At 48.1% G+C, this 60,948-nt stretch overlaps 2 protein-coding genes across 2 annotated transcripts in view; one reads left to right on the top strand and one right to left on the bottom strand.

Moving 5' to 3' along the window:
- Positions 1–715: 715 nt before the first annotated feature.
- Positions 716–30,777, bottom strand: Nmt1 (N-myristoyltransferase 1). The gene is made up of 12 exons (XM_051158793.1): positions 30,608–30,777; positions 18,171–18,279; positions 15,972–16,116; positions 11,454–11,572; positions 8,843–8,934; positions 7,496–7,612; positions 6,612–6,782; positions 5,760–5,868; positions 3,801–3,971; positions 3,163–3,330; positions 2,634–2,771; positions 716–1,649 (listed from the first exon to the last, which is right to left on the bottom strand). The coding sequence occupies exons 1-12, from the start codon at positions 30,736–30,738 to the stop codon at positions 1,629–1,631; spliced, it is 1,491 nt and encodes a 496-aa protein (XP_051014750.1). The 5' UTR covers positions 30,739–30,777; the 3' UTR covers positions 716–1,628.
- Positions 30,778–58,067: 27,290 nt separating this feature from the next.
- Dcakd (dephospho-CoA kinase domain containing) overlaps positions 58,068–60,948 on the top strand; it is a 6,725-nt gene continuing 3,844 nt past the window's right edge. Inside the window, exons 1-2 of the mRNA XM_051158807.1 lie at positions 58,068–58,227; positions 58,551–58,754. Of these exons, the coding sequence (XP_051014764.1) occupies positions 58,116–58,227; positions 58,551–58,754 (316 nt within the window). The 5' untranslated portion in view covers positions 58,068–58,115. The remainder of the gene's footprint in view (positions 58,228–58,550; positions 58,755–60,948) is intronic.

The following is a 60,948-nucleotide window of genomic DNA, read 5'->3' as shown; positions in this document are numbered from 1 at the left end:
GACAGCAAAGGAAAGGAAGGTCCCTAAGAGCCTCTGATGAGAATCCTCCAAGCAGAGCTTCTGCCCCTGGCAGTAGTCTACAAAGCAAGGAGCATCCCCAGCACACAATTTCCTTAAGCTGAGGCGATGCAGCGTTAGCTTTTGCAGACCACCACCAGAAGCCGGGGCCTGAGGCAAACCCCTGTTTGCCTGTAGGACAGTTTCAGTTCAGGGGACAAGGCTGAACCTGGCTCGTGGCTAAAGCTTCTTTCCCCTACAAGGTCCCCCCACCCCCAAGATGCCAAGAGGTGAAAGAGCACGGACATTCCCCCGCTGTGTAGGGCTCTCTCCTAGACACAAGTTACAAGGAAGCTGGATGTGGCTTGCAATCCTCCTAGGCCACTTGGCAGAACCCTACTCAAGAATGCCCACATGGGCAGCCATGTGATCAGGGGCTTGACTACTTCTGGAGAAACCGGCAGCATCAATAACCACCACTACCACCACAAAAATCCACACAACAGCACTGGTGACAGTCAGACTCAGACAATGGTAACGCTGCCAAGTCTAGATTGTCTCCAACTGTTTCTTGCTGCCACTGTGGACTGTGCATCCCAGCAAGGAGAGAAAGGAGCATATGAGGCGGCACAGGCAGAGGCTGGGCATCGCCAAGACAGGCCTGCTCAGCCTCCTTGGAGCACTCGCTTTTTGCATTAAGATGCCTTAAGCAAGAGCTTGCACTCACGGTCTCCACAAGGTCCCTTGCAAACTGCCAACCATCCTGGGCAGCGAAGGTAACGTCTCTCAGGGAACAAGTGCCTGTAGGGTTGGCCACAGCCGGCTCAAAAGCCTTTTCAAATTACTTGGTAGGCTAATCTCCTACGGGAGAAGGCGCAGGAGATGGGCGAGGGGCTTGATTAATGAAATCTATTTCCACGATTGTCACCACTTCCTAGTGTCAGAATGCAGTAGTCTGGCCTCAGCCCAGGGCCAGCCCGACCCTAGGAGCTGGTCCTGCCATCCTAGAGATCCGAGCCCTCTCCTGAGCTGGCAGTCCCTCCACCTTCCCTCCTGGCTCAAAGCCAGTTGGGCAGCCAATTCCAAATGGGAACTGGGTGAGGCTCCCAAGATCTCTTTCTCCTGCTCCCACTGAGCACAGCTTCCTGCTTCTGAAGAACAGCAGCTGTGCCAGTACACGTCTGCCTGCTCTGTCCTTGGGTTCTAATGTCGGAGAATGACTGGATTCAGCTTCTTTCTCATTAGAGACCAAACATCCTTGTACATTTGGAACATGAAAGATATTTAAAATATTTATATATATAATATATATACTTTTATTATTCACCCGTTAACTCCATAATACGCCAATCACGAGCTAGGTTTCAGGGTTACACCCCTTGATCATGGCTGCACGAGCAGGTTAATTCATTGAAAACAGGGAGACCAGAAACATGGCCAAAGGTGACATCACGCAGCCTATGCCATGGCAATATAATTGTCAAGTTCGCTGGCGGTTTGGTAAAGCCGGTTCAGTTCTGTTCTGTTTGCCAGAGATCTCACATTTATGAAAGTTGGACCAACAAGTGGTGGGATTCCATTTCCTGGTTTGGATTTTCAGTGGCTTTATCCAGAATCTCACTGGCAACTGGTTACTGTAACACCAACCCAACCTAGGAGAGCCAACGGGGAAAGGTCACGTTTAGAGTTGACATCTGCAGGGCTTTCCTGCCTTCCTAGTCCTGCAGGTCAGGCCCACTGAGCTCAGAGGGAGACGCCAATGCCTTTGCTGGGTTTCTATTGCTATCAGAGCCCTGAAGGAAAGCAGTGGTGGTACCCTGGACAACACTGGGCCAGAGGCTTCTGTCCAGCTCTAAATCCTGACTAGCCCATGCCTGACCGCCCCTGAGGAGGTGGGAGGTGAAGGGGCAAGAAAGGGCCACAACAAGACAAGAATGGCAGCCCAGGACAGGAAAGGCAGACCTGCAGACCCTAACCTCCTGGGTACCTCAAAAGTGTGTGCCTGATCCTGCAGGTCTGTGCTTTTAGCTACTGGGGAGGGAAAGGCAGGAGGATTGTAAGTGGCCTGCTTGGGCAAGAGAGAAAGCTCTAAGGCCCGGCTTGAGCAACTGAGTGAGATCCTGTATCCAGAAAAGAAAAACTATGATGGTACACCCTCAATCCCAGCATTTGGGAGGCAGATCTCTGTGATCCGGGAGCTCGAGGCCAATCTTGGTCTACACGGCAAGCTCTAGGCCAATCCTGGTCTACACAGCAAGTTCTAGGCCGAATAATGAGACACATTGAATAGTGTCTTGAATTATTTCTTTCAAACTCCAAGGTAGGCAGTTACCTAGCATATACGAGGCAGTAGATTCCAGCCCCAGAACCGGCAGCAATGAAAGCAACAGTGCAGAGTGCCCTACCCCAACAGCCATGGCCTCCCTGTCTGTCCTTGCCTGCTGGTCTGGCCCTTTCAGACATTTCAAGGCCTAAGCACCATTGCTGAGGGCCTGAACTGATCGATCCCTCTGTGCAGTCTCAGCCGAAGCCACCAGCTCCCTGCCGGCAGCTCAGCCTCGGGCTGTGACCCACGTACCTTCTTGGGCCCCCCAGCTTCCTGCCGGCAGCTCAGCCTCGGGCTGTGACCCACGTACCTTCTCAGCCCCCATGCTAGGGCACTTCCAATTGTACAGGTAATACTGCAGGTTGCCGTCCCCTATGCCGAACTTAAGCTTCTCCAGGAATGTTTTGTTCTCCATGAGATCCAGCGCGTTGAACACGTCGAACCCTTTCTGCAGGGCAGCAGGAGAAAGGACAACAGGTGAGGGCAGGAGGGCTGCTTCCCCTTCTGTCCCACAGGCAGCCAGAGGGCAAACTTCCTTCAGAGGTTCCAGCTATATCCTGGTTAATAAACTCCAGTTAGCGCTGAGCTCTCCAGATGTGCTTTGCAAGGCAGTCCTTGGGCCACCCGCAGCCTGGCCTCTCCGCAGTGTCCCCAAACTGGAGGCCGCTCCTTCTGGAGCTTCCTAACTCTAGGCGAAAACTGCTGGGCCCTTGCCTAAGAGCAGGGAACTAAGGAAACTTGAGTCTTCCAGCCTGTGGGCAGCAAACTCCTGAGCTGTGCTCACCACCACTACCAAGCGCACCCTCACATCTCCCAAGACCATCTGGCCGGCTCCTCACCATTTTGGCTAGAACAAGGGCGTCGCTCATAAGGTCTAGAAGCGGTGTCTGGGTGTGAACGTTGTAGAATGAGTAAGCAGCTTTTAGACTCTTGTGGGTGGGATGGTTCATGATGGTGGAAGGAAGTGTATAAAAGCTCAGAAAGTCAGTCACCTCACCGTTGGCATTCTGAAGGGAAGAGTAAACGAACAGGCAGTGTCACTCACGCAAAGGAACAGGCAGCCCACCGTACTCTCACCCCATCTTCAGCTGAATGGGAGGACACTGGGACAGGGCATGCAGCCAGAGGAAGCACACTGGCTAAGGATTCGAGGATGGCCAGGCTGGACTGTGGGCTGAGCTACCATGCTGGGCATGGCCAGGGATGTCTTCCCGTGGCTTGCATCCTCAGACTGCGGCTTTGGTGTCTGGACCACACTAGGTCAAGTTGAGACGAGAAGACAGGTCATCTGTCTAAGGGGTATGGTGCTCCCTACTCTGTAATGAGCCGAGGTGAGGGACCAAGGTACCCTTTCAACAAACGCAAACTATGATTTGTTGAGGACCAAATAGAGACTCTGGGAGGCCTAACATGGTAACCATGGTAACAGCAGCTCTCTGGGCACTTAGCTGTTTCTCTTGCAGTGGATGGCACTCACCTCTACCACAAAAGTGTCAATGATGTTCTCCTGGGGGTAGAACCAGTGCTCCACCTCCTCCTGGCTCATGACGGGAGTGAGGTGAAACTGCTTCAAGTACCTGCTGAGCAGCTGGTGCACTACTGGAATGTCCTTCTTTTCCATTGGTCGTAGCCCAGCTGTCTTGGGAGTCTGCAAGGGCAGAAGAGATGGTGTCAGAGCCTATCACCCTGGACCTGCCACACAGGCCCTCAAGAGAGAAACCTGAGTCATCCCTGGCATCACTCCTAGCCCTCTCAGCATCCCAACTCAGCCTGCCTCTGGGGATCTTGTCTCTGTGGCAGGGTGGAAGCTGGGGCAGAGGCTGTGGCACCCATTTCTTACCCATGGTATTCTAGTCTGTCCTACGATAATAGAGGCCTCCCTACCCTCCCTCCGGTCAGTGTCCACACAGCACATGACCAGCTACCCTAGGGCCAACTGGCCACTGTAGCTGCTGAAAGAATTCAGTGGAAGGAAACCACATGACTCTATGCAACAAGTATCAGAGCTGACAGAAATCCCCAGAGGCTCAGTACACACAAGGAGGGTGGGCCAAGTTGAAAACAGCTGAGTCACAGGTGTGTGCCTGTCTTCAGGATGGAGCTGCAGAGATGGCTCAGTGCGAAAGGTGCTTACTGGGTAAGTGTAAGGACATGAGTTCAAATCCCCACAACCCATGTAAAGGCTGGATGCAATAGTGTAATATCTGTAATCCTAGTACTAAGGAGAGAAGAGAGGCAGAGACAGTGGACTATGTAGAATAACTCGAGCCAGCTAGCCCAATGTATGCAGAGGAAAAACAGAAAAGAGACGCTACCTCAAAACAAGGCTGAAGGCAGAGAATGACACTGGAGATGTTTATTCAAAAAAATGCATGTGCATAAAACTTCAGTGTGGACCTCTGCCTTCCAACTCCCTTCCTATCTCTTTAGGGGACGTCGACATCTATCCTGGCAGCTCCCACAGTGACTTCTCAAACCCTGAAAACACACCCATACTGGGTTTCTCACCCAAATACAGGATTGGATCCCAGAGTACCTGGACCATAGCCCTCTACTTCCTGAAGTGCAGGGGAGAGGCGCAGGGATGACATCTCCTACAGCCCCCAGTTCTCCGTCTCTCTCAGACATGGTCTCATGTGGCCCAGGCTGGCCTCAAACTTGTTATGTAGCCAAGGCTGGCCTTCAACTCCTGACCTTGCTGGTCCTGAGTGCTGGGATCACAGGCAGGAGACTCAGCTTTCCAAACCTGTCTTGGCAACATGGAGCTACAGTGCAGGACTCTCTCAAGGCTGGACAATGATGCTGACCCAGCATTAGACCCATGCCAAGGTGAGTAATCCCATGTGGATCAACAGACTCAAGCCGGCAGCCCTCGGAGCAGCAAGCACTCAGCACAGAGTGACAGCCACCTGAAGTGTGGAGGCCAGTGAAGGGAAGTGAGGAGCTCACAGCTCAGGGTGAAGGCAAGCACAAGCGGAGACTGTCGCTTGTTTCTCTGGGAAGGAGGGCAGACTGAGATCTAGAATTGAAGACCTGGGGACTCGGGGCTATCCAGTCCCTCAGTGCCAATTCTGGCTGTTGGGGAGGGATTAGAAATCTGGCTTCTCTCACAAGCTCTGCCAGTGTTTCCCTACCTGACTTGGCAGAGGGAGTGGACACTTGAGAGCGTCCCACACCAGTCTCTAGAGTATATGAGACAGTGAGGAGATCCGTTTTCTATCTATGCTTCACTTGGCCTACAGTTACGCGGTGCTCTCTGAAGCTGTCAGCAGACACCAGGATGGGAACCCAGGCATAGAGCCAGGAGAACCAAGGAAACAAAACAAAAATACATACTTGTAGACAGTAAGATACAAGAACCTGGAAACTAGGGGCTGCTCAGTGGAAGCCTCCCCCACATCCCCGCTCCTGGCCACCACCCCGGGGCACCACTGGCCTCTGGCAGTCGGTAGAGCTTCATGGTACGTTGCATGGTCATATTCCTGCTCAGGTGGGAGAACTTCACTTCAATCAGCTTCCGAGGGTTTAGGGACCGATGCCAGTACCTGTAGGGACACAAATGTCCTGGCCTCAGAGGACTCTGGCCAGTCCCTTTCATTAAAAGGACAGGGGCAGGGGACCTCCAGTTGGCCCGCATGTGTCATGAGGAGGATCCTTTCTGGAGGAGCAGGCTCAGGCTCCTCCAGAGGGTCAGCACTGCCGTGGGCCGTCCGAGAATCTTCTTTCTACATTTCCATTTCAGAAGCCACTAGGCTGTGGCTCTGGTGTCTGGGGCGCACAGCCCTCTCTCCTGCAATGAGGTCAGTGGAAGGCTGACAGCAGCACACTTACCCTCCTCCTCCCTCCTCTTCTGTATTCACCTGGAGTTATTATCTTTGCAGCTCTCTAAACAGAGATTATTCAATTGTTTCAAACAACTTTCTCTGGTGGAGGTCATCCTCAGACCACACAGGGATCAGACAAGCTCCCTCTGATCCACAAAATATTCATAGTGAAGCTGAGCCAAATACTTAAAACTTAAAAACTTGACTTTCTATAAAAACCCAGGTTTGGCCTCACCCTTAAGCCAAACCCCATGTCTAGCTGGGGTAAGCCCGATTCGACAATGTCTGATCTCTTTCCAAGTCCCTGAACCATACCCTTTCCACATTCCCAAAGTGTTCTCCTGTCAGCCACCCACACCGCACAGAACTGGCACGGAGGAGCGCAATGCTATGTCTCGGTGACACGACCCTTCAGCTAGCGCCAGGCACCTGCATCCCCATGATCTGCAGGAAGAGAGTCTTACCTGCAGGTGCCAACAGGCTTTGGCAATACCACTCCGGCAGTGTAAACAGCTTGGAAAATGCCCTCCAGGTGGACCCGCCGGGTTATCTCTCGGATCAAAACTGGAGCCACCCTCTTGGAGCGCAGCTTCTTGTGGACGCACAGGAAGTTGATCTCCACCATCTTCTTCTCTCTAAAGAGGAAGGTTGGATGTTGACTGACGTGACTTTCTCCCATACAACATCACAGGAATCTCATCACTGGGCAGAGGTGTCCATTTTGCTGCCCCCTCCACTCAGTAGTCACCACTGGGGATCCCGCCACTACCAGCTTCTTCTTGGCAAGCTTGCCTCACACCTTCTGCTTGAAAACCTTAGTGGGAATCCTATGGATGCCTGTATCTTTTTTTTTTTTTTTTTTTTTTTTTTAAAGATTTACTTATTTATTGTTATGTATGAGTGTTCTATCTGCATGCACACCTACATGTCAGAAGAGGGCATCAGATCTCATTCTAGATGGTTGTGAGCCACCATGTGGTTGCTGGGAATTGAACTCAGGACCTCAGGAAGAGCAGTCAATGCTCTTAACCGCTGAGCCATCTCTCCAGCCCCAAGGATGCCTGTATCTTAAGGCGCCATTAGCACCTCCCTGTGGGCCCCCGATGAGTGCGCTGGGGAGTCCCACCTGCAGCAGGCAATGAAGCAATATCAAGAAGCCTCAGCCGGGTGGTGGTGCACACCTTACTCCCATGCATGCCAAAACATGTGGCTCCCACGAAGAGTTTCACTCCCAGCGTGTAGATGCCTCCGCTTCACCGGCCCCTCCGCCTCATTTTCACGGGGGATCATGTAGCTCTCTTCCCCCTCCCAAACCAGCGAGATGGTGGCAACAAGGGCAGATGCTTACGTGTCATAGATGTGGATGTTTGCTGGGATGGCACTAATGAACCCAACCAGCTTCCGACTTGAGACCACTCGAACGCCGCAGTGCCACTGTGGTAACCAGCCAGGTGGCCGGAGAGCCCTGCAACAGAGGCACCGACAGGAGCTGTGGTACTGCCTGCAGCAGCCTGGAGAGCTGGGCCGGGTTCGTTTTTGACTTGACACTAACCTTCTTTAGGACCAAAATTCCTTGATACCAACAGAATCAGGCCACAGGCACTTCCCACAAGAACCTTTTACCCTGTTGTGCTGGCGACCGTGGCCAGTCTTGCGCATGCATTCTAGGCACATCCTTTGGTGCTAAGTTACACTCCAGCCTTTATTTGTTTTTGTTCTGTTTTGTTTTTTGACAGAAAGTTCTGTGTGTACCCTAAGCTGGCCTCAAGCTTCTGACCGTCCTTCGTCTGCCGTTTAGTAAGGCCCTCTGCCAGGTTCTCACTGTGCAGCCTCAGCTGGCCTTGGTCCCACAGAGAGCTGCCGTCTCCACCTGCTGATGGCCAGGGTTACATGCCTGGGCCGCCATGTCTTTATGTCGTCTCAGAGCTTAAACTAGAGGACTTCCATGCAGAGGGCGTAGGAAGTAACTGTGGGGACCTGGGCTCTGCCCTCTGCCCCTCAGCAGCCCTCGTCTTCCTGCTTTTCCCCATGCACTGGGGAGACCCCGCTGCTCTTCAGCTTCACGCCGCTGTCTTCTTAGATGTCACATGTAGCCCAGGCTAGCAGACGGCTTACCCAGGATAGGCATGCTCACTAACTAGATAGTCTCACCTGCCCTTCTCCCCAATCTTTGCTTCTGGGTACCGACTCTGATTGTCTCCCTCAGCCAATCTATTTTTTTTTTAATTGTGGGTTTTAAAAAAAGGATTTATTTATTATTATGTATACAGTGTTCTGCCTGCATGTACACCTGCAGGCCAGAAGAGGGCATCAGATCACATTATAGATGGTTGTGAGCCACCATGTGGTTGCTGGGAATTGAACTCAGGACCTTTGGAAGAGCAGGTAGCGCTCTTAACCACTGAGCCATCTCTCCAGCCCTAGCCAATCTATTTTAAGGACGGTTTCCGTCCTAAGCACAGCTTAAAGCAAGTCTCTCGATGCACACACAGCAGCGTGCCACTCAAAGGCTGGCTCCTGGGTAGGTGCAAGCTTCGGGCCCGTGTGGTCCTGCTACCTGCTCTGTCCTTACGAGAAGAGGAGCTCTTGGAGGACGGAGGCCAGGCTGTGACGGACACTCCAGAACCATGAGAAAGGAATTCCTACTATTTACAAGTTAGATAAGGCTAGGGTAGAGACACCCCTTACAACTTACCACAAGAGGAACTCAGGGGAGTAATCAAATCGGAACATGTTATCATCATCTTCCACATAGTTCTCATTCAGCAGAGTGTACAGCTCCTTCAGCTGCAGAGAAAGGAGGAGCCCCTGAGGCGCCCTGCCAAGCGGGGCCAACTCCAGCTCCCCGCGGCTCACCACCAAAACCACCGCAAGTCTCACAAACCTGTTTTATCCCAGGCCTGGCAAGGATTCTTTAGAACAAGCACCCTTGGTTGTAATACAAAATGGAACCGCTAGGGGGCAGAGTCGCACACCAGCACACACCCGCGTCTTAGAGATCTAGCTGGATTACCCTGACCATCAGATGTTTTCTCTATGACCATGTTTTAGAGAAATAATTTTGTGTTTTGGGTGCTGGTCAAAGAATTATTTACTCCCAGAACACTACTGCTATATTTTTCCATATAATATATTCCTTTTTAAATTATGGTTTTAGGGCTTTTTTTGGGGGGGGGGGGGCGCGCATTTGTTTTGGTTTTTCAAGAGAGGGTTTCTCTGTGTAGCCTCAGGGGTCCTAGACTCACTTTGTAGACCAGGCTGGCCTCAAACTCACAGAGATCCACCTGCCTCTGCCTCCTGAGTGCTAAGATTACAGGTATGTGCCACCACGCTGGGCTTAGGATTTTTTTTTAATGTACATTGGTGTTTTGCCTGCATATATGTCTGTGTGAGGATGTCAGCTTCCCTGAAATTGGAGTTACCTATGGCAGTTGTGAGCTGCCATGTGGGTACTGGAAAATGAACCCAGGTTCTCTAGAAGGTCCAACTCCTAACCGCTGAACCATCTCTCCAGCCCCTCACTGCCATATTTAAAAAACAAGTAAACATGTTTGGCCTTTTCCATCTTGATCAAAAGATGTTTATCTTTTTTCTGCCTTCTCAGGTCTCCATCAGCCAGCCCAAGTACAAGTCTAATGACCTGAGTTCAATCCCTGGGACTGATGCAATGGTAGGAGGGGACTGACTTCACACATCCTGTGACCTCCACAAGGATGCTCTGGCACATGTTCTCTCCCTCTTTGTCTCCTTTCCTTCCACCCCCCGCCCCCAAGTAAAAGTTTAAAGCACAACTATGTTCCTAAGCAGGTATGGTAGAGCTGTCAATAGTCCTGGGGAGATGGGGCTGGAGAGGTGGCTCAGCAGTTAGGAGCATGGGCCGCTCTTCCAGAGGTCATGAGTTCAATTCCCAGCAACCACATGGTGGCTCACAACCATCCACAGTGAGATATGGTGTCCTCTTCTGGTCTGTAGGTGTATATGCAAGCAGAACACTGTATACATAATAAATAACTATTTAAAAAGAAAAAAAAGAAAAAGAAATGCCATCTTGTTAAAAAAAAAAAAGTCCTGGGGAGTTTAAGCTGAGAGGATCACTAAAGTCGCGGGGGGGGGGGGGGGGGGGGGGGGGGGGGGGTCTTAAAAATTAAGGGGGGGTGTGGAAGAAACTATTTACATTTTCATCAGTTCTTACGGAGACGGGGTCTCTCTGTGTAGCCCTGGCTGTTCTGGAGCTCTGTAGACTAGGCTGGCCTGAAATTCACAGAGATCCGCCTGCCTCTGCCTCCCCTGGGATCAAAGGTGTACAACGGCACGCCTGGCCCAAATTGCTTTTGTTTTATCACAATAACAAAAGACTCTCACGTACCCACATATACATTCACATTAAATAATAATAATAATAATAATAATAATAATAATAATAATAATAATAATAGCGGCTGTAATAATAAAAAAGAGGTGGCTAACTGGAGTTGCAGCTCAGTGTTCAGAGTTCATTTACAAGACCTGGACTATTATTTTTTAAAAAAAGAGAAAGGTGCTGGGTGTGGTGGTGCACGCCTGTAATCCTAGCACTCAGGGAGACAGAGGCAGGTGGATTGCTGTGAGGTTGGGGCCAGCCATGTTCCTGGACAGCTATGGTTACACAGAAAAAACCATGTCTCAAAAAAAAAAAAAAAAAAAAAAAAAAAAAGAAGCCTGGATGTAGCAGCACATGCCTTTAATCGCAGCACTCGGGAGGTAGAGGCAGGCAGATCGCTGTGAGTTCAAGGCCAGCCTGGTCTACAAATCAAGTCCAGGACAGCCAAGGCTACACAGAGAAACCCTGTCTTGAAAAACCAAAAAGAGAAAAGGGAAAAGAAAAAGAAAAAAGAAAGAAGAAATAAAAAGACACTGGGTGGCCATTGAGGAAAGGTGAAGAGGAAAGGAGAGACATCTCAGCAGCCCAGATCACAAGTCAAACAACACACAGACAAGAAGCCAGGCAGTGGCGCTGTTGGCCTTTAATCCCAGCACTCAGGAGGTGAGGCAGATGGTCTCTGTGAATTCAAGGCCAGCCTGGTCTACATAGTGAGATCCAGGACAGCAAAGGCTGCATAATAGAGAGACCTTGCCTCAAAAAAACAAAACAAAAGCAAAAACAATAACAAAGGAACAAATAACAAAAGAAAGAAGACTCCACAATAAGGAGCTTTGAGCCTTACAGGCATGACATGCTAACTGCAGTTATGTACCCAATGGCATCTGCTCGGCTCTCTGTGGCTATCTCCTGAGTCTTGTCCCACCTGCGAGCCAGGCCTACTCACCACACCACGGTCTCCCAGGTCCAAGGCATCCCAAGTGAAGCCCTGAGGTAGGGTGTAGGGCTCTTGGCGAATGTTGTCCTTGTCAGGCTCCACTGGACCATGGGTGTTGACCACCTCACCTAGAAGAAGAGCACAGCCAGTCTACCATCTGCCCGCAGCATGGGTGAGGGGAAGCTCACTGAGAGCATGCGCTGGAGGGCTGGCTGCCTTGCTTGTGCAAAGCCCTGGGCAGGGTGGTGCGTGCCTCTAACCCCGCACTCACGAGGCGCAGAAGGACCAGAACGTCAAGGCCATTTCCCACTCACAGTGGGCTTGACACCATTCAGAGCGACACAAGACCCCGTCTCAAGAAAAAAAAATTTACCAGAGCAAAATTCTCCCGTCCCTAGGAACCCTGCTGCTTAAGGACACTCTGTGTTTAGCATCTGCAGTGTCTCTCCAGTGACCTGTGGTCCCTAGTTGAGGACCAACGCACAGCAAAACATCAAAATAATCTGAGATCCAAGATGGCTCATTTGTGGAAATCCTTCTAATTCTCTCTTCAGCTCCAGAATGACAAATGTTCACCAGAGCTCATCTGGCTTCCTGCCTCCCGGTGGGTGCAGGGTGGCGGCTGCTCTAGCCCAGAACATGTCCTGAAGAGATGTGTAAGGCCGTACAAGTCTGCAACAACAATGTTCTGGGCTCACTCTGCAGTCAGATGATGGCTGCAGGAGCCAGGCTCCGTCTCAGCCTCCAGCCCTGTGGGCCAGCTAAGTGGCAGGTCACGGCCTCTGTGCTTTGAGCCCTTCAGATGCCTTCAGGCTGAATCACCCCTCTCTCTACATGATGCTGCCGGGAAGTCTCCCTCTGACACAAGCCTTCCTCTGTGCGAGAGCTTGGGCGCTGCGGTGAAGGGCGGGGCACACCGAGCCGACAGGGCTGGAGAGGAAAGCCAGGCAGTCAAGAAATGCACTCTCTCTTTTTTTTAAAAGAAGCTCTCTCTCTCTTAATAGGTTTTGTTCTTTTTTCTTTTTAAATAAAGATTTATTTATTATTCATACAGTATTCTGCACACATGCCAGAAGAGGGCACCAGATCTCATTATAGATGGTGTGAGCCACCATGTGGTTGCTGGGAATTCAGCTCAGGACCTTTGGAAGAACAGAAAGTGTTCTTAACCTCTGAGCCATCTCTCCAGCCCAAATAAATTTTGTTTTGGTTTGGTTTTTTTAAGAGGGTTTCTCTGTGTAACAGAGCCCTGGCTGCCTTGGACTCTCTTTGTAGACCAGGCTGGGCTCAAACTCACAGAGATCTGCCTGCCTCTGCCTCCCAAGTGCTGGGACTAAAGGCATGTACCACCATACCCGGCAAATGAGTTTATTCTGTTTTTTCAAGACAAGAGAATACTAAGTAGCCCAGGCTGGCCTTTTGCTCACAGCAACCCTCCTGCCTCAGCTTCCCTGTGCTGGATTACAGGTACAGACCAGATGCTCAAGCCCTCCAAGTACTTTTAAGCAACCTCCAGCTGCTTACTTCCTGTGTGGGAAATGCTGTGATCAGTAGACAGCCCCTCCCAGCCCCCAAAAGCCAAGAGCAACACAAGGTGGAAGGCAGGCAAGTTACGAGCCTCAGAGGAACAGGTAAAGCTGAGGGGAAAAATTCCTGCTCCCCTCAACAAGATAAGGAAGGAGAGCAGCTAGATAAGAGTGACAAGCTCTGAAGAGGGCTGAAGGCTCATTCAGGGTATGTGACAACTGTCACACCTTTGTAACTGGTGTGACCAAACCTTTGGAAACTGGAACTCACAACCTGAGCTTACGTAAGTCAATTGTGAGGTGTCCAATAGTAAATAGTTTTGAACACACATTCCAAAAACAAACTGAAAATTAAACATGTACCAAATCTGAGGGTCTCCAGGCAGTCATGTGACTTCACTGTCGCCTTGGCTCTGAGCGCACATGGGCACACTGCACTACACATGCCAACAGGCAATGAAACATCAATGAACTCTGCCTTAGATTGCATAGCTCAGATCGAGGTCACTCGTGGTGGGAGATGGCTCAGTGATTAAGACACTGTTGCTCTCCCAGAGACTCTAGTTCAGATCCTAGCGCTCATAACGACCTGTAGGGCCAGCCAAGGGGATGTGGTACATGGCATCCTCTTCTATCCTCCGAGGGCAAACATATATCTAACACACACATAGGCACTGGCACAAAAATTATGAACTTATTTATCTTTTATGTGTATGAGTGTTTTGCCTGCACAGATGTATACCCACCATGTGTGTGTCTGCATGTATGCATACCCACCAAATGTGTCTCGTGCTGATGGAGGCCAGTGGAAGGGATCAGATCCCCTGGAACTGCAGTTAGGGACGGTTGCCAGCCACCACATAGTGCTGGGAACTGAACCTGGGTCCTCTGCAGGAACAAGTGTTCTTAGCCACTAAGTCATTTCTCTAACCCCACATAAATTAGTTCTGGGCCCCGAGATCTGGTAGAAGTCCAGAAGTAGGCCCTGTCACATACACCAATCAATGTTGTGTAAACTCTGCTCCCCGATTATCTCTGGCTAGTACAGAGGCTGGGCCACCCACAGCTCGGTGAGAGAGGACAGTAGGCTGAACTTCTGTTCCCAGTCTTGAGGTCTCCGGTAGGGACCACGAGACAGGAGGAGGAAGAGGAGGGAGAGAAAGGGCATGGTAACTAAGAACTGACCCAATGGATCAGGAATAGCCCAGGCAGGACCACCATGGCACGTAACTCGGGGCATATGGCTGGGAAATAGCTAGGCTAGCTCAAATGGGTTAGACGGGATCCTATCGGCCCAGCACTGAGCCTAAAGCTTATTATTAATAAATAATAAGTAGTAAGTCTAGTAAGTCTGTGTCATTCGTTTGGGAGCTAGAGCAGGTGAATAAAATATACACAACATCCTTACAGGATGACACCTGTGTCCAGCAAAATTTGTTCTTTGTTGTTGTTTTGAGACAAGATCTCTCTGTCCAACAGCCCTGGCTCTCCTAGAACTCACTCTGTAGACCAGGTTGGCCTCAAACTCAGCGATGCCTCTGCCGCCCAAATGCTGGAATTAAAGGTGTGTGCTACCACAGCTGGCTAGTGTCTCTTTATAACTGGTAACCCAGCACGACACAGGAAACACTTGCTCCGTAGAGTTCCCAGACCAACGCTGTTGGACACAGCTGTCCTTTTACTTCCTGGCACCTGATTGGGCTCTGCCTTCCCAATCCACAGTGTCCGCAAAGTCTTACACTGCTTCTGCAGAAGAACAGCAACACGGAAGCCTGAGAGGTCGCTCGCTCAGCATTTAAGAGCGCAGTTGCCAGCACTGTACTGGGCAGCTCACAGCTGCCTGTTGTTCTGGGTCTATACTCACAAGCATATATCCACACACATACACATTCTTCAAAAAATAATAAATATTTTTTAAAAATATAAAAATACAACACAAATTTACTTCTTCAGCTGCATATATATGAAGCAAGAATTGGGTCCCTAATGGTCCAAGAAGCAAAACCCAGTCACTCATAAAACCTTTGTCTAGGCTGGAGAGATGGCTCAGAGGTTAAGAGCACTGGCTGCTCTTCCAAAGGTCCTGAGTTCAATTCCTAGCACCCACATGGTGGCTCACAACCATCTATAATGAGATCTGGTGCCCTCTTCTGGTGTGCATGTGTACATGCAGGCAGAGCACTGTATACATAATAAATAAATAAATAACTCTTAAAACAAAACAAAACAAAACAAAAAAGCCTTTGCCCACTAGAAGCTCTGAGGCTAGCCAGCCAGGTCAGCTGTGCTTCATGCCTACCAGACATCTCTAACTCCAGTATGTGCAGTCTTTTCTACAATACTTTTGGGGTTTCTGTCTGTCCAATCCCTTTACAAGTTTATCACAGGATTTTTCAGTTTAGTTTTGGTTTTTTTTGAGACAGAGTCTCACTATATGACATAACTCTAGCTAGACTGAAACACCCCTTGTAGACCAGGCTAGCCTCAATCAGAAATCCACCTGTTTCTGCCTCCAGGTGCAGGAAGTGGTCATCACTCCTGGCTTCATTATGGCTTTTAATGGTACCTGATGAAACATAGACAGCACTCTGGGAGTTGAGCCCTACTGTTGTTTGAATTTATTAAGCGTGTACTAACTGAGGAGAGTGGAGGAGTCTGGGGACTACTCCCATTCCTGAGTTCACATTTGTCTACATAAACAAAGCAGTCTTTCAGTGATTACAGTGGGAAGATGGGCCCATGGGCAGACATCCCCACTCATCATGGCTAAGGCATTGTTCTCCATAGAATTACTTAAGAACAACTAAAAAGAATCATGATTTGTTCTGTGTGTGCTGCCGCGAAGTGAAAAGGTCTCTGACCAACAGTCTTTTATATGCTCCTTTTAAAGATTATCTTCTAGAACAAATTATCAAAGAACTCTAGGACCTCCCTCACAAAACTCCCACAGAAGTGCGGCAAAGGCACACTCCTTGCTCTCACCTGGGAAAAGGATACATACCCAGTTTGGGGACTGGCTGCGTGTCCCAGAACTGGTAGCTTCGCTTGCTGGCCTCCTCCATGGTCTTGGCAGGGCCCTGGCCCACTGAGAACAGCTCAATGGCCTTCTGTATTTCCTGGATTCTCTCTGCTGGCAAAGAGTTCATCTGAGAAGACAGTTAGAGAAAGACAAAGCCCACTGTGTTAGCGAGACTTGTGATCCATTAGGAGTTCAAGAGTTGGCTGGGCCCTGAGCAGTAGAGAGTGCCTTTAACCCTAGCAGCACTAGGAGGCAGAGGCAGGCACATCTCTCTGAGCCAGCTTGGTTAGAGAGCTCCAGGCCAACCAGAGCAAAATAGTAAAACCCTGTCTCAAAAGAAAAAAAAAAAAAAAGAGCTGGCTTGGTAGAGGGGAGCACATCTGTAATCCTAGTTCTCAGGAGGTAGAGGCAGGAGGATTAGAAGTTTGAAGCCAACCTTGGCTCCAAGAAACCCTGTATCCAAAAAAACCCAACCAACCAAAAAACCAAAAACAAAAACAGAGCTGGGTGCAGCGGTGCACGCCTGTGAGCCCAGAACTCAGAGAAGCCGAGACAGGCGGATCTCTGCGCTCAAGGCCAACCTGGTCTACAAAATGAGGCCAGGACAGCTAAGACTACACAGAGAAACCCTGTCACAACACAACAAAACAAAACCACAAGAGCTCAGAGCTACAGGGAGAGCAAGAGGGCCTGTGTTTGATCTCCAGCACTGACATAAGAAAAGGTGGAGAAAAGAGTAGCTGAGAGTTTTTTTGTTTTGGTTTGGTTTGGTTTTTTCTTTTTTTTTTTTTTTTTTTTTTTTTTTTTTGGTAGCTGAGAATTTTAGCTAACAAGTCCTACCTATGGGATTTTGGTTTTGTTCTTTGGGTTTTTGTTTGCTTTTTTTTGTCTTTTTAAGATTTGGTTATTTATTATGTATATAGTGCTCTGCCTGCACATATGCCTGCACTCCAGAAGAGGGCATCAGATCACATTCTAGCTGGTTGTGAGCCACCATGTGGTTGCTGGGAATTGAACTCAGGACCTCTGGAAGAGCAGTCAGTGTTCTTAACCTCTGAAGCATCTCTCCAGCCTAATTTTTGGTTTTCTCTTTTGAGACAGGGTCTCGCTATATAGCCCTGGCTGACCTGGAAATCACTATGTAGACCAGGATGACCTCAAATCTTGCCTCTGCTAGGATTACCAGTGTGCACCACACCACACTTAGACTGGCCTATAGCTTTCCCATCTCAAACCCATGTTGTTTATGTGAAAAGTAATAGAGCAGAGTGCAAAATTTCAAGCAATATAGAATATAGAAAATACAAAGAAAAAAATCTGTAGCTGGGTATAGTGGTGTAACTTTGTAGTCCCAGGACCTGAGAGGCCTGGATAGGAAGATCAGAAGTTCAACATAAAACACTGTCTTTAAAAAAAAAAAAGAGGGTGGGGGTGGGCCTGGAGAGATGGCTCAGCAGTTAAGAGCACTGACTGCTCTTCCAGAGGTCCTGAGTTCAATTCCCAGCAACCACATAGTGGCTCACAACCATCTATAATGTGACCTGATGTCCTCTTCTGGACTGCAGGTGTACAAGTAGGCAGAGCACTGTATACATAATAAATAAACTCTAAAAAAAAAAAAAAAAAAAAAAAAAGAAGGGAGGCAGCTGGAGAGATGGCTCAGCAGTTAAGAGCACTGGCTGCTCTTCCAGAGGATCCAGGTTTGATGTTCTTCTGGCCTCCAGACACTGCCCACGTGTGGTGCAGACATACATACAAGCAAAAAAACCTACACACACAAAAATAATCAGGGCCGGGCTGTGGTGCCGCACGCCTTTAATCCCAGCACTGGGGAGGCAGAGGCAGGTGGATAGCTGTGAGTTTGAGGCCAGCCTGGTCTACAAAGAGTCCAGGATAGTCAATGCTACACAGAGAAACCCTGTTTTGAAAAAAACAAAAAACAAAAAAACAAAAAAAAGAAAAGAAAATAGTCTCCAGGGCTGGAGAGATGGTTCAGAGGTTAAGAGCACTGGCTGCTGTTCCGAAGGTCCTGAGTTCAATTCTCAGCAGCCACATGGTGGCTCACAAGCATCTATATTATAACCTGATGCCCTCTTCTGGCCTGCAGGAGTACATGCAGGCAAAACACTGTCTATGTAACAAATAGATCCATATTAAGAAAAAAAATAGTCTCCTAGTTACCTTCACAGGCTGATCCTGGGTTGACTCTGTGTCATTGCTTTTGTCTTTCTTCTTCTTTTGTTTCTTTTTCTTCTTTTTGGCTCCGGTGTCATTGGCTGGACTCAGGCCACTGTAAGACAAAGTAAAATGGGGGCTCAAAAAAGAAACAACAACAAAAACCAAATGCTTCCAACTACTCTGACAAAAGGCTTTTCTGTAGAGCAGACCTTTCTTAGTCAAGCCTGTTGGCTTGAGAAGCAGACTAGAGAATCCAGCTCCCAGAAGGGGCGTCTGGGGGACATTTGTGAGCACAACTCCTCTCTCCACTCCCATCCCTTAGCTCCTCAGAGAGGAGGCACTGTGCAAGGCATGCCCTAGTTATTTCAAAGGCCCTTTCTGTTCTTGCATTCACTCACTCACTCACTCACCCACTCATTCATGGTTTCATTGAGACAAGGTCTCAATCAGCAAAGGCTGACTCCAACGACGACTTGCCTTTTGATCCTCCTGGGTCCACCTTGCAAATGCTGAGATAACAGGCAGTGTTCCACCCACCTGGTTTATGGGGCTCAAACCCAGAGCTTCTCAAATACAAAGCAAGCATTCTACCAACTGAACCACATCCCCAGTCCTTTCTTCTCCCCCGCCCCCAAGATAGGATCTCTGGTTTGGTACTCAGTATATATTTTGGGCTGACCTTGAACTTATGGCAATCTTCCTGCCTCAGCCTCTTGGGAGCTGGAATGATAATTACAAGCCACCACAACCCTATTTTTTCGGAGAAGAGTGGTTAAGTACTTATTTCTTTAGACTGCCAGGCTGCACTAAAGACAATGATATCTCTCCACACTGTGTTGGTACCACCATTTCCTTAGGGCCCTAAGCTGAAAAGGACAGCCAGAAGACAGGAGCAGTGTTTCGGGATTGACCCTTTGCCCTCACTTCTCCAAGTGTATACTGTTTGCTGGGTTCTCCAACTAGACAGACAGTGTGACAGAGAGAGCGGGATGAAGGAGAGCACAGTTCTACATTACTGCAGCCCACGCCTGAGACGGCCATCGAGGAGAAGTGCCTGAGCTGGACACCAGGGACAGGACTGCCTGCTCACCGAGGGCAAACCCAAAACTAGGAAATCCAGCCACAACAGTCTCTTGCCACAGGTGTGAAAACAGTGCATGGAATCAGTAAGGGAACATCCTTACACAGCTTTCCCTCAACGAGACATGACAAAAACAGCTTCCTAGCTACATTAAAATGTCAAAATTAGATCAGGCAAGTGTCTGCTGAGGTGGAGACAACAGAAATAGACCTGTGGTGCAGGAGGCAGAGGCAAGACGTAGGTAGGCCTCTGTGAGTTAAAGACATGGTGCATGGTAGCTCCTGAGTTCCAGGCCAGTGTGGAAGACAACACAGAATGTTCTAGACTAGCCTGAGCTGCAATGGACACTGTTGAAAAAATTTTTTTAATTTAAAAAAGAAAAAAGTATTTAAGGACTTCAAAGTGCTTTGTGGTTATTTGAATATTAATAGCACCGTACAGAAACTGATAAGATGCTATCAATGGCAGTACATATACATACATGAAGAGAAAACAATCTGCTATCACACACTTCTATTTCTTGGGCTGCGGCTGTAGCTCAGGGTCAGAGTGCTTGCCTAGCATGCTCCAGGCTATCCCCAGCACTGGAGGAAAGGGAGCGTGGAGATGGATCTGACAGACATATACTGCCAGCACCTTCTATGTAGACTCTTCAGATTTACCTCCTGGGGATTCAGGAGCCTGTAGAAGGATTATGAAACCAGGGAGCCAGAGTAAGGCTAGCAGTTCTCGACCTTACACGAGCACATGGTCACCAGGTCTGAACATAAGTGCACCTAGTGACTGCTCTAATTCATGAGACCCAGAAGGCTTGCAGTCCCTCTGGCAGCTGCATTCTCCAGGCTGCCGGGCTTGTCTCTTATGGATGTTAGGCAGTTGTCTTGAATGGCACTGGGCTCCTTGGGTGTCTCCCTTTTTAGGGCTGTTGTCAATAAGAGCATGGCAACTTCATGCATTCTCACAGTCGTGGCTCAATATCTCAGTAGAATGAATTATAAAATTAAAACATAAAGCTAGGCATGTGGCACATGGCCTTTGTCTTAGCACTTGGGAGGTAGAGGCGACAGGATCTCTTTGAATTGAAGGCCAACCTAGCCTACAGAGAGAGACTTTGTCTCGAGACAAAACAAACCAACTCACCACCAAACCCAAAACAAGTACAGTCTGATCTTCCCACAGAAACGGGGCTGTGAGTATGACGGTGCACTCAGTGTCTTCTGAAGAGGCCTGCGACGGTAGACTGACCGACCACCGTCTTTCTTTCTTTTGACAGTTTCATTGTGTAGTGCTTGCTGGCTTGGAATTCACTCTGTAGACCAAGAGGGCCACAAACTTAATGGTCTTCCTGTCTCTGCCTCCCAGGAACTTGGTGGCTCAAGCCTGCTGAATAAGGCAGTGCAGTCCACTGCTGAGGAGGATGAGGCCACACTGCTTGAACTCAGGCATTTTGAGGCCAGGACCTTGGTTCAATATTCCAGGGCTGGGTCAGGATTCAGTACAGAAACCTCTAGAAGTACAAGCCAGAAACTGGCCAGGGTACACACTCATTACAGCAAACCAGACCTGACCTCAGTCCTCTCGGCCTAAGACACAGAGCAGGGAGTTGGGTGAAATCTGCCCTTGTGAGGCAAGGAGTGTCTACTATGGGAACTGAGATGGGTGTTCACACGCAAAGGCTGCTCATGGTCTGTTTTAAGGTTTATTTATTCTGTGTGTATAAGTGTTCTATCTGCGTGTGTATGTGCACCCTGTATGTGCCTGGTGCCTGTAGAAGGCAAAAGAGGATGTCAGATACCCGGGAACTGGAGTTATGGATGGTTTGAACCAATATTTAGGGGCTGGGAACTGAACCCGAGTCCTCTGCAGGGCAGCAAGTGCTGTTAACCCAGGACAGCCAGGGCTACACAGGGGAAGAAAAAGTATCAATAACTAACCTAGCAAGTAAAGGATGGATTGCAAGAATGACAGATCCAGGGCAGGGAAACGTCATCTTCAGAGATGGCCTAGCAAGGCAAAGTCCCTGGAGTGCAAGCCTGGCACTGAATCCACCCCAGAGTCAGGTGAAGGCGGGGAGTACCAGCTCTACAACGTTGTCCTCTGACCTACACACAGAGCTAGGGTCTTACACTGCAGCCCAGCGCATTTTACTCATGGGGATCCTCCTGCTTCAGCCACTGGAGTCCTAGGATTATAAGTATGAGCCACCATAGTCAACTAGAAATATCTTTAAAACAAAATGAAAACGGCGTCTCGCTGTGCAGCACTGGCTATCCCTGGAACTCCCTGCATAGACAAGCTGGCCTTGAACTCAAGAGATCTGCCTGCCTATGCCTCCTGAGTGCTAGATTTAAAGGCATGCACCACTACACCCCACAGAAATGTCATTTTATTTGCTTACTTATTTTTGGTTTTTCAAGACAGGATTTCTCTGTGTTAACACCCCTGGCTGTCCTGGACTCACTCTGTAGACCAGGAGGCCTTGAATTCACAGAGATCCCCCTGCCTCTGCCTCCCGAGTGCTGGGATTACAGGCGCAGGCCACGATACCGGGTCAGAAATGTCATTTTAAAAGAAGAGCCTACATTTTAAATTCAAACCAGAAATCTTATGGATGCTCTTGTACCAACCAACTCAGGGCAGAAGGAGGAGATGGTAACTGAGCCTCTACCTCGGAAATAGAACAGTGCCGGCTGTGTGTGGGTGGGAGGGAAGGGCAAGCTGACAGATGAGCAGAAAGTGCACACAACTTCCCGACAACACGGTCGGCCCACAGCGCAGGCCTCCTCTCCCTCTGACAGGACAATACATGCTTGGATGTGTGTGCCTGGCAACTAAAACCTGCTATCGTGAGGGAACAGACACTGAACCTCCAGCCTCCAGAGGGATTTCACAGCAATGTGCCTTAACTTGCTGCTTACAGAAAACCCCAGGAGGCAACCTGGTCACTAACTAGCCAATGAGGACCCAGGCACATGCCCCCTCTCCCTCACGCTACCGTCTCCTCCCCTTAGTGCAATGGTTCCCAACCTTCTTAATGCTGCAACCTTTTGTTACACTTCCTCATGTCGTGATGACCCCAACCATCAAATCATTTCATTGTTACTTCATAACTATTACTGTGCTGCTGTTGTGAGCTGTAATGTAAGTTTCTGATATACAGGGTATCTGATATGCGACCCACACGTGGCGAGCCACTGCCCTATAAGGAGGTGCCTAAGAAGCTTCTAAAACCATATTATTAAGTGTCTTCTCCCACCAGGCCCAAGGACAAAGCTTTAGTGTACAAGAACAGGTGTTAGAGGTACCAAGGAGAGGCAGTCATGGTGGCACACGCCTATAGTGCCAGCACTGGGGCCGCCACGGCAGGAAGACAGAGTTCCAGGTCGGTCTGTGCTGTCTGTGGAGGACAAGCCATGTTCTATTCTGACAGGCATCTCTGACTCCTCCAACTCTCACTGACATCTGTTTTAAAATTATAATCTCCTAAAAATTATATACATAGAAGTATTTACATAAAATGATGGGTTTCTTTCTTTGTCTCCCAATGATCTTAAAAATGTTTGAGCATGGGGCCACACCACACAGCTGTTTTCCACGGCCCCTCCTATTACACTATACACACAGCTAGGAGCTCAACAGTTTTATGCTTGCCTGATGCTTTCTAGGGACAATGGACTAAAATAAAAACTCAGAAAAGCTATACAGCCCAAAAGAGGTCAGTGAAGCATCTCTCATGCTGTTCCCGAGGACAGCTGTGCCGCCATTCTGAGAAAGCAGGGAACTGCTGTGTGCCTCTGTGCCTAGCTGGCATTTTCAGTGACCAACCTCCTTCCTCCTGGCCACTGCCCTCCTTAGGCCATGCCCTGCTCCTGAGGTCAAAGCAGAGAGCACCTTGGCACTATTCAAATGGTGCTGTCTGCAACCCAGAGTACAGGTTTATGAGAACAAAGTTCAGAAGGTAAAATTTGTAACTTTTGGTCACTTACTTCTTTTGTTTGCGATGGGACTCACCATGGCTAACCTTGAATTCAAGATTCTTCTATACCAGGCAGCCTCTTGTGTTTGTTTGGTTTGCGGTTTTCGAGACAGGGTTTCTCTGTGTAGCCTTGGCTGCCCTGGACGCGTTTTGTAGACCAGGCTGCCCTTGAACTCAGATATCCACCCGCCTCTGCCTCCTGAGTGCTGGGATTAAAGGCGTGTGCCACCATGCCCAGCTTCAGCCAGCCTCTTGTGTACTAGAGCACTTAGCTTTCTTTTCTTTCTTTCTTTCTATATTTTTGACACAGGGTTTCACTATATAGCCCTGGCTGTCCTGGAACTTACTATGTAGACCAGGCTGGCCTGAAACTCACAGCGATCTGCCTGCCTCTGCCTCCCAAGTGCTGGGATTAAGGCCTATAAGACATACCCAGCTTTAATGTTTTAACTTCACGTGTATGTGTACATGTGTGTGCTGGTGGGTGACCTTGGAGACCAGAAGGCTTCGGGTTCCCTGGGGCTGGAGTAAGGAGCAGTTATGAGCCTTCCAATGTGCATGCTGGACCCAAACTCAGGTCTGCCGGGAGAGCAGGACCAGCTTTTGATGGCTGAGCCTCGACTCCAGGCCCCATTCTCTCTGTTTATGAAAGCTAGAAACTAATTCTTGGGACTATAATTTAAGTTTTCCAATGAAAGGCACCATGACAAATCCTGACCTCTGGTTCTAATCTCAGCATCAGGAGAGCCTTCTGCAAATGAAGTCACTCTTAGGGGTTGTCACCAGCAATCCTCCTAGTACCCACAAAAGACAGAGAAAGATGAACACAGGGACATTTAGAAGGCTACTCAGGAGGAAACCAGGTGCATAATCTCTGTACCGCTGTGGCTGCTGGATCACTGGCACCGCATCACAAACTCCACAGAGCCCCACCAATTAGTTAGACTGCAGGGCATAGATGCTCAGCAGGTAAAATGCCTGCTGCTAAGCCTGACAACTGAGTTTGAACGCAGGATCCACACGGTGGAATGGAGAGAATCTACTTCCTTTAAGATGTCCTTTGGGGGCGCTGGGGAGATGGCTCAGAGGTTAAGAGCCCCGTCTGCTCTTCCAAAGGTCCTGAGTTCAATTCCCAGTAACCACATGGTGGCTTTCAACCATCTGTAATGAGATCTGGTGCCTTCCTGTGGTGGGCAGAATACTGTATAAATAATAACAAACAAACAAACAAGCAAAGATGTCCTCTGATATCCACATGTGTAATGTGGTACACCTGTACATTTGCAAATATACAAAATTTTAAAAATGCAATAAATGTTGGGCGGTGGTGGCACATGCCTTTAATCCCAGCACTCAGGAGGCAGAGACAAGAGAATCTCTGTGAGTTCAAAGCCAGCCTGGTCTACAATGTGAGGTCCAGGACACCCAGGGCGACACAGAGAGACCCTGTGTGGGGTAGGTAGGGTAGAGCTTCTGAACTAGGAGCTGTGGCTTACTACTTAACTCACGTCCCCACAAGACGATCCAGGGCTGCTAATGAGAGGCTAAAGGGCCGGCCAGCTCCACTGCCAAATAACTCCCTTGCCTGAGAAAATCCACAGGCTGCTGAGGAGATGCAACGGGAGGACGCTTGCTGCTACAGGATGCGGGAGCTGGGACACTGCTCAGTAGTTGTGCCTATCATGTAAGGTCCTGGTGGATACAGATGGCAAGCCCCGAGAAAAACACATCCAGGCCATTAGAGGACCAGGAGGAGGCGCATGATAAAAGCAGAACTGGTCTTCCTGAGTGAAATGAGAGAGCACGGAACGGTTTAGCACACACACAGCAACAGCAGGCACTCAACCACGGTCATCCTCCAGCTGCTCCTCAACCAGCAGCGCTAAACAAGCTGTAAAGCAAGTACTGCTCCTGGCAAGGCATGTGTGTCAGTTGTTGATTTTAGGGGCTCAATATAGAGAACGCTGTACTTGCTGTGTTTTAAGGGAGCAATCACAAGGACACCTTCTCTGAGGAAGCAGAAAGGGGCTTAAAGAATAGATTTTGCTCGTTGTGAGTTCGAGGCCAGCCTGGTCTACAAAGCGAGTCTAGGACAGCCAAGGCTACACAGAGAAACCCTGTCTCAAAAAACCAGAAAAAAAAAAAAAAAAAAGAATAGATTTTGCTGAACTAGAAGTTGTGGCTCATGCCTGTACTTCTAGCCCTTGGGAGGCTGAGGCAGGAGGATCACCATGAATCTGAAGATGATAGCCTTGGACCCTGTGTCAACAAAACAAACAAAAAGAATGGAGGTGCAGGTGAGATAAAGTGGACTGAGGTGCTTGTAGCCAAGTCTGACCCTCTGAGTTTGATTCCCCAGGGCCCACATGATCCAGTGACTCTCATGAGTTGTCTTCTGAGCTCCACAAGCTTGCGACGCACACATAAAACAGTCACACAATATACACACAAATAAGTATATGTAATAAATGAAGTTTTGTTTGGTTTTGGGTTTTCAAGACAGGGCTTCTCTGAAGCCTTGGCTATCCTGGACTCGCCTTGTAGACCAGGCTAGCCTTGAACTCAAAATGATCGCCTGCCTCTGCCTACCTGAGTGCTGGAATTAAAGGCGTGCACCACTGAGCAGGCATAAATGAAGGGTTTTTTTTTCTTAGTGACAATTTCAGGCCGGGCATGGTGGCACACACCTTTAATCCCAGCACTCAGGAGGCAGAGGAGGTGGGTCTCTGTGAGTTCTACAAAATGAGTCTAGGACAGCCAAGGCTACACAGAGAAAACAAAACAAAGCAAAAAGATTTCAGATTTTTTTAAAAATTAAAAAAAAAAAAAAAAAAAGCTACAGAAGTAATTCCGTAAAAGCCCTAATCTCTGAGCTCTAGAGAGAAAGGGTTAACTGGCAGCTTGGCAAAGCTGATGAATTTTGGAGTGAGCATATTAGTTCAACAATGTGGAAGATCAGCAAAACCAGTCTGCCTCGGCCAGCGGTCTCCCTGAAATAGGCTTCATTTGCTTTGAATTTCTTTTGCTCTCCAGTTTCTTCTCTTTGAAGCAGCCCTTGATTAGTTTCCTTTTTAACTGCCATTTAATTAGGAAACATAATTAGAATACTTATTTGATATCAGGGATGAGAGTTCTCTTCATTTCTGCTTTGGTCTAGTTTTGAAAAGCGAAAAACTGAAGAAAAAAAATGAAGAAAGTGCCTACATTTTTTTTTTTCTTCCCAAGTGCTAGATGCAGTTATAACCCAACAGACAGCATGAACACAGCCACTGAGACAAAAGGAAGGAAGGAGAAAGCAAGTGGGGAAAGCTTTGCAGACTTGACCTCTGTCCTACTTACATGTGACTGTCAGCCTGACACAGCTGGAGCCATCAGAGAGCAGAGACTGGCCTGTGGACACATCCTGAGTGCTGATACAAGAGGGCCCAAGGCCACTGTAGGCAACACTAGCTCTAGGTCCTGAGCCATAGAGGAAAGAAAACTAAGCAGGATGTGGTAGCTACACCTGTAATCCCAGAATGCAGGGAGGGAGGCAGAGGCAGGTGGATCTCTGTGAGTTCGAGGCCAGCCTGGTCTGCAAAGAGAGTCCAGGACAGCCAAGGCTACACAGAGAAACCCAGTCTTGGAAAACAAGAAAGAAAGAAAGACAGACAGACAGACAGACAGACTAGCTGGGTCGTGGTAATTCATGCCTTTAATCCCAGCACACGAGAGGCAAGAGACAGGTGGATCTCTGTGAATTCGAGGTCAGCCTGGTCTACCTAGCAAGTCCAGAACAGCCAGAGACATTACACAGAGAAACCCTGTCTCAACCAAAAACAAACAAAGAAGAAGGTTGGTGGTAACAGTGCTTGCCGTGCAAGCCTGCCAACCCACGTTCCAGCCTCAGAACTTCTGCAGAAAGGAAGGCTGCAGGTGGGGATGCACCTGTGATCTTTGTGCTCCTGTGATGAGACCCAAGGCAGAGAGAGATAGGAGAATCACCTGGAAGCTTGAGAGCCCGGTGCAGGTTAACCTACCAAACACAGCAAGGCAGAAACAACAAAAGACCCCTGCCTTAACCAGACAGGAGACAACAGAGCCCCCAAGCCCTTCTGAGTAATACACACACACACACACACACACACGCGCGCGCGCGACAATAATTTTGTTTTTGCTTTTCAAGACAGGGTTTCTCTGTGTAGCTTTGGCTGTCCTGGACTCACTTTGTAGACCAGGCAGGCCTCGAACTCAAGAGATCCGCCTGCCTCTGCCTCCTGAGTGCTGGGATTACAGGTGTGGGCCACGGTACCTGGCTCACTCACTAACACCTTCTAAGCACCAGGCATCTATGTCCTGGACATAACCCTTTCTCTAATGCACTTTAAAAGCCCTAAACACACCCAATAAATTACCAAACATTCTACTTATTGCTATAGTAAAGCTACAAAAATTCAGTTTGTAAAATTAATGGAAGGCAAATTGGGTAAAGCTAGGGGAAGGTAAGAAGAGAAATAAGGCCGGGTGTGGTGGTACATGCCTTTAATCCCAGCACTCGGGAGGTAGAGGCAGGCAGATCGCTGTGAGTTCGAGGCCAGCCTGGTGTACAAAGGAGTCAGGAAAGTTAAGATAACACAAAGAGACCCTGTCTTGAAAAACAAACAAAACAAAAAAAGAGAAATAAGAAGAGATAAGAGATTAGAATGTAGCTCTTATTTCATAAACAACTATAGATAAAGAAATTTTCCTGTTGGGCATGGCATAGCAGAGGCAGGCAGATGTCTGTTTTAAAAAAAAAAGCCGGTTGTGGTGGCGCACTCCTTTAATCCCAACACTCGGGAGACAGAAGCAGGCGAATCGCTGTGAGTTCGAGGCCAGCCTGGTCTACAAAGTGAGTCCAGGACTGCCAAGGCTACACAGAGAGACCCTGTCTCAAAAACAAACAAACAAAACAAAAACAAACAACAACAACAACAAAAAGGAACATACCCCAAATGGCAACTATTCAAAGACCAGGCTTTCAAAACAAGTTTTATTTTGTTTGTGAACAGTCTCACTATGTAGTCCTGGCATCTGCTACATGGACCTGGCTGGCCTTGAATTTACAGAAATCGACTTGTTTTTGCCTCCACAGCACTGGGATTAAAGGATTGCTCCAGCCCAAGGCAGCAGAGCAAACCTTTAATCTTAGCATCTGGGAGGCAAAGGCAGTTGGATTTTTGTGAGTTCAAGGCCAACCTGGTATACAGATTGAGCTCCAGGACAGCCAAGGCTACACAGAGACACTGGAGGCAGATAGGTGGGGGTGGGGGGGTGGGGGGGATGGGACTTGGGCCACCACACCCTGCTCAAAGCAGATTTGAATGGCTCCAAAATTCATACCTTTCCCAAGCACTATCTCTTTCCAAAGCACTTTGCTTTGTAAGTTAAAGGAAAACTAAATCATTTTCACAGACTGCTTGGTCAATCCATACACTCCACCCCCCCAAGCCCCCAACACTCATAAAGATTTGGGGAAAGGGGAGCTATCACTCTGTGGAACCACAACTAAAACAAAGAACTTCCTGGCAAACAGGATTTTCTCGGTTTTCATGGTTGGGACTGAACATCAGGGCCTGCAACCTGGTCAGCACTGCTGGATGGCTGAGCAATACCCCGAGTCACGGCAAAGTTTTGCAAACTGCGGTTTTTCAGAGCACAAAACCTATTTTTTTAAAAAAACCAAACAATTGACACAGTGTCACAGAGAAAAAGAGAGCGATTACAGAATGAACAAAGGAAAGGCCACACTTCCACTTCTGAAGTGACTTTCGCAGGCAGCACTCTCAGCTGATAGGGAGTTTTTTCTCAAGGGGCCGGTCCGCTCCCTCTTCCGGCTCCTACTTCCTCTTCCTCAGCTCTCCCATCCGTGGGAATAGCTGCTGCCTTAAATAAGGCTGTTACCTTCGATCTGCTGTGAGTTCTAGCAACAGATCAGTCATAAAAATCAAATTTGGCAAGCTTCCTTTTCAGCCACATTCCTGTGATTTTTTTTTTCCACGCTGCTTAAAGAATAAGAAACTAGATCTTCCTTAAACCTAAAACTCACCACAGGCAGATTACTAATCATTTAATCCTTTGCTCAACCACCTCTAAGAAGAATAAACAAGTGTGTGGCCAAAGGTTATGACCTTCTACCTTTATCTCAGCCTTAACGGAGGTAAGGAGGACGATAAGAGCTGCTGGCTAGAGCTAGTGACAAGCTGGCTATAACAAAACCTGGCTGTAAAAATCAGACTACCACACACTCGGATAATTACACACCCACAAGTCTCTTTACACACACACAAATACAAATGTATACACACATACATATAAATAGATAGCATGGGGGCAATTAGCACCAGGAAATAATGTGAACAAAAATACATTATTCACTGTGACTGGCTTACAGATTTGGAAAAACAACAACACCACTCAAATATCTGGCCCATTTCTTCTTTGCCAGTAACAAAGGGCAGCAATCACTTATAGTAAGACCCTGACCTACATGGTGGCCTCTATCACCGTAATCCCTACACCTGGGAGGCAGAGGCAAGAGAATCACCCCAAATTTGGGGTTAACCTGTTCTACATGGCATGTCCCGGGTTAGTCAGAGCTACACAGAGAGAATATGTCTCAAAAACCAAAACAGAACAAACAAACAAAAAATCTCAGGGAGACCCTAAAGTACAAGACCTAGTAGTTACCCCACAAATACCACGTGTTCTGCAAAAAGCAACATCGATGTGTCCAAGCTTTGAGTCACTTCACTAAACAAAGTAAAGGTACAATAAAACGACTCTAGTGATAGCCACGGATTATCTGAGGCAACAGATACTGAATCAATCAAAACATTTATCACTTCGCTACTAACGCAGGATTTGTATTTTGGAATTCTCTGGCAATGACACTTTACAACATAATTATATACATGGCTTGTGTAGCCTGGTGACTTTTCCTCAAGGACCGTGAACTACAACGGCATGTTTTATTATTCGTTTATGGCTAGTCACGTTGTTCATACACCTTTTATATGTAACGTTCCCTCTGAACTGAAGTTTCTAGATTGCTGTGCGTTGTACTAATGAAACCCACCGTTCAAAATGTTCCCTCTCTCTCCCCATCGTGCCTGAAGCACACGTGTGGAACACTACACAGAACTTTTATATAATGAAAGTATTGCATGTCTCCGACCCTTAATAGCTGAGCACCCACCCTGGTAAATGACAAAGGCAGAAACCAATCGCTAGGCAGGATCTCAATGACTTAGCCAATAAGAACATGTGGGTGGGGTTAAACTAAGCTCCCGGTGACTTCCCCACACCCCAGATACCCAGGTTGTGGGAGACCGGACAGGAATTGGTCTACGAGGATCTCGTTACCCTCGGTTGTAGCTGTTGTCCTCCTCGTTCTCGCAATCGCTGCAGTGCTCATGGCCGTTTCCGTTCCCTTCCATCATCAGTGGCAGCGAAGGTGCCGGCAGCTTCACTGCTGTCTCACTCTCATCCGCCATCTTGGGTTGCGAGAGCCGGGCTCCGCGCCCCGCTACATGGAGGGCTCCTATTGGACAGGGGAAATATGCGCTGTCTTCTGGGTTTTGTAGTTTTTGTGAGGAAATCTGACACTAAGGGAGACTGCTCAATAAACTGTACCGAAGTGAACTACAAAACCCAGAAATCATGAAGGGACGCGGCCTTGGTAGGGATGGGCAGCAATTCCGGAAGCCCCTAGGTTCTGCCAAGATCTGCGGCGAAGAGAGCTACAAGCCTTACAGGGTGGTCGCGGGGCATTCTGGGAGTTGCAGTCTTATGTTGAATTAGGATTTCGGGAGTTAAGGCTGCAAAATCCAAGGCTTGCAGCGTACCCTTTGGTAGTCACCGGGCCACAGGTGAGCCGTTATCGGCTACCGTTAAGGACCGTTACCATTCCTGGGTAAGTCAAAGACACTGAGGTCCATGGCTGCAATTCTTCAGGAGCACAAACGCTCCTTGGAGAGAGCTTTCATACCGGAAGCCAAGTTTGCTCTGGACCGACGTCCCCACTCAGGCCTTTAGGTAGACCTGGGACTTTGGAAGCCTAAAACCAAGAGGCGGAGGATTGAGGCTTGGAACCGAGGCTTACCGTTTCTAGTTTTGCACAGAGCTCTTCTTCACATTGTCCCTTTGATCCCCCACTAAAAGCTTCCATCGCAAGTCCTTTTTTTATTTTTTTAAAGATTATAATTACATCATTTCCCCCTTCCCCTTTCTAACCCCTACCATATAGCCCCCACCTTGCTCTAAAATTCATGGCCTCTTTTTCTTTAATTGTTGTTACATAGGTGTGTGGATGTGCATGCATGCGTCTACTCCTAAATATCTAAGCACACACAATGTCCGCGCAATATTGTATGCATATGATTTCAGGCTGATTATCCCTGAGAAGGATAATTTCTTCCCCCATTTTTAGCATCCCTTAATTGTCTGTAGTTAGCCTACGGTTGAGGCCTCATGAGCTCCCCTACCCTCCCATCACAACTCTTTAATGAGCACTTACACACCAGGCTCTGGGGTAAGACTTTTTGTACATGGCTTCTTATAAGTTTAACAAGCCTAGAATGTGCATGTCATTATTATTCCTCTTTCACAGATGAAAAGACTGTTCCAGAAATGTTGGTACATTGCCTGTAGGCGGCAAAATCTGCATGGAAATCTGGATTTACCTACTCTGTGCCCTTTTTAGTTCTTAACCATCACAATGGTCACAGGAAAATCAGTTATAAGAAGAAAATTGCAGCCTCTATCAGAGAATTGCCTGAATGCTTCAGTCCCTTTGGTTTCTGTCCTGTGACTAACTAAGCTAGTCACAATCCTGAGGAGAAAGCCCGAAGACAAGGCTTAGTTGAGTATGGTGGGTGGTGAGAGTAGACTGGTTCTTTTTTGTTTTGGTTTGATTTTTGAGCCAGGGTCTCTCTGTGTAGCCTTGGCAGTCCTGGACTCAGAACCGAACTGTTTCTTCCCTTGTTCACTTTTGCCACTACCCCACCACAACCACTACCACCCCCTCCAGCCCCCCACCCCATCCCTGTCTCATCACCCCCTCTGGCTGTTTAGCTCTTTATTAACCAATCAGAGGTGACAGAGAACAATTTTTCCACAACATTGAGACAGGAGATGCTTCAATAATGATGACAATGCCAAATAATGACAATGCAACCAGGTCTCTGGGTACAGAAATCATTTGAATATACAGTGCACAAAATCATCCTCCAACAACAAAGGGAGTCCAGGATAGCAGGGTTCTGTTACACAGAGAAACCCTGTATTACAAAAACAGAAACAAACAAAATAAAAATGTTCCTGCCATTCCCTGTGGTTTAAAACAGTAAGTTAGAGGCTGGAGAGGTGGCTCAGAGGTTAAGAGCACTGGCTGTGCTTCCAGAGGTCCTGAGTTCAATTCCCAGCAACCACGTGGTGGCTCACAGCCATCTATAATGAGATCTGGTGATGGCATATATGTAAGTTAGGAGCTGGCAAGACAAGATGGCTCAGAGGCTAAAAGTAAATTCCAAGCAAGCTTGACAACCTGTGTTCTATATCAAGAACCTACAATGGAAGGAAAGAACTGACTTCTAGAAATTATCTTCTGACTTCCACATGTGCACCATGGAACAGATAATAAAGTTGAGAGTTCATATTTCTGGGGTGGCATTTGTGAAAGGAGTTTCAGGGAGGGAAAGTAAATTTTTTAAATTTAAATTTTATTTTATGTTGTAAGGGGTTTGTCTGTGTGTCTGTACATAACTTGTGTGCCTAGTACCCAAGGAGGCCAGAAGAGGGAGTATGTGTATGCTGGGAACCAAACTTTGGTCCTCCAGAGGAACAGGAAGTGGTTTTAACCGCTTGGCTATATCTCCAGTCCTTTCTGTTTCTTCTTCTTCTTTTACTTCTTCTTCTTCTTCTTCTTCTTCTTCTTCTTCTTCTTCTTCTTCTTCCTCCTCCTCCTCCTCCTCTTCCTCTTCTTCCTCTTCTTTCTCTTCTTCCTCTTTCTCCTCCTCTTCTTCCTTTTCCTTTTCCTCCTCCTCCTCTTTCCCCCCACCCCTTTCTCTCTCTTTGACAGTCTTCTGTATCCAGGCTAGCCTTGAACTTGCTATATATCAAGATAACCTTGAATTTCTGATCTTCCTGCCTCTGCCTCTCAATGCTGGGATTATAAATATGAGCCATTGGGGCTGGAGAGATGGCTCAGCAGTTAAGAGCATTGACTGCTCTTCCAGAGGTCCTGAGTTCAATTTCCAGCAACCACATGGTGGCTCACAACCATCTATAATGTGATCTGATGCCCTCTTCTGGCCTGAGAGTGGATATGCAGGCAGAGCACTGAATACATCATAATAAGTAAGTAAATCTTTAAAAAAAAACAAAAATAAATATGAGCCACCATGTCCTATTTATGTGACACTATAGATCCTGCCCATGTGCTAGCAAACATGTTTCTGCAATGAGGCCACATCTCTATCCTGGTAAAACACACTTTACATTTGGCTTTTGGCAGCTATGTGAGCTGGGTCCCCCATTGTAATGTCTGGGGTTCTACAGGCCCCCTCTGAAGCTAAACTGCAGGTTTTCTTTATTGTATGTATGGTTATCAGCCAAGACTTTACATTGTATGAAGTGGGAAGATTGTTATGATCTAAGCGATGGACGCCATAAAGTCATACATGCGACAGATCTCGTGTGGGAGGTTTATTGGGGAGGAGGTACATGGAGGCTGCCTTTGGGTAAGGGTGGAGGAGGAGGGACTGGCCTTTTATAAGAGGATGTGGCACATGCACTGGGGGAGGATATGCTGCTTGTGGTGACAGTAGGAATGTGTCACATCTTGGCAGCTAGTGATGACATATCCTGCTGTTACTGGGTTCCTGGGGCAGGTGGTGGTGGAGATGCCTGCTTGCTAACCAAAACTGGTTGGATTTTCCTGACCTCTTTGTATCTTTTAGGCCAGCATACAATGGCCCTTAAAATTTGCTGAGTGGCAGAACTTTTCTCTAACATGTGGGAGATCCTAGAGTGGTTCTTTGTCCCTGAAAACAAACAAACAAACAAAAGTAACAACAAAATTGTTAGATTTAGGTATGAGCAAGTGGCAACAAAGAAGTGATAAGGTCCTAGTGGGGACAAGTGACAAATAAGACAGGCGGGAACGCAGCCTGTATGCCAGGATGTTTGCTTGTACAACATTTTCTTGCCAGCATCCCATCCTGTCGATCCGTGGCCTCAGATATCTTGTTTGAGCAGATCAGGTTTCATTCAGTGATTTGTCCAAAGTGTCGATGCTACTTGGGATGGTGTTGAGACTTTGGATAGGATGTTTAACACAGGGCTGGGTGAAAGAGTCATATCTTTCCTTCCTCCTTCACAGGGCAGCATTTGATGAGAAATATGTCTGTAACAATGAACTGGCCAAGATATAAAGGCTGTGTTTCTGGCTAAGGAATTTGGACTTTGTGTGGACCTAGGGGGAGTGTTCACTTATGTTGTCTAGCATCCTTCCCCACCCCCACCCCTCTTGAGACAATGGCTGGCTGGCCTGAATAGAGCTCATTGGGTAGTCCAGGTTGGCCTTCAACTCATGAACCTCCTGCCCAGCCTCCCGAATATTGGGATTACAGATACATACTGCCATACCCAGCGGTGGAAGCTTTTAAGTAAAGAAGGAATATTGATGATATTTGTAAAGTGTATAAATTTAATCATGTATTAATATTTATTCAAAATAAACATGGAAAGTCAATTTAGCTTTAGGAAGTAGAAGTCAAAGAAGTCATTCGTAATGGACACACAGGGCTGTTCTTCAAACAAAGCTTGAAGCAATGTGATATGCTAGGCTAGATGCTAAGGGCGCAGATGGACTAAGACACAAGTCACTGTCAGGATGAAATGAGGTCACTCATGGCCTAAGCAGCTGGTGTCTACTCAAGGATTGTCACTTTGTTTCTTTCCTTTTGAAAAAAGATTTATTATTTACACAGTATTCTGCCTGCATGTGAGCCAGCATGCCAGAAGACGGCACCAAGTGGTTGCTGGGAATTGAACTCATGACCTTTGGAAAAGCAGGCCATACTCTTTTTTTGTTTGTTTGCCTGTTTGTTTTTCAAGACAGGGTTTCTCTGTGTAGCCTTGGCTGTCCTGGATTCACTTGGTAGACCAGGCTGACCTCGAACTCACAGTGATCTGCCTGCCTCCGCCTCCCATGTGCTGGGATTAAAGGAGTGCGCCACCACCACCCAGCAGCAGGCAGTACTCTCTCCAGCTCTATTGTCAATTTCTTTTTTTTTTTTTTTTAAAGGGTTTGTAAAATTTTTTTAAAATGTATTTTATTAATTTATTCATATTACATCTCAATTATGTCAATTTCTTGAGTGATGGAAAATAATGGAGTTGAAAGAGTTCTTGATGGGCAGGCGTCATGGTGCATGCCTTTAATCACAGCACTCAGCAAGCAGAGGCAGGCGAATCACTGTGAGTTCGAGGCCAGCCTGGTCTACAAAGTGAGTCCAGGATGGCCAAGGCTACACAGAGAAACCCTGTCTCGAAAAACCAAAAAAAAAAAAACAAAACAAAAGAACCTGTCTTGATGCAGGCAGTTATTTTCTCCTGTGGCTGTTTCATTGCCTGTGTACCAGTAAATACCCCCCATCTCCTACCCCGCACCCCCCAACCCCCTGCTCACGACTATGCATAGTGAGCATACAAAGCTAAATTCAGTGATTCAAAAGAAAGGAAAAAGGACATCAAGTATTGTCAGGAAGAGACTGGAGCAGACTGGCAAGGTGGCTCAGGGGCGAAGGAACTCACTACCCCATCTGAAAACCCGAGTTCAACCCCTAGAACCCATGGGCAGGAGAGAAGCAACTCCTACAAGTTGACTTCTGAAAACACACACACACACCAAACCTTTAAAGAAAAACACATCTGAATGTGCTGAATAATTTCTTTTTAATTTGAGAGGGAGTGAGTTCTAAGGTTCTGGGAAGGAAGGACCTTAGCTGTCTAGATGTTAGCATACTGCCCCTAGTCTGCCTAGCAACCCATGATGTCATACCTGCCTGCCAGTAGGTGGGCCACCTGGCCAAGATGTGAAAAGGGCAAAGCCACCTCATCTCTTTCTCTTGTTCCTCTCTCTTACCTTTCATGCTCTCTTGTCCCTCTTCCTCTCTCTTGTTCTGTCTGTCTGTCTGTCTCTCCCTCTCTCCCTTTGGGGTGCCCCTCCTGCTTCCCTGCTCTCCCTCACTCCTATAATAAACTTCTCCATATCATATCGGTTGCTGGCATCCTGTTTTTAATCATTACACTAGATAGTGGAGACAGTGCAGGGGGCTCCAACACTGTTAGGATGTGTAGAACAAAAGGCCCTTTTGATTGGGAGATGAATTCTATTTGCAAGTTCAAGGCCAGTGAAGGCTGCGCAGCGAGTCAGTTGGAGGAGGGTACGAGGATAGGTAGCATTCATTTGGAGGCAGTAGAAGTAGCCTTGGCCTAGAAGGCAAGGATAAAGTCCTGGCGACTGGGATTGAAACAGCAGGCAAAACTGTCATTCTTTTCCCAGTCTAATTCTTTTCCTAATTTGTTTGTTTATTATTATCCATCCATCCATCCGTCCATCTATCCTGTCTGTCTGTCTGTCTATATGGGGGGACCCCAGGCCACTAGATAAGTGTTCTATCACTAAGCTACATCCTTAGCCCTTTAAATTTTTTGTTTTGAGATAAGTTTCTTAACTTAACTCAGGTTGACTCTGAACTCACTCTAGCCCAGGCACCTTCTGTTCCTCAGGTTCCCAAGTGGCTTACAGGTCCCAGTCACCAGGCCCGGCACCCTAATCTTTCAACCACCCATCCCCTTCCCTCTTGTACAGAGTCCCTTGTAGCCCACAGCTATGGAGCGGAAGCTGGCCTTCGAATTCCTGAGCCCTCTGCCTCAGTCTCCAGAATGCCAAAAGTACAGATGCTCACTCAGGAGGCCACAAGTCCTAGGTTCTAGTCAACTTCCTCAGCTTTCCAAAGAAAGGTAAAGAAGCAAAGGCCATGGCTCAGAAGATTCCCAGCCCATCTGGAACCCCCTTTGGCTATAAAGCCCTTCCTTCTTGCCCCTCCCCATAGATATTTGAGACACACAAGTTTCCCCTATTTTTCTTAAAGCCAGCCACGTAAATCTACTTTCTGGTATTAATTTTTGTCACCTGTTTTTTCCTTAGAGACGTGATCATGAACCTTACGTTCCAGTAAAAAAAAAAAAAAAAAAAAGCATGAGCAAGAATTCCTGGGTATAATGGCTAATCTATTGCAGCTGCCTGTAATTCTGTCACAGTCTAACCAGTTGTGATGACTATGTGCTCTGTGTGGCTTACACAGTATGGGACATAACCATACTTACCAACCACATGAACTCCAGTTCATACAAGTAATTTGAACTCACATTCCAGATGGTGTAAGCCCACCCCCACCCCACCCCCAAATCTAAATGGTGTAAATACTACTACTGTGGGGCCTGGAAGGCTCGGGAGTCGATGGGAAGAGCCTGGACTTGAACTTGGCCTTCTGCCCAGAAGTCACCTTTCCTTTAGTGACTCTTGTATGGGATACCCAGAGATTTGAGGTTGGCGCTGTGTTTGTTTGTTTTTCAAAACAGGGTCTCTCTGTGTAGCCTTGGCTGTCCTGAACTCACTTTGTAGACCAGGCTGCCCTTGAGCTCATACAGAGAACCACCTCTCCAGGCCTCCCAAGTGCTGGGATTAAAGGTGTGCTGGTCAGAGTTGGCTCTTTTTATCCAGATTGTTCAACAGTTGTCAGTCCTCAGTGGCAATGACATTTACAGTTTATTAATCAGAATTTGCCAAATGCTAGAGCCAAAAGAGACCTGGCTGGCACCTCTGTAGATGCTGGACTCAGGGTTGTAGGACAAGCTGAATTTACTACAAATAAAAGTATTCCTTATGTACTATGACTTTTCTATTGCTGTGATGACATGCCATGACCAAGGTCAGCCTAGGGAGGAAAGGGTTTATTTGACTCACATGTCCTGATGCACAGTCAGCTGAGGGAAACCAAGGCAGGAACTAAACTAGAAGGAGCCTGGAGTCAGGAACGGATGCGGTCGCCATGGAGAGGTGCTACTTACTGGCTTGCTCAGCCTGATTTCTTACAGAACCCCAAACCATAAGCCCAGGGCCAGTCCCACCTCCAAAGGGTTGAGCTCTTCCACTTCAGTCACAAAGAAAATGCCTTGCAGACCTGCCTGCCCACAGCCTGATCTTTTTATTTTATTGTTTGTTTTTGGAGACAGGGTTTCTCTGTGTAGCCATGGTGGACCTAGACCTTGCTCTGTAGACCAGGCTGACCTCAAACTCAAAGAGATCTGCCTGCCTCTGCTTCCCGAGTGCTGGGATTAAAGGCGTGCACCACTGTGCCTGGCTCACCAATGTTTTTTAAACTTGTCTTGATTTATGACTTTGTCCTGTAAAACTACAAAGCTTCATGAAACTACAAAGCTTCCATGTTGGAATACAGAATTTGGCATAACCTAAATCTGTGCTCCCGGGCCATGGTCACTTATATATATTCCAAAAGAAAACTTTGTCTTTTATTCTTTTAATGAGATGAAAGCTGTTTCTTTTAATGACAAAAGTGATCCAATAAAAATATCAAAATTTTATTCGACTGGGCACAGTGACACAGGCCTGTAATCCCAGCAGTTGGGAGGCAGTGGCCAGCCTGGCCACAGATCGAGTCCAGAACAGCCAGGGCTACACAGAGAAACCCTGTCTAGGAAAGACCAAAAACAAAACAAAACAAAAGTCAAATTGCTTCCTTATTCAGCATATTGGCTCCTCACTATGAAGGACACTGAGAATGCCTTTCCCTTCTTAGTAGCAAAGAAACAGGATTCCTGCCTTTATTCACCCGAGGGCAAAGGATTCTTCAGTTCAGGAAAAGGGAAGGGATGCAGGGATGCGGGACAGGTGTGCCTGAAGGACCACCTGCTACCTGTGACACTTCATTAGATGCTTCAACGCACAGAAGTGCACAGCAGCGCTTATCCCCTCTTCTGGAGCAGGTTAGGTGAGAATATGGGCCCCAATCAAAGAGCTTTGAATGGAAAAGTGAATTAACTTTGAAATATCAGTTACTTCTTGCACAAAATGAGATTAACGACAGAATCCACCCTAAGGACTCCGCGGACTGCGATAATAACCTTACAGAGTGCTCTTATGTGTTGGTGGATAGCTGGGCATTGGTGGCGCATGCCTTTAATCCCAGCATTCTGGAGGCAGAGGCAGCTGGATCTTTGTGAGTTCGAGGCTAGCCTGGTCTACACAGTAAATTCCAGGACAGCCAGGACTACACAAAGAAACGCTGTTTTGGAAAAAAAAAATCTGGTGGAAAACCAGGGAGGTGTTGGTACAGGTCTTCCCATTAATCCCAGCACTCAGGAGGCAGAAGCAGGTCGGTCTCGAGGCCATCCTGGTGTACAAAGCAAGTTCCAGGACAGCCAGAACTCAGGGCTACAAAGAAACTCAAAAACAATAGTCGCCTGTTAACTGCTGTGGCTATCTTGGTTACTAATACGGAGCCACGGCTTTCTCTGATCGTTTGTTACTGGAATATAAGGTCCGTGCTCGCTGGTCTAGGGGGAGAAACAAGTGATAGAAATTGTGGTAGGAACTACATTTTCTTTCCTGGAAGGAGAACAGTCCTTAAACCTTAAAAAGCTCAGCACGGACCAGGTCTTACTCTGTAGCTCGGCCCGGCCACGCCCACCTGTTCTCGAGCGTGCGGCAGGCGCTCTGCCCCGCCTTCCGGTCCTGCCTCTTCCGCTGGCTGGACGTCCGGTGTGCGTGCACGCTCGCGGGTCCGCCTGTGTGCCGCGGGCCAGCCAGTAAGCGCCGAGGAGATTGGGCTAGCGGCAGAGGCCGAGGCCGAGTCGGAGCCCCGGTAGGTAGCGGCGCGGGCGAAGGGAAGCGGCCAGCCCGGGAGGGGGCGGGCCGGGTGGCAGGCGCGAGCGCCCGCTTTGTTTCCTCCGGTGGCGCCGCGCGGGGCTGGGGGCCGGGTCTGCGCGCGGGACCACCGCCGGAGCGCGGGATTCTGCGGCGTAGTTTGGCGCATTGTGCGCGCCTTTTTTTTTTTTTTTTTTTTCTTTTTCTTTTTTTAAAGCATGTATTTGTAACTGACCCTGGGGCAAACAAGCACGTTTAATCATCATCTTGAAAACAAACCTGCGAAACCAAGTGTTATTTCTCCTGTACAGCCGTGGAAACGGAGGAATGAAAGCGTTTACAGCTGGAAAGGGATGGACAAAGCCTCTGCGCTTTAGAGCTGTGTGGTCGGACTCTTGTTTTTATTTTTGAATCCAACCTCTGTCCCTTCGAATCTTTCTCATCTTTGCCACCCTCAATTGTTAATCTGGAAAATGGGGAATGCAGCCTATCTCAAGATCGGTGGTAGAGAGTATTTTGCATCTACCGTCTGATTTTCAGACCTTGATTTTCATGGCTTCCTTCCTCCAAAGCTAGACTAGTTGATTGTCTGAAGTCTTTTAATTTACTTAATTAAAGTCCTTTTATTTACAGAGGATCCTGGCCAGCGTGGCTACATGCAGTAATTACTTTGGCCCCAGATAAAAATATAAATACATAACGTTAAAAAATTGAGGGCCATGGCCGGGCGGTGGTGGCGCACGCCTTTAATCCCAGCACTCGGGAGGCAGAGGCAGGTGGATCGCTGTGAGTTCGAGGCCAGCCTGGTCTATAAAGAGAGTACAGGACAGCCAGGGCTACACAGAGAAACCCTGTCTCGAAAAATCAATCAATCAACCAATAAATAAAAAAATAAATAAATTGAGGGCTCACGTCTGTAATTCCAGCACAGGGGAGGCAGAGGTAGGCCGGATCCAATGCTACGTAGAGAAACCCTGCCTCGACAAACAAAATTGAGGTCTTCGGAGTGCCTGTTTTTTTGTTTTTGTTTTTGTTTTTTACCTCTTGCTTCCCAAAGGAAACGTGGACTTGGCATCTCCAGTGTTATCTTTGCTTATGATGTTTTCACAACTATTGTGATTACCCAGAATTACAGGGAAATTATAACCTGGTTACATTTTGCTATTGTGTTTCAATTTTAATGGTGATACATTGAGGTTTTGAATGTTTTACATTTGCCCCCCCCCCCCCCCCCCCCCCGTTTTAACTCACAGCTTGTTAAACTGGCTGCTGACCCCAGATGGAGTCAGGGTAACGGAATGTGAGAGCTGCTAAAAATATAACAACAGAAAAAAGTTTACGATCCTGCAGCAACCAAAATAATTAGTTCAGAATCCAACCCTAAAGAACTCCCCGGTGTGTCTGGCATCCTTGACCCTGCAGCAGCCTTGATTCAGCACAGACTGTGCCCTTTGCTTGTACACAACAAAGTCTGTTGAGTTTACAGAAACTTGATATAATTTACTTACAGAAAACATAGGCTTTCCACATATCATCATTCCTCAGCACGTGTTAAATAAGTGTATCTTTGGATAGTATTGTGTTAGAATGCTTTTATCTTCCCAGGCATGGTGGTGCACGCCTTTAATCCCAGCACTTAGGAGGCAGAGACAGGTGGATTTCTGAGCTACAGGCCAGCCAGGACTGCAGAGGAGGCCTGTCTCAAGAAGGGAGAAAGAAAAAGAAAAAAAAAATTTCTTATATGAATGTTTCATGCTCTCACTGGCTCCTAGCAACTAGCCATGTCATAGTTGAGGATGATCTTGAGCTCTGTTCTTCATGCTTCCACACCCGTAAGACACTGGGGGTACAGACACATAGCCTGTTAGTGCAAGTCAAGACGAAAGCCATTACCACTATGTATGTATGTGTGAATATCAACTTTTAAAATTAGGCCAAGGGTCGTGGTCCAAATCTGTAGCCCCAGCACTTGAGAGGTAGAGGTCGAAGGAACAGGAACATTTTGAGATATGTAGTGAATTGGAGGTTAACTTGGCTACCTGAGACCCTCTCTCAAAACCAAATAACAAAGCCGGGGCGGCGGTGGTGGCGCATGCCTTTAATCCCAGCACTGGGGAGGCAGAGGCAGGTGGATCGCTGTGAGTTCGAGGCCAGCCTGGTCTACAGAGTGAGTCCAGGGCAGCCAAAGCTACACAGAGAAATCCTGTCTCAAAAAAACAAACCAAACAAAAAACCCAAGTAACAAGAAACTTGCTTTGTTTTTGCAGTACTAGGGTTTGAACCTAGGCCCTAATGTTTGTTGGCCAAGTATACTCTGTTGCTGAGATACATCCCAGAACAAGAATCAGTCAATCAATCTCTCTCTCCCTTAACCCCCCTCCTCCCTGTGTTTTGCCTGCACGAGTGTTTGTACTGTATAAAATGTGCTTGGTGCCCTCAGAGGTCATTGGATCCCTTGGTTGTGGGAGCCACTATGTGGATACTGAAATTTGATCCCAGGTCCTCTGAGAGAGAAACCAGTACTCTTAACCACTGGGCCCATTGAGCAACTTTCAATTAAAGATCTATTTTGAGGGGCTGGAGAGATGGCTCAGAGGTTGAGAGCACTGGCTTTTCTTCCAGAGGCCCTGAGTTCAATTCTTAGCAACCACATGGTAACTCACAACCATCTATAATGAGATCTGGTGCCCTCTTCTGGTGTGCTGGCTCATATGCAGGCAGACTATTGTATAAATAATGAATAAATCTTTTTAAAAATATTTTGAAAGAAAGTAAAAAATATAGGAGGTGGGGAGGGCGTTTGTTACTTTTAGACCAGGCTTAGTGCCATACACCTTTAATCCCAGACCTTAGGAGGCAGAGGCAGGTGGGTCTCTGTGTTCGAGGCCAGCCTGGTCTACGGAGCATGTACCAGGACAGCCAGGGCTACACAGAGCAACCCTGTCTGTGCAGCAGAAGATGCCCTGTTACCTGCTGCTGTTGTTTAGGGACTGGTTGAGAAAGGCTCTCCTACTGCTCAGCTTCCCGAGCACAGTGATTGGACAAGAGGCGCTGGGCCCAGCTACCTGTTCATCGGGGAAAGTGTAGGGATGGAATCTGAAAAATGCTTTGATCAAACAAACTGTTTCCAGAAGAATGCCTGAAATCCGTAATGACCACATTCAGCAGCTCGCTCCCAGGCAGCCGAAGCCTGGGGTTCAGTCTGGTAAACCTCCCAGGTCTCACAAAGGAAACATTGACACACATCACTGCCTTTCCTAAGGAGAAGGTCACTCAAGGGGGGAAACTGTTGTCCTCAAAGCTATCTGTTTCCCACAAATGAATGGTTAAAGTGAGGAACAGCAATGGCCCTGGTGTCTGCCGAGCGCTGGTGGGAGATGCTGCATTTATAGCAAGTTCAGGCTGCTGCTGGCAGTGGGCAAATAGACGACTCACTTCCTGTTCCCATGGTCACTTGTAGCTAAAAAGTATCTCCTGACTCTACCACAGGCATTAACTTCCTACAAGCCATGACTTTAATGATCCTTCCTTAACAAACCTTTGCAAAGACTCAGACTGTGCTTATAAAAGCTGGTTACTAGGGACAGCTTCAGTTGGCCCTTGGTGACGTTTGAGCAGAAAGAGGAAGTTATGGCTTTCTGAGCCTGGATCTAGTTTTGTTATTATGACTTGGGCCTTCCGAGACTTAACTTGTAGGATATTATTATCAAAGAACTCAGTGGTTTAAGCATGTCTCCTCTGGGAAGAAATTGTAACATCTAATGTTACAAGGTAAAATAGAAAGTTTTATTTCAAAAGTTAACACGTGGAGGGAACAGAGTAGATAATGCTTATTTAGAAATCTTTATAGATGATTTTAAATTGAAAATAACCTTCACAAAGATTTAATTGTTTTGTTTTTCAAGACAGGGTTTCTCTGTGTAGCCTTGGCTGTCCTGGACTCACTTTGTAGACCAGGCTGGCCTCGAACTCACAGCGATCTGAGTGTTGGGATTAAAGGCATGCGCCACCATGCCCGGCTCCAAAGATTTATTTGTAAGAGTTATAATTGAGCCGCCAGGCATGGTGGCACAGGCCTGTAATCCTAGCACTCGGGAGGCAGAGGCAGGTGGATCACTGTGAGTTCGAGGCCAACCTGGTTTACAAAGTGAGTCCAGGACAGCCAAGGCTACAACAGTGAAACCCTGTCTTGAAAAACAAAAAAACAAAACAAAACAAAAAAGGGAGTTATAATTGAAGGCTGGAGAGATGGCTCAGAGGTTAAGAGTACTGACTGCTCTTCCAAAGGTCCTGAGTTCAGTTCCCAGCAACCACATGGTGGGTTACCGCCATTTATACTGTGATCTGATGTTCTCTTCTGGCCTAAAGGTGTACATGCAGGCAAAGCACTGTATACATAATAATAAATAAATCTTTAAAAAAAAAAAGAGTTATAGCAGGCATGGTGGCGCACACCTATAATCCCAGCACTCGGGAGGCAGAGGCAGGTGGATCGCTGTGAGTTCGAGGCCAGCCTGGTCTACAAAGCGGGTCCAGGATAGCCAAGGCTACACAGAGAAACCCTGTCTCAAAACAAACAAACAAACAAACAAAAAAAGTTATAATTGATTATCTGAAGTCCTTCAGAACATTCCTTCCTTTCTTTTTCCTCCTCTTCTTCCTGTTTGTTTGTTTGTTTGTTTGTTTGAGACAGGATCTCTGTGTAGCCTTGGCTATCCTGGACCGGCTTTGTAGACCAGGCTGGCCTTGAACTCACAGCGATCCACCTGCCTCTGCCTCCCAAGTGCTGGGATTAAAGGCGTGTGCCACCACCGCCTGGCTACTCTTTTGTGGTGTTTTGAGACAAAGTTTTCAGTGCTCTGGCTGTCCTGGCCCTCTGTAGACCAGCCTGGCCTAAAACTCACAGGGATCCACCTACCTCTGTCTCCCAAGTGCTGGAATTGAGGGCGTGGGTCTCCATATCCAGCCTTGTTTTCAAATTTTAATTTTTTTTAAAGACTTAATTTATTTTTATACATTATTCTTCCTGCATGTATGCCTACATGACAGAAGAGGACACCAGATCTCATTATAGATGGTTGTGAGCCCCCATGTGGTTGCTGGGAATTGAACTTAGAACCTTTGGAAGAACAGGCAGTACTTTTTTTTTTTTCTTTTCGTTTTTTGAGACAAGGTTTCTTGCCACGGACTGGCTCAGTCAGAGATAGGTCCTTGGGAACGGAGATTCTTGAAGCGTCGGTGAACAGAGATAAGGCTTGTTGACAAACACACAAAACTCAAGATTGAGTCTGCGTCTGAGTGTATTTTGCAGCTAAGCAGTCTAAGTTTTTAAACATACATTTCCAAAGTAGGGGCTTGTGGTTACATTTTCCCACAGAGCAGATTCATGGAAGTCAGTGAGCAGTCAGGCCTACACAGTACAGATACAGAATGTTGTCCTATTTTGAATTACAACTTTGAAACAGTACAGGGTACAGAACACACAGCAATGACGTCATCACTTCTAAGTTGCTACCTTGGTATCAGTATGCCTGTGCTCCCTTTGTCCAGGGTCAGTGTTCTCTCCCTAACGAAACTTGTGCCCAGCACCTGTGTGCCAAGACAGTTTTTTCCTTTTCTTTAGTTCCCTCTTCTGATATCTGAGTGCCACTCCCTGGAGTCTTTTGAAATACTCCATTTCTTTGTAGACCATAGTATAACTTATTAACTAGTGATTAATTTCTAGTTGTGTTTCTTTTTTTTTTTTTTTTTTTTGGTTTTTTCGAGACAGGGTTTCTCTGTGTAGCCTTGGCCATCCTGGACTCACTTTGTAGACCAGGCTGGCCTCGAACTCACAGCGATCCTCCTGCCTCTGCCTCCCGAGTGCTGGGATTAAAGGCGTGCGCCACCACGCCCGGCTCTAGTTGTGTTTCTTTTAATAAGTGGAAGTGAAGCAGGACTACTCCAGACCTGGACAGTCCCTGGCTGCAGTCCCGGGTCAGGGTCGTCTCCTGGCGACCGTGTTCCGCCTGAGGAGTCCCGACATGGGAGTGAAATAGAGCAGATGCCAGCACGATGAGAGGAAAGAGCTGTGACTCCATTTCTCCTGGCAGAAGCATCAGCCCCAGTCCAGGAGACTGCCCTTTTCGGGGGTCGTAGCCTCAGGCTTTTGTAATATTTGCCACACAGACTCCACTGGAGGGGTGACAGTTTCTCTGTGTAGCCTTGGCTGTCCTGGACTCGCTTTGTAGACCAGGTTAGCCTGTAACTTACAGCAATTCTGCCTGTGCCTCCTGAGTGCTGGGATTAAAGGTGTGCACCACCACTGTCCGGCTTGAATTAATTTTTTAAACGTAGTTATTTTATGGGTATGAATGCTTTTTCTGCATGTACATTTATGCTCTAAGTGTCTGCCTGGTGTCTGAAGAAGACAGAATACAATGACAGATCCCCTGGAACACATTGCAGCTTTTTTTTTTTTTTTTTAAGTTTTTCAAGACAGGGTTTCTCCATGTAGCTCTTGCTGTCCTGGAACTCACTCTATAGACGAGGCTGGCCTCAAACTCAGATCCCCCTGCCTCTGCCTCCCAAGTACTAGGATTAAAGGCATGTACCACCACCACCAGCGACATTACAGATTTTTAAGTTCAATTTCTGAACTGACCTAAAGAAAGGAAAAGAAAACTGGCCAGGTGTAGCGGGACAGGCCTTTAATCCTAGCACTCAGGAGGCACAAGTGTGTGGAGCTTTGTGAGTTCAAGGGCAACCTGGTCTACATAGTAAGTTCTAGGACAGATTTATTTCTTAGTCGGGCGTGGTGGTGCACGCCTTTAATCCCAGCACTTGGGAGGCAGAGGCAGGTGAATTGCTGTGAGTTCGAGGCCAGCCTGGTCTACAAAGTGAGTCCAGAATGGCCAAGGCTACACAGAGAAACCCTGTCTCGAAAAACCCCCCCCAAAATTTTTTTTTATTTCTTTATTAAGTATACAATACCTGCAGGTGGTTGCTGATGGCGCACACCTTTAATCCCAGCACTCAGGAGGCAGAGGCAGAAGGATCTCTGAGTTGGAGGCCAGCCTGGTCTACAAAGTGAGTTCAGGTCACCCAGGGCTGTTAAACAGAGAAAACCTGTCTCAAAAAAAAAAAAAAAAAAGTATACAGTGCCTGCATATACACCTGCACACCAGATCTCATTATAGATGGTTGTGAGTCACCATATGGTTGCTGGGAATTGAGCTCAGGACCTTTGGAAAAACAGGCAATGCTCTTTTTTTATTTTTTTTATTAAGATTTATTTCTTTTATTATGTATACAATGTTCTGTATGCATGCGTGCCTGCCCATCAGAAGATGATACCAGATTTCGTTATAGATGGTTGTGAGCCACCGTGTGGTTGCTGGGAACTGAACTCGGGACCTCTGGAAGAGCAGACAGTGCTCTTAACCGCTGAGCCATCTCTCCAGCCCCGGGACCCTGTCTTGAAAAAAATGGAAAACTTAATTAAATACAGCTATCTTAAGCGTACTCCTGCCATTTTGCGCTATCTATTGAGGAGAAGCAGTTGGTAATTTCAGCATTGATAGCTGGTTTCTTTGGTTTTGTTTTTCCTTTGAGCAGGTTTCATTCCATAACCCGTGGCTGATTTCATACTTGTTCCTACCTCTATCCTGTGTTCTGGGGTTAGCATTGTTGATGCAAAAACCAAGATACCAGTCAACTTGGAAAATCGATGATGCTTGTGTCTTACGTAAGCAAGGTCACTCATGTCCTTAGCATACAAATTTGTTCAAGTCATTAATAAATGGCCAGCATTTTAAATAAAAAATTAAGAGGTGGGTGATGAGATCACTGCTGCTCTCCAGAGGAGCCCAGTTTGATTCCCAACACCCACACTGGACAATTCAACTACCTGTAACTCCAGGTCCAGGGGCCCTGCACATCCATGGCGTATTATACTTACAGAGATACACACATATATAACGGAAATAAAGAGTAAGATTAGGGCTGGAGAGGTGGCTCGGGGTAAAGCCTGCTGACCAGAGTCCAGTCTCTGGAGTCCACGTGGTGGAAAGAGGAAGCACTCCCTGCAGTGGACCTCTGACCTCCACTTCCCACTGCGGCATGTGTGAGCACGTGCACAGAATAAAGTATAAAAATTCCTCGGGCAGCAATGGGTTACTAGTGGGGGAAACTGGTTTTGAGAGGCAAGAATGCTAGGATAGGTCTGGGGAGATTGGCGAAAGGTCAGAGATAAGGTTGATAAATAGACTCTAGGACCGCCCGACTCAATGGCTTTGTCCTGATAGGGCCTAGATTCCTACCAGATTCACTTTTAAAACAACAAAAGCTGGAGAGCCAGCTCTGCAGTTGAAATCAGTTGATATTTTTGCAGAGGGCAGTTTCGGTTCCCAGCACGCACATTTAATAGCTCCGCTCTGGGAGATCTGAGGTCCTCTTCTGGCCTCGGAGAGCACCAGCCACATGTAGGCTCTACCTACGTACAAGCAGGCAAAACATGCATTTTAAAGTAGTCCTTGGTGTACATGTAATTTTACCATTTGTTGAAGATGAAAGCAAATTTGTATACTAATAAGATAGGTGTATTTGCTTATTTTTAGACAAAAAATTAAGTTGCGTCATGGTGATGGCCCAGCTGATAAAGGTCTTTGTTGCCAAGTGTGACAACCAGAGTTTGATCTCTTCATTTGCTTTCTTCCTAAAAAATAGATAGTTTTTAAACTTAAAAAAAAATTATTTATTATTTATACAGTGGTCAACATGTACACCTGCAGGCCAGAAGAGGGCATCAGGTCATATTATAGATGGTTGTGAGCCACCATGTGGTTGCTGGGAATTGAACTCAGGACCTTTGGAAGAGCAGTCAAGTGTTCTTAACCTCTGAACGGCCCTCTAAACTTTTAAAATTAAAATTTAAGGACCTGTAACTCCAGTTTCAGAGGATCTGATGCCTTTGACCTCTGTATACCAAGCCACACAATGTGGCTGGCAAATACACACAAAATATATTAATCTAATAAAAAAAAAAATAAATGAAATTTTGGCTAAATACTTAAAGTACTGCAGGATGTAGAGCATTCTCAATGTTTTTCAGAGTTTATCATTTATCTATGTAGCCTTAGCCTTCCTACAACTTACTGAGCAGTCCGGACTGACCTCAAACTCAGAGACTTCTTGCCTCGGGGCCTCAGGGGCTGGGATTAAAGATGTGTACCATTATGCCTACCTAAAACTTTTGTTTGTTTTTCAAGACAGGGTTTCTCTGTGTAGACCAGGCTGGACTCAACTCACAGCGATCCACCTGTCTCTGCCTCCCTAGTGCTGGGATTAAAGGTGTGCACCACCACCGCCTGGCTCTAAAATTGTTTTTTAAGGTTGCTTATGTGTAGGAATATTTTTGCCTGTATGTCTGTACATGTACTGCCTGTTTGCAGTGCCCAGGGAGGCCGGAACAGGGCATTCATTCCCTGGGACTGGAATTAGAAATGGCTATGTGTGCTGGGAATAAATCCAGGATCTCTGCATCAGCAGCAAGCCTCTCTACCACTGAGTCATCTCCGTCACTTCTACGTTTTGAAACAGGTCTCATTATGTAGCCTTGGCTGGCATGAAGCTCAGCTGTGCAGATCAGGCTCTCTCAGACTCGCAGACATCTGCCTGCCTCTGCTTCCGTCATGCCTGGCTAGAATGTTGGGTTTCACGAGCATTTGTACAGGGTGGCTGAAGTGCGCTAGGACTGTTTCCAAAATTGTGTCCTAATCCCTGCCAGGAGTCACTTAATGATCTTTTTTCTATGAAACTCAAAGCAACATTTTTAAAGTTTTGTTTTGTTGGTTTTTGGTTTTGTTTTTTTCCCCCCAGACAGGGTTTCTTTGTGTCCTGGAACTTGCTCTGTAGACTAGGCTGACCTAGAAAGCACAGAGGGCAGCCTGCCTCTACCACCTGAGTGTGCTGGGACTAAAGGTAGAGGCCTCCACCTCTGCCACTGCCACCACCACCACCACCACCACCACCACCACTGTCTCCCTCCCCCCCACCCCCAGCTAATTGTTTTGTTGTTTTTAATTACATGTTGTGTGGGTGTCTTGTGTGCCTGCATACCATGGGGCACATGTGCAGGTCAGAGGACAGCTTGCAGAGGCAGAGGTAGTTTTCTGCCTCCACCTTGCAGGTCCTGCGTGGGTCATCAGGCTTGCCAGCAAGTGCCTGTGCACACCAAGCCACTTTCACTGGTCCAGCCTTGACCTCACCCCCTGCCCCTGTCTACTTAGTTCTGAGCTACCACACCTGGTCTGTGCAGTGCTGGGATCACATCTGGCTCTCCGAGCAGGCTAGGCAAGCAGTGTGAGCTGAGCTAGATCAGCAGCCTCCGTAACTTCTGTAAGACCTTTATGCTGCACACGCAGTAAGAGCCTTCCAGCCATAGCCTGCACTAGCCGACGTGTGCGTGCTGGATATTCCGGAGCAGGGTGCAGTGATGTTTTATGCTGTAGGGTGGATGACTGCCAGAAGAAACACTTTGGATTCATTTTTATTCTTGTTGGCCATTGCACATTCATACTTTAGCTGCTGCCAAATTTTTGTCGTCACATCCCACCCCAACCCCCACCCCCCCCCCGTTCTCTTACTCAGCTGCATCTAGGTTGTTACCCACAGCTTTGGTGGCTGAGTCCTAGTTGTGAGGCTGTGACGCAGGTCACAGTGAACACTTGGGTGTATAGTGTTGGGTGGGGCTAGCTTAGTAAGTGCAGTGAAGAGAAGTGAAACAGACTGTGGACAAAACAGGGCCCTTTTTCTTTGTTTTTTCAAGACAGGGTTTCTCTGTGTAGCCCTGGCTGCCTGGGAACTCACTTTGTAGACCAGGTTGGTCTCAAACTCACAGTGATCCACCTGCCGGAGTGCTGGGATCAAAGGCGTGCACCACCACGCCCGGCTCAAGATTTATTATGCATAGTGCTCTGCCTGCATGTACACCTACACACCAGAAGAGGGCATCAGATCCCAGTATAGATAGTTGTGAGCCACCATGTGGTTGCTGGGAATTGAACTCAGGACCTCTGGAGGAGCAGCCAGTGCTCTTAATCTTAGAGTCATTTCTCCAACCCTGCTCTCCCTCTCATTTCCTCAACCTTTTTAGCCCGCCTACCTCCTTCCTTCCTGAGAGGGACTTTTGCTGTGTTGCCCAAGAAAGATAGGAGGCTTCAGTGACGGACATCACACTCTGAATTGGGAAGATGAGGTGACCATGACATCTGTCATCATTTAATTCTGACAAGACTCCTGTGAGAAGTCATTACCAATCCTATTTTTTACTCAATTAAAGGGAAGTTCTGAATGCTGAAGGCCAAATAGCAAGGGGTGGAGGGAGTTCCTAAAGTCCTTCGGAAAGCCTCTTGGGGTGGGCCTTCCCCATAACCCTTTCTGCGTTAATGTCTGCCTAGCAGTCCAGTCCAGCACACCCGTAGAGGCTTCTTGGAGTGCTGGTTTGTGCTGAGACCATCTCCTCCCTCCACTCGGTGTTGCTCATGGGCGGAAGGGAAGAGAACTGGTTCTTGACCCCCTCTTGCCACTCCCTCCAGGTAACGGGCAGCCCAGAGAAGGTGGTGACTTAACATACCCAGCAGAAAGGAGAACCTGGACTCTGGTTTCAACAGCAAACCCTCACCAATAAAGACCGATTAGGAGTGAGGAAAGTGTATAAAAATAGCCCTTAATGGTTAACCAGCAAACAATATTTTTTTGCAGTCATTGGTTCCACAAGAAAATAATTGGGTCCCAAGGCAGGAATGACTCGTTTTCATGAATGATTATATTGATCATTGGAGGAAAATGGATGCTTCCCTTTTGGAGAGCAATTGAGAGAGAGAAGTGACCAGCCGGCCAGACATGCCCAGTATGACACCCTGAGAAGTGAGCTGCACAACTAATGAGCAGCCGGGTCCTGGCCGGGTGCAGGCAGACTGGGGGCCATGGAAGAATGCCTCCCGCTGTATCCCCAGCTTTTCCCTGGGAAGAGAGCACGGTTACCCCACTAAGTGCTTTGGGGTTGGTGTGTCTCACACCCCCAGTAATTTGCCCACAGCAATCACCATATCAAATGACACAGAAAGCAGAGCAAGAAACTAATCCTAGCTGCAGGTTTCTTCTTAAAGGAGAACATGATCCCAAATGTTTCCCTTCTTCCCTGTCACTCATTCCACGGTTTCCAGAGCCCCCTCTAACTGGGCATGGTTGTACAGACCTGCAGTCCCAGACAAACAGGGTTGCTACAAGTTAGATGCTAGCCTGGGCCACATTGGAGTACCACATCTCACAAACAGACAAAACATTCCCTTCATAGAACAGTAGGTGCCCTTAGTTCCAAAGTACATTAGAAGAAACTGAGTCAAAGGCTAAGTAATTTAATGCTGCCCACACATTGAATGAGACATTGAACATGATGCAAGATGCTGGAGATGGGGCAAGTTACACATGGTTTATGGCCTCGTGGAATGTGTTTTATCTGACACTTAGAAATAGTCATGCACAGGGGCTGGTAGATGGCTGAAGAGGAGCTTGTCAGGGTCTCAGAAGGGACCCAAGTTTGCGTCCCTGCACCTGGTTGCCTGTAACTCCAGCTCCCAGAGGGTCCAATGCCTCAGGCCACTGCAGGCGCCTGTACTCACATGCTTATAATTAAAACAAGTCTTGAAAATTTTGTCATCTAGAGCTGGAGACATGGCTCAGAAGTTAAGAGCACCATCTGCTTTTCCACAGGTCCTGAGTTCAATTCCCAGCAACCACATGGTGGCTCACAACCACCTATAATGAGGTCTAGTGTCTTCTTATGGGCAGGCACACATGTGGGCAGAATACTGTATAAATAATAAATAAATCTTTTTTTTTTTTATTGTCATATACAAAAAGTCACACAAGGTCAAAGCAGGAGGGGTATGTGGGAGGGAGAGTGAGTAGATTGGCGGGCAAGGTTAGCGCCTGGTGTTGGACAGGGCTCATTGGGAGCAGCTTAGCGACCTGGTGACTTGCCTCTGGCTAACGTGTGGCCTTGGCTCAGACCTCTCCTGTCTCTGACTTAAGACAGCAAGTCCCCCCTCCCCGCCTCGTTCCTGGTACCATTCCTATTCGCACCATCACATGCTGTGTGCTCCAGTCTGTCAGCTGCTTGTTTGTCTGGTAGGATCAGTTAACGGGGTATAGGATAGAGTTGGACAGCACGCATCCAACAGGATGGGTGGAGGCCTTAAGAAGAAGCAGCGTGCCCAGGGATAGGCTAAGGAGTCCAGAGACCTCTGTGTGTAGCCGGAAGGGGAGGCAGAGAAGGCTTTAAACAGCAGTCATGATCCAAGCTCCAAAAGTTACGTGGAGACTCTTGGGTCTAGTGTCAAGGCCTGTGCACATAAGCCAGCGTGAGCCTTGCTAGAGGTGTGTGAGGCTGTCCACTCATTTTTCCGAAGAGAAATCAGAGGAAGTTCCAAGAGTATTCTTCCCAACTGCCCTTGCTTTGTCTTCCCTGGGCTCCTGGGGCCCTAGCGGAGCGGTGGAAAGGCATATTGGAGTATCTCGTGAGAGCTTGCTGTTTGCAGAGCACAGTAGAGTGGAGGCTCCTGTCTCTTAAGTCTTTGCTTGTCCTTTTCTTTGTCCCTGCGCCTCTCCCCTGACATGTAGTGTGACGGGGAAGAGGCTTTAGATTTGGCTCTTCTGGGATCCTAGTCCTGCGTTCCTGCCAGGCCTGCCTTGGCTGGTGAAGCCCGTGCTTGAATTCCTGGCACTAGCTTCCGTTTCCCTCCTGGACCTTTAGCTTTCCTCCAGCCAAGCCAGCGCTGAGAACAGGCCAGCAAGGTGGCTCATCAGGTGAAGGTCCCTACTGCTGAGCATGACAGTCTTGAGATCCTCCCCAGGCCCCACATGGTAGGAGAGAACCAACCTTCACGCTGTCCTCTGACCTCTGCACAAACACACAGATATAGTACATGTAACGTGAGACAGGGTTTCACTAAGTAGCTCTGGTTGTCCTAGAACTCACCATGCAGGCCAGGCTGGCCTCAAACTCAAAGATACTCTTGCCTCTGCCTCTTGAGTGCTGGGATTGAAGGTACGAGCCACCATTCCTGAACAATACATGTAATTTTTCAAGAGACCAAGGCCTCTGTTGGTCATGGCATTTTTTGATTTACCAGCTGAGCATTTTCAACTGCTTTCAGGAGAGGAAGAAATTGTCGGTGACACAGTCTCCCTCTGGCTCTGACCCTGTGCTGGGCCCTTTGTGGACAGGTGTAGAGACTAAAGCCCAGGAAAGAGAAGGCCTCTGGGGCTCCACTACTCGTCACTGGCAGAGCACTTGCCACTCTGACTCAGGCTTTGTGTCTTCCTGAGGGCACACAGGTTCAGAGGCAGGGGCCCATGCCTCTCTGTGTATCCGGAGCCTTCCCCTTAGCCGGTGCTTCAAGCCTGGATGGTTTTTGTTCAGAGCTGGCGTCCAGCCTGGGTTCTACAGTTTTTTGAAGGTTTTGTAGAGGACCGACTGAGATTTGGCCTGGCTTAGGAATAACTGTGAGGTAGAGTCTGGAAAATAATGGCTTGATTGGCAACATAGGTTGTTAGGGTGGCCATTTGTTCACATGTGCTTGGGAGAGCTGGTGGGCTTTGTGGGCAAGGACAGGGGCCTCCTTTCCTGGTAAGGCCTAATCTGTGCCTTGCCTAGGGTGCAAAGGGGCTTTTGGGCCAGGCCGGAGCTCCCCTCCTGCACTTGGCTCCTCCCAGCTGTTTTCATTTGTTCCCCTCTGTCTCAGCAGGGCAAGACCTGTGGCTTTTATGAGTTGCATTGCTGCAAAGCACAGAGGAGCTCAGTCAACAGCTGGTGAGGGAGTGAGTCACCCAGGGCTTGCTGGACAGGAACAGCTGGTTCTTAGCCATCCTCTTCAAGCCAGCAGCCAAGAGCCTCCCCATGCTGTGTTCCCTGTCCCCTCACTCTCTCTGCTAAAGGCAAACTGGCTGGTTGTTTCCGCAGATGGAAGTCCTAGCCCTGAAAAGGGTAGCCGAGGGAGGCTGTGTTTTACATCTGTGTCTTGGTCACTTTAAGTAAGCACCTTCCTCCCTTTCTGTGGAACAAACCAACGGGATCAGGAAGTCAGCCCCTGGGGATGGTGCACATGTTGACAATCCCAGCACTGGGGGATCAGGAGTTCAGAGCCAGCCTGGGCAGCTCCCTTCCTCTGCTCCTCACTACCTGCTGCTGTGAAAGCAGAGTGAGAGAATTGCCAGGGCTTCTCTGTCCCCAGAGATCGGATTGCGTCCATTCTCAGGAGGGGTGGGCGGCTCCCTGCGGATGGGGTGAGGTCAGCTTGGCTGCTGGTCTTCCAGGTCCCTTTAGATGAGTCTGACAGGTGACTGGTGGTTGTGGCAGCTGGCCCTTACCGCTTTGGTCATGTCCCCACCTCTCCACTCCAGACCACTGTTGAGGAAGAGAGGGAAAGACCTTCCTTGCTTTACAGCAGGACTTTTTTTTTTTTTTTTTTTAACCCAAAGCATTAATGGGACTCTGGGTACATGGGTATTATTGGTAATCACCAAGAAATTCATTTTAAATTGGGAGGCACACACCTTTAATCCCAGCACTCAGGAGCCAAAGGCAGGCAAATCTCTGGGTGACTCATTGCCAGCCTGGTCTACAGAGCAAGTTCTAGGATAGCCAGGGTGACACAGAGACAACTGTCTAAAAAAAAAAAAAAAAAAATCTTTATTTTGAGGGCCAGCACAGCCACTAAACAAGAGCGCTTAAAACACTTCGTTGGAATACACAAATTTGTACGCCAGTGGGTGCACTATTTTTCCATAAACCACTAACTTTTGGGTTTTGGTGGGTGAGTGTTTTGTCTGCATATATGTATGTGTACCAGGTATGTTCCTGGTGCCTGCAGGAGCCAGAAGAGGGAGTCAGGTCCCTGGAGTTACAGGTGGTGCTGAGCCACCATGTGGGTGCTAGGAATTGAACCTGGGTCCTTTGCAAGAGCAGCCAGTGCTCAAAAGCACTGCACCGTCTCTCCAGCCCTTTATTTTATTTTTTCTCTTTTTTTGAGGTAGAGTCTTGCTTGTGTACACCAGGCTGGCCTCAAACTTACAGCAATCATCTTACGCCTGCCTCCCACGTGCTGGGAGGAGTACACACCCAGCCAGAATTAAATTCAGTCAGGGTTGAATATTTGGTGTTAGAGGACATGGGTCATCTTCTGTGTCTTTCAGAGTTGACTGATACTTGAGTTTCCTGCGCACCAATCCTGGGAACAGTTTCCCGTGAAATTCTTTATATAAAATGCTCCCGGTGCGTTTAGGGCCATTTCAGAAATTGTTGGAAATTCTGCCCTAGTTCTAAGTCCAAATTCATTTAATAATTTTTTCAATAGTGAAACTCAAGTTAGCAACTCAAACAGCAATTTAAAATCAAACATTCTGAGCCGGCACACGCCTTTAATCCCAGCACTCGGGAGGCAGAGGCAGGCGGATCGCTGTGAGTTCAAGGCCAGCCTGGTCTACAAAGCCAGGACAGCCATGGCTAACCAGAGAAACTTTGTCTTGAAAAAGCAAAATAAAACAACAACAATAAAGAGAATGGCACAAAGTAAAAGTCACCCCTGGGAGTCTTCCTTTTAACAAAAGAGGAGTTAAGGGCAGGGTTCAGTTGTACAAGAGACACTCAGACTGCTCAGCTGAAGCTCTGTGACAGAGACTGTGGCCTGAGCATCTTGACCTCTGCCATGTGGGTGCTGGGAAGTGAACCTGAGTCCTTTGGAAGAGCAGCCATTGCTCTTAACGGCTGAGCCATCTCTCCAGCCCCCTTTTTCTGTTTATTGAAACAGTGTTTCACTGTGTAGTCCTGGCTGTCCTGGACTCACTTTGTAGACCAGACTGGACTCAAAATCACAGCAATCCGCCTGCCTCCTGAGTGCTGGGCCACTCAGACATGAGCCACTGTGCCAGGCCATTGTGCTGTTCTTTAATCTCTGGGCAGTCTGTGGTAGGTACTTGCCTCTCTGTGCCCCTGACTCATGTGAGAACGAGCTAGGCAGATATTAACTTGTACATTGGTTTCTTTTGTTTGTTTGTTTGTTTTAATTGGTTTTCTTGAGACAGGGTCTCCCTGTGTAGCCTTGGCTGTCCTGGACTCACTTTGTAGACCAGGCTGGCCTTGAACTCAGCGATCCACCAGCCTGTGCCTCCCAAGTGCTGGGATTAAAGGCGTGCGCCACCACGCCCAGCCCCATGGTTTCTTAATATTCCAGGCCACATCCAGTGGCTGTTTCCCCTGTTGTCTGATGTGTCTTTAGGAGAGGCAAACTCATTTCCATGTGAGCCCAGGCAAAGTGTAATTAGGACAGTAACTCTGAGGTTAAACAGAAGTGCTTTTGATGGATTTCAAGTCCTACTAAGGGCCTGGAGAGAGAGAGAGAGAGAGAGAGAGAGAGAGAGAGAGAGAGAGAGAGAGAGAGAGAGAGAGAGAGAGAGAGAGACACACACACACACACACACACACACACACACACACACACACACACACCTTTATTTAATGCCAAGTACTTGGAAACCCAGAACAGAAAGGTGGCGAGTTCAAGACCTGCAAGGACACACTAGGGAGCCCCTGGGGATGGAGCTGTTGGAACAGCTAGCCTAGCATGCACAAGGCCCTGACGTCCAGCCCGCACCAACACACACACCCTGGAAATTAATTCTCAGAAGCAGCCCTACGCTCAGGGCTAGGCCCTACCCAACCTCATGCCTCCCTTCCCTCAGGCCCTGTGCTGACCAGGCCTGCGCGTCTCTTGCTGACAGGTTCCCCAGCCTGGTGGAGCAGCTGATTGGCGAGTGTGCCAACCGCCCAGTGCTTCCTACCTCCTACCCTGCCTGGCTTCTCTCCATCCTGGGAAGATGTTCCTAGTGGGCCTGACAGGAGGCATTGCCTCAGGCAAGAGCTCCGTCATCCAGGTGTTCCAACAGCTGGGCTGTGCTGTGATCGATGTAGACGTCATTGCCCGGCACGGTGAGTTGGAAGGGGACCATTGTCCTGTGCATCCCTCCGTCTACCAGCGTCCTCTGATCTTCTTGCAGAGTTCGTTGCCTGTCTCCGCGCCACCTTCCCCGTGGGCTCTTCTGTTTATTCTTCATTTGCCCTAAGAGTCCCTTCTTCCTAAACTGAGCTCTAAACTCCACCCCTGGCTTGAGGGATTCTGTGTTCTCTGCTCCTCCCCTCAGTTTGAAGGAGACAGCCTTGGGCTCCCTCATAGTTTGCCCCTAATCACTGGGGGCCTTCTGGGTTGCTGGAGTCTCTGGAATGACCCACACTCCACTGTCTTCTTACCACAGTGGTCCAGCCAGGGTACCCTGCCCACCGGCGCATTGTAGAGGCCTTTGGCACTGAAGTCTTGCTGGAGAATGGTGACATCGACCGCAAGGTCCTTGGAGACCTGATCTTTAACCAGCCCGACCGCAGACAGCTCCTCAACTCTATCACCCACCCTGAGATCCGCAAGGAAATGATGAAAGAGACCTTCAAGTACTTCCTTCGAGGTGAGACAGACAGCTCCTCACGCAGCCGGGGCCTTTCTCTGTTTGCAGCTGGACCAGGTAGAGGAATCGCCTGTCTAGGTGCTGAGTTCACACTACTTCCCTCCCTCTGCAGGAGAGATGGAGGGTGGAGAAGCTGCTCCAGGAGATGTCCGCCGGCCTCTGGCACACATGGCCTCTAGTCTGCATCTCTGAGTAGGCGGCCTAGCGGCCTAGGGGCCATCCCCTGTCAGTTGTAGTGTGGAGACTATTTCCTGGAGAGTATGGGGACCCATTTTGGTTTCTTCAAGTTTTCCCACTGTAACCATGGCCAGGCCCCTTTTTCTTCATGCCTTAGGTTCTTGTGTCTAGAGTAGGGACTGTCCTCTGGTCAGTACTTCCCTCTGAAAGACCATGATGATAAGCATCTATGCTGTTGACCCAATCCTGCCTGCCCCTCAGTCCCTAAAGCGCTGGGAAGGCCAGAGCTGCCTCCTAGCACCTGCTGCTTTGTAAATGCGCCCCCCCCCCCCCCCCCCGTGACACTTTGCCAAAGTCATCTTTCTTCCTCCCAAGAAGAATCTGGACTCTGCCTTTGTCCTCCAGTGTCTGCCAGTCCATCACCGTGCCTGCTCCCCCGCCCGCCCGCCCGCCCTTGCCTGGCAAAGCCTTCTGCCTTTCAGCCCTGCCCTTTACATTTGCTCCGAGGCCAGCTCTGAGTCCATGTGCGGGGCTGCAAGGCACCAGTGGCTTCCCCCGTCTGAAATTAAGCACTGGATAATGTCACCAGTTCCAAAGCATGCTGGTTGTGTCATCTACCCAGCCCTCCCCCCCCACCTCCCCAACCACCACTACTTAAATAAAAGCCAGAAAGCTCTTTTCAGTTCGATAAGGTGAAAAATGGGGGCGACAGCTGTGGCTTCCACAGCCCCAGCCTCTCCCTGATGAGTTTAACAAATACAACTGTCAAAGTTGGTATAATCAAACGTCAGATAAGATCACCAGCTGTTGGGGAGGTCTCTGCGTAGGCAGGCGGATGTCTTAATAGAGTCAGCACGGTTTGCAGGGCTTATCAAGCAGGAGGGATGTGACAGCTGAATAGCCCTTTACCGGTGAACCAAAGAGCTGGCTTCCAGCTCCCAGGAGGGCCTGGGAGAAAGGACAGTGAGAGGGGAGGGAGCGAGGGGAGCGGAGTAGGAAGCGGAGATAAGAGGCCCAGGAGGATCTGGTCTTTTCTGTGCCTCGGAGCTGGAGAGGGTGAGGTGGGAAGTACAGGAGCTCAGTGCCAGCATCCCTCCTCCCAGGGACAATAGCACTGACACCCGCCATTTAGGGAGCGCTTAGCTCAGTGGTTGTATGCACTCAGCTCTGTAGTCTTGCCCATCGCCCTGGGAAGCAGGTGCTCCATCCACTCATTACACAGATTAGGGTTCTTAAGGACCCGTGGTCACGTGAGGTGCTATGAGCCAAGGTGTGTCAGCGGCCCTCACCCTCAACCAAGGCTTCTCTTAAGGCTTCCTGAACAGTCAGCCCAGCAGCTGGTGTGCAGTTCTGTGGTTCAAAGTGTCTGGAATGAGGCACCGCCTGCCCGGGGCCAGGCTCTCTGGGGCCAGGCTCTCTGAGAGGCACCAATCCCTGGAACAGCTGGAGTGCTCAGAGCTCTCGAGTGCGCCCACCCAGGCTGTGTGAGGGCATCACCTCTCTCCAGCCTCATTGTGGGAGTGCGCCCACTCAGGCTGTGTGAGGGCATCACCTCTCACCAGCCTCACTGTGGGAGTGCTGTTGCTGCCTTTTTTCCATTGAGGGGATCCTGTAGTTAGCATGAACTCGCTGCTGTGGGATAGTATAGGTCTCTCACAGAGAGCCACAGAAGTAGCTGTAGGACTCTTTTTTTGTTTGTTTGTTTGTTTTTCGAGACAGGGTTTCTCTGTGTAGCCTTGGCCATCCTGGACTCACTTTGTAGACCAGGCTGGCCTCGAATTCACAGGGATCCGCCTGCCTCTGCCTCCCGAGTGCTGGGATTAAAGGCGTGCGCCACCACACCCGGCTGGGACTCTTTAAAAGGGGGCCATGTCTGGTCCTGGCTTCCAGGAGCAAGCCAATCCTTTGGGGTTTTTTGGTTTTGGTTTTTTCGAGACAGGGTCTCTTTGTAGCCTTGGCTGTCCTAGACTTGCTTTGTAGACCAGACTGGCCTCGAACTCACAGTGATCCGCCTCCC

Source organism: Acomys russatus, chromosome 16 (genome assembly GCF_903995435.1).
Source record: "Acomys russatus chromosome 16, mAcoRus1.1, whole genome shotgun sequence".
NCBI classification, from domain to species: domain Eukaryota; kingdom Metazoa; phylum Chordata; class Mammalia; order Rodentia; family Muridae; genus Acomys; species Acomys russatus.
The sequence above is the reverse complement of the archived record's forward strand: the minus strand, read 5'-3'. Positions and strand labels throughout refer to the sequence as shown.

Bases quoted from the DNA above. Each gene is read 5' to 3' on its own strand.
- Nmt1 (XM_051158793.1), bottom strand. From the start codon at position 30,738: ATGGCGGATGAGAGTGAGACAGCAGTGAAGCTGCCGGCACCTTCGCTG. The intron at 16,117-18,170 runs GTAACTAGGAGA...CTGTCTTCTCAG, and splicing joins CCCAGGATCAGCCTGTGAAG to ATGAACTCTTTGCCAGCAGA. The intron at 3,331-3,800 runs GTGAGTGCCATC...TCTTCCCTTCAG, and splicing joins TTGACACTTTTGTGGTAGAG to AATGCCAACGGTGAGGTGAC.